Source organism: Aphelocoma coerulescens, chromosome 9 (genome assembly GCF_041296385.1).
Source record: "Aphelocoma coerulescens isolate FSJ_1873_10779 chromosome 9, UR_Acoe_1.0, whole genome shotgun sequence".
Taxonomy (NCBI): domain Eukaryota; kingdom Metazoa; phylum Chordata; class Aves; order Passeriformes; family Corvidae; genus Aphelocoma; species Aphelocoma coerulescens.
In genome coordinates, this window is record NC_091023.1 from 9,759,727 (window position 1) to 9,820,903 (window position 61,177).

General features: G+C 38.1%; 1 protein-coding gene across 1 annotated transcript; it reads right to left on the bottom strand.

Moving 5' to 3' along the window:
• Positions 1–814: 814 nt before the first annotated feature.
• On the bottom strand, positions 815–56,910 carry CUL3 (cullin 3). The gene is made up of 16 exons (XM_069023932.1): positions 56,461–56,910; positions 37,899–38,096; positions 30,453–30,566; positions 23,595–23,755; positions 22,195–22,309; positions 20,699–20,927; positions 18,929–19,074; positions 15,868–16,044; positions 14,725–14,895; positions 13,235–13,342; positions 9,999–10,123; positions 9,549–9,645; positions 8,413–8,547; positions 3,341–3,527; positions 2,446–2,591; positions 815–1,803 (listed from the first exon to the last, which is right to left on the bottom strand). Exons 1-16 carry the CDS (start codon positions 56,524–56,526, stop codon positions 1,672–1,674), a joined length of 2,307 nt encoding a protein of 768 aa, XP_068880033.1. The 5' UTR covers positions 56,527–56,910; the 3' UTR covers positions 815–1,671.
• Positions 56,911–61,177: the final 4,267 nt, after the last annotated feature.

Sequence of the window (61,177 nt, forward strand, 5' to 3'; positions counted from 1 at the left end):
AAACTTAAAGCTTCATTTAAAAAGGCTTCCAAATAGTCAAGCTAAAATATCATCCTAATTCCAGTCCCTCTCTTTAGAAGATAGATCCTACGCTCTTGAACAATAGCCAGGACTTGTAGCCTAACAGGCTGGAGAGAGAGGAAAGTGTGGACACGTTATGAGAAATACTCTCCAGTCACAGTGGACCACTGCACCAGTACCATGCACTTGTTCAGTACAGCCCATCAAGAACTGCTATGGCAGAACCAAAATGCTCTACAACCAAGCTTTTCTTTTTGCTTCAGTTCCAGCTCTACATATTGGAAAGCCCATCCCAACTATATTTTTCAAGATCTATGGGTGACAGTAATGTGAACCAAGACAAAAATACTGTCTTGAATTAAAGCAGAAAGATAGTTATGGCCAGGAAACCAGGGAATATATGCACTGGAATGCCAGAAATATGGTTTAATAAAAACTGCAGTACAATGCACACTCAAAAATTTCTAACTGTGAGAATGATGCCACCAAAGTGCTATTTTTAATCTATTTTTGCAGCATACTGTCAAGAAGAAAAAAAGTTCCAGGGTAAGAACTAAAAATTTCATTACAGTAACAATTTTTTATTGCATGTTTAAAATGCATTTTTAAAAACAAATAGTGCATGCTGACTTCACTTTAATCTCCTGAAATATGCACTTATGATGGGGAGCCCTGGGGCTACAGATCCATCTATGATGTTTATTAACAAAATATAATCCCCATACATTTCCCCAGGGGACAGTATTTAGTTCCAAAAGATTGTCAACCCTGTACTCTAACACACTTGAGTTAGTTGTTTGTGTACACTAAGTCCATTTATTTTAAATTTATTTTGTCTACATTTAGTGAAATAAAAACATCGCCCTGTACAATCCACCATCAGCAGTGAGTACAACAGCAAAAATTATTATACAGTTTATACACACTAAAATCTTGTCCTTTTTCCTATAAAGAAACCAGAACAAACCTAATCAATATAGAGTTTAATTTAGAAGAACTCAAATTACAGAAGGGAAAGCCAAAATTATTACGGTCTTTTCTGAGCCCCCAGAAGTTCCTGATTCATGTTGTTGGAACAGTGAGTGCAACTGGAAGAGTGAAACATGCTCAAGTTGTCTTCTCGGGTCTTCAAAAAATTAGCAAGTATTTAAATTAAACATGTCTAGTTAAAGAAACATTTGAAGCAGAGCAAGATAAGTGGGAATTTTGCCTTACCACTTGTGGTTTCTTTTAAACCCAACTTATACAATGCGCGAAGTGCTAAGCAACACTACAGAAACACATTTACATCAACACTGAAGATCTGGGGAAATGAAATTCCAACAAATTTATTTTTTTAAATGAGCTGTATTTTCTAAAGTCATTTTTATTTCTCTGTTTTCATACAGTATTGAAAACAAACGCGGCACATTCACATTTCCCGAAGAATTGTAAGGATGATCTCTACAGGGATAACGTTGAAAAGCCTGAAGCTCAATTAATTCATGTCAAAAACTCTCAAAAGGAGTAAAAGGCTTGATCTGAATGGTCTAGAACATGTATTGCAATTTAATAGAGAAGATGGTCGTCTTAATATTAATGATTTAAAAGAACTTCCCAGTTCATGCGAAGAGTATAGTCCAAGAATAAATCAAATTTTCTGAACGCATTTTATGCTACGTAAGTGTATACTTTGCGATCCTCAGGTGTTCGTGCCAAATATTCTCTCTCAATAAGTCCTTCAATACGCTTTTTAATAACAACTGGACTTGGTAAGAATCGGGCCTTCAGCTGCTGAGTTACCTAAAACAAAATAAAACCCGACAATATAAGATCACAGCACAAGTAAGATCTTGAAGTATCCTAACAGAACACAACAAACAGGAAAATGTGTTAAGACAGAGATGGTGACAACTATGAAGCATAAAAAGCAGCCTGCAGGCTTCTGACAGTCCCTCCACTTGCTTGCTCATGTTGGGGTATGATTCAAAGCTCTACAGAGGCATGGTCACAACCATTGGGAGATTGCTCCCAATTTCACAGCTCTAAAGGAGGTCAGGAGTGCAAAACGCGTAACGTCCTGGAGCTGTGTGAGCTTAGGAGTGAAGAGCAGCAGGACTGTTTGTCTGCTAAGAACTCAAATCTCTCAAACCTGGACCCAAGAGTCAGTAACAAGATCAAAGCAGAAAATAATGTTAAGCACAGTGGTCTGCTTTTCAAGGAATTTAACATCATAACAGCACTAAAAGTAGGAAGGAAAATTAGATATCCTGTGAGTACATCCTAAAGTGAAGGGTAAGGATTTAGGTATGTCTTCAGACGGACAGGGAGAAAAGAATGGATGGGTTAAATACAGCATCCCTCAAAAGCCTTTCAGAATCATGTTAGCGAGAGCTGTGTAACTTTGATGAGTTAATAGCAAAAGCAACCTCTGTACAAGCATACCTCTGCTACTAGCACGTTGTGTTGCATCTTCTTTCTAGATTTCATTATCCGAACTATAGCAGCTTCTATCTCATGTTTTCTGTCATCATCTACCTTCTGCCTTGTTTCTTTCCTTTCTGGATCAGATTCTCCTTGTTTGGCAGCAACTTAAAGAAAACGGAGAATGTAAACAATGTCAGCAAAATTAACAATTATTTCATTGTGTGTTTAGCTTCACTATTTATTTCATCTAGACATCAAGTTATATTTTCCTGAGTTTTGACATTCTCAAAGTTGATTTTTTTTTTTTTTTAATGAAAAGCAGCTACAAGAACATATTAACACTTTCTGGCATATTTTGATAGCAACTGACAAGATAACAAACTGTAATTTAATTACTACTATGTTAAAATTTGAACAGTACTCAAATCTGCTTACAGGCACAAGCACCAGCACTTCCATAAGCTAATGAAGTGGTATTATACACGTTGCTTCCCTTATTTGTTCAACCCAAATCATTGCCCAAAACCATTATAAGCTACCTGGTACTTGAAAATGGCTGTTGTATCATGGGCTAAAAACATCACTCATTTCACAGCAGTACAGCAACTTATGAGGCAATTTTCCTATTTCTGAATCAATCAGTAGCTTATTTTTCATTTTATTATTTAATTTGAATTTTATTTTTCTTTCAGTATTTCCTGTAAGAGATAATTACAAATTTTGTAAAGTAAAAGGCTTAACTGACTTCCACACTTTTCTTGGTATTTGAATTTTCATTTTGATGCAACTAATCATCAAGAAAAAAAAAAATCTCTCTTCCTTTCACTTCTATGGACATCAATCCTGTAAAAGATAATTTGAAAGTTTTAAGGCAGTTTTGGGACTGCATGAGTAGAATATAAAGCTCACTTACCCGTCTGAATCTTGACTCTGTGTAGTTTAGATGTGAACTGATCGTTCACTGTAAATATATGACCATTTTCTATTTCTTTTGATTTAGGCTCTTTTGTGAGAACACGTTGTGTTGGTTTGCCACATGCAAGGGACTGTAGGGCTCTAACCAGTTCTCTTTCGGGGATATCAGTTTCTTGTTGAATTTCCTAAAGAAGAATACTTAGTTAGCTTATGGCTGTGGCACAAGTATCACCTGTTGCAAACAACATCAGCGACTGCTTAAAAAAGTAATACTGTGACAGTTGTGGCACTTGAAGGGTCAGAACTCATTCAGCAGCAAGGTCTCAGTTGGTACTGTGCAAAATGATCCACCTGGGTCAGTGCACAGACAATGAATTCTGTCAAATGAACAGTGCCATGAGTTGAAATGAGAAGAATGAATAATCAGCTGTTCCATTTCCCTGCAATTTCTGAGAGGGCTGAAAGGATTTGTTAACTGTTTCCGAGGTTTGTTGAACAGGGTGAAACCAAACCTTCTGACTAACTCAGTAATGGAAAACATCCATGATGTTCATGACCATTCCTGACCAAGAGCTGCACAAACGCTTTTGCATTCAGCCATGCTGTTGAAAAGAAGATCTTTACAAATAGAGCAAACAATGTCTGGTTTCACTGTCGCATAGAAATACTCTAGATTCATCATACTTCCTTTCTAAATAACTCAACTTATTTACAGCCCAGATGCCTTTCGCTAGGACTTCTCCAGGTGAAATACAAAAAGACCCCATTACAGTGCAGCAAACATACAAACTTTGAAGATTGTTTGTAAAAACATGTACATAACCTGGTGCACCTCTGTCAGTGTTAAGAGTCAGCTGAGAAATGGATGTTAGGCAAGTCACCAGTGGTCATGAGCTAGTAAATAAATTACACTGGATGCAGAATGATGCTTTAATATGCTCTAGGAGAAGGCCAACTATGTTGCTCTCTCAGACATAATGTGTTTACTGAACTCCCATTCAGTAAAAGTTCATTTTTCCTCATCTCTTTTCTTCCTTTTTCTAGCCTGAGGAAACTGCAGACACTTCTGATTTCACATTCCCATTCAGACTCTTGAGGGACTCATAGCTGCTAAAGAGAAAAAACAAACCTCACAGACATGCAGCTGTCCACAAGAGCAAACACTGTCTCAGCTTCCCCAGCTTTGGTTCCAAGGGCAGTATCAAGCCCTTACACTGTCCCCACAAATTCCTGATTCTCATGGCACACAAGTCCATGTGATGACCTTAGGTTAAAAAGAGCAGTAACAACTCCAAGTGATCAAAATGCTAAGATCTGTAAAAAACAAGTTCTTTAAAGAGTGACCAAAAAATCAAACTAAATTCTATGAAATAATGTTATTTCTTGAGTATACTCAAGAATTTCTTTTCTAAATTTTCTAAATCAACCCAGAAAAAACAGCCACTTTTCTGTTGTCATCCACCACTGACAACATGCAATAAAAATAATTTCTCTGTGATGCCAAGGCTCAGAGAAAATAGGCATTATTTTTCAACTCGACCAAACACTACACAACAGAGTGTTGACTTTATGTGAAACAGTTTTTGACATAAGGTCAACTTAACTGGAACGAGGTAAAAAGAATAAAATCACTAAGTCCAAAATTTTAAAAATTCAGAATTTTTGGTACCTCCTGCTTAGAGATGATTTGGAAATACTAAAATGGTCTTAAGAGTATTCTTAGCATAATGCACTCAGAAATACTTACACATTTGAAATAAATTGTGAATATCCACATATTTTAACTATTTGCTAGTATCAAAATGTCTCTTCCCAAGCTGCTCATAGAAAGTTACTATTTCTTCCTTTGCTGCTTTATTTAAAACACAGCTGTCACCTTCATACTTTTTTTTTAGATTCAGCACAAAGTAGCATTAAAAAAATATCCCAAGAAGCTATAATCCTTTACATGGTCACAACAAAAAAGTCTTTCTGAAATGGACTCCTCAGCAGAAAATTTAAGAAACCAAGGGAAGGTGCCAGATTTTAGAGCTTATATAAATGTAAAGCCTTAAAGGCTACAAACCAACCCCAGCTTATTAATGATGTAATGCCAGTGACGTGCAGATTGCCAAACTTTGACTTTTGATCAACAATTAAAATTAATCCTTTCAAAACTGAATCAGTTCTACAAGGCCATATATATACTCTGCTTTTAACAAAAATGAAATAAAGAGCCAAAAGGGAAATTGAGTGGGGTTTCATGCTACCCGTCCTTATATAAACCACTGTGTCTTTGCTATTGTACTTCACTCTGCAGCATTCCAGCTGAGCCATGAACACACTCAAACCATTTCACTTTTAGAATTTATAAGCCAGCATTAAAGTAAGGACCACAAAGAACTGCACTGCAATATGCTGCCTCAGAAGGAGCCAAAAATTTCAAGCTGAATTAAAAAAATGGTTATGAATGTAAATGGAGATAACAGATGTTCCTGTGCTCTTTCCTTTAGCCTGTAGCATAAAGTTTTCCTAAACATATTTTTCTGAAGATATTTGATGTAGCAGTGAGAAATGTGCATTTCTTCCCCATCTCCAAGAATGCCTTATTTTAAAGGCCACATTAGATTCATGCACAGGAGTAGTATTGATTACACAATCTCAGTGCTAAAATATTACCAAATGAGCTCTATCTGGAGGCTATAAAAGAGATCATTCTAGGTATGAACTCTGTCAGTTCTACACAAGAAAACAGATTATTAGAATCAAAATGTGCAGAAAAATCAGAAGGAAAAGAATTTTGTCATTTTGTTGAAATAATAAAAAGTATTTTTAGTTTTATTTACAGACTTCAACGTGTGCCTTCCAAAGCAGATGTCAGCAAAAGATGAAACAGGTAGCCTAGTTTACAGTTCTAATCTCTCACTTTTGTGGAATTATTCCACAACCTAACTTCTACTACAGCCACATTTGTATTTCTTATTTGTTAAACATAAAGAACCACCCTTATTTCTCATGCTATTACAAAAAGTGTGCATTTCACCTTTTAAAATACTGAGCTGCAATGTAAATCAACTGAAAAATATGTTATTACATGAGACTTGATTAGAAGAATTGAATTCTTAGAAAAAATTAGCATTCTTTGAAGGCTTGAATGAAGGTCATTCCTCTTCCACTTCAGCAGCATTAGCCTATGTGGCCAACAGCTATTTTGCATATACAAATAAAATGTTGCTGTACAGTAATATAGTAAATGCATATATTTATTGTGAAGAATTTTTTTAATGCAGCAATCTTTAAAGTTTCCATAACATTTTATGGATAATTTTTGCATTATCAGTATCCCATTTTTTCTTCAATCACATGGCCTAATGGCTATTAGGATTATTATGAGGATCTTATCAAGTTTACAATCAATAATCACACTGAATGCAAAATAAAAGAGCAAAGTCTGTTCAGCTGTGAAGGCAACTTCAAATGAATCTGTTGAGCTGTGAATCTGCAGAAACACTTATGTATCAGACAGTTTTAGGATACACAAACACACACAAGTCAGCTCACATGCTCTGCTGCACTGAAAGCATTAATTTGACACAACAGAGAAGGAATGGTTGCCCAGCACTCAGCAGTTAATCAGGGTATTCAATAATCAATGAACAAAGATAAAATTCCTTCTCCTCCAACGTTTTCATAACCTTTCCTGGCTGGAGTTAAAGACAACTCCCACACACTTCACCAAAGAAACCAAACAACACAAATATGCCTCCTTAACGTTTTAGTTCAAGTGGGACATAAAGGGAGAGCTTAAGAACTCCCAAACCAGAAATAAACAAAACACACAGAAGCAGATGGACAGATTTCTCTATCATCTGGTCTTTGTAAAATAAAGTATAATTAAGAGCATGTATTAAAAATTGTATTTTTCCCTGCTCTACCAAGTGTTATTTATTCATAGATGGATAAGGCTCTACTACTCATTAAGCCTGCAGTTTGGTGGAATAAGGCAGCCACCAGCCCAATTTTAAAATCAGCTTCAAGAAAAAAAATGAGCTGTAAAGTCTCCCTCCTTGTTTTCACTCCCTCAAGTATTCTGCAAAGTACTCAAAGCTGTAATGCTCCTGCAACATATTTCACAACACACAGGACTTTGTGTTCTAAAATAATGTTTTAAATTATCAGTAGTTTAAGAATCTCTTATCAAATCCTGCATTCTTTAATCATTACTGAGACCATTTCAAAGAAACTGTCTTTATTAACAAGCTAGAAGTGTGCCAAATAAGCTGAAAACACAATCCAAACAAAAAAGCAAATGATTACTATGCATAGTACAGTCAAAAGCAGATGAGAAAACCTGGAAATCTACTCTGTTTCAAACTCCACCCATACTACTTTTCAAGGCTGCCAGTGGTCTCTCAAACAGAAGATAATGTCTAAAACAAAACTATCAATTTAAATTAACAATATAATGTTCACACAACAAAGCACATGATACTCCTCCACTCCTAAGGTCTTCTTCTTCATCATCATCTCTTAGCTGACATGTCAACCTTCCCCAGCAACACCCCTCTAGTCTCCTTGTTAAGAATCTCTCCAGACCTTTCTTCACTGTACTTTCTGGCTGATCAGCTCTGAGAAGGGCTGAAAGTTCTTTGATTCATCCTCCAGCTCAGTCCAGCCTGCCAATTTTACTTAGGTATTCAGGAAGCCAGGATACAAACCCCTCTCCACCCTTTGGCCTCTAAATCCAGTTTCTCAATGACAAAATGAGGAAATGGAGCCACCTGCTGCATTTCAACTTCAGCTTTTCTACAGCTCAATGGCCTAGAACAACCACACTCACAATTCTCAAACATTTCTGAAACCTTCTGCTTCCAAATAACTTCCTCCCCTAGAACTGCTTCCCAGGTGCATTGCTACCGATCTGCTTCTTGTGTTTATTGGTTTATTCTTGTGTTTGTTAGTTAATTGGCTTCTTGCGTTTATTTGCGTTTATTCTACTCAGATAGAATGACAGGCACCTGATCTTCAAAGAGGACAAGAAAATGCCTAAAACAGTTATTTAGAATCAGGTAAGAAACCCACACCACTTACCTCAAATGTGTATTTTTCTCTGTTGTTAAATAGCATTAATATTGTCATCTGGAAAGTGGAGACTTGCAATATGTGCTTCCGTGTATTTGAGCCAGTTACTTGGGCACCTCCTACACCGACTTCTGAGCCATCTTCCTATTTTAAAATTCCAAAACTACTATTAGATTATTCTTAACTCAAAAATGTTTCATCCTGGTAAGATGAAACTTAAATGATGAAAAATTTCTCTAGGAGTTCAGCCTACAGAAGCAATAGAAAAGCAACCACCTGGGGGCATAACCAGGATGTTCCTCCAGTAGCTGCCTCACAATGCCAGGGGGATTGAGGTTGGAGGCCCATCTGGAGGTCCTGTGGTCCAGCCACCACTCCAGGCCAGGCTATCTACAGCCACCAATCAAATACTGACCATTGCTAAGGATGGAGACTCCACCACCTCTGTGGCCCCTGTTCCACTACTTGCCCACCCTCCAAGTTTTCTTATGCTTAAAGTTACCAACATATTTATCCTACAGAAACACAATTTCAACATCCTCAGAAATGCATGTTATTAGTAATACTTTGTTATAAGAATTTTGCTTTCGTTTTGGATTGCCTCCTACATTCCCAAGCATCATGCCATTACTAGTTCTAACACAGCATTTTAGTACTGGTCTAATCACTATGAAATTCCTTTCTTGTATGCATACAAATTAAGCATTGTAGTTATATAAACTCTGCTTAGAATCTTGTTTTTGGAAAAATGCTGTCTACACTGCACTCTGCATAGGAAAAGCAGGCTGAAATCGGCTTAGCAAAAAAACTCTAACAAGCTTCTTTTCACTTTTGACTAAAAAAACCCAGTCAAAAAACCCAAACCACTCAAACCCTTGAGGTCCCTTCAAGATCACATTTACTATTTTTCTACAAGTAATGCTGAGCAATGCATTCAAATTAGATTCGGGGGGAGGGAAAAAAGTAAAAGCAAAACTGCTACAAAGAAAGAATCAGACTATAAGGCTGATGGAAGGCATCTTTTTCTCATCCTTACATTCTCAATAGGTTTGCTTTTATTTTACAGAATTCCGAAGTTACTAAAAAATATGCATTTGTTTACTTTTAAAAAGAGATACAATATTTACATAATCTTGATTTCCTACCTTTTTAACAGGCCCATAGAAAGTGGCATTGAGATCTGCAGAGCCCATGTGATGCTGGAGTGTCAGCTGTCGCCCACTGTGTTTGGCTAAATAAAATCTGTAATAGAATTGAATTGAAAATAATATATAGTTCACATTTTGTATTGAAGAATAAATACCTTTAAGAAGTTTCATAGCCTTTTTGAGCTATTGAGGACATTCTTAAAACATTTATAACCTTCCACTTTTTCAAAACATTAACTTTTGTCAGAATTCTATTTAAAATCTCCCAAAACCTCAAGCACTGCATTCTCCAATTTTCACGAGCTGAAGAAGAGCAGTTTGTCAGCACATCTTTAACAGTAAAACTGTTAAAAAAATCTGTACAGGTGAAAAAAAATCCGTACAGGCAAGTTTAAAAAGTTTCTTCTCAAAAGAAGAAACTACCTAAAAATCTGTTTTAATACGTACCTTCTAAATATTTCAAAAGCATGTCTGGGAGCTGGAGGGATGTTGCACTTTGGTGTGGCTGACTGGGTAGGCCAGTAACCTGTTGTGAGGACACGCACTGTGAGATCAACACCTCCTAATGAGACCTAAGGGTAATTGGAAGAAAACATACACTATTTTAAAACAAGACCATGTTTCACCACTTTTTCTATATCAGTGTAAAATGCTTAGAATTTTGTCTAACTACGAAAGAAACAGATGTATCTGTCAACATTCTTTTTACAAAACCAGACAAATAAATTAATTTATCACCGTCAAGAGTAGATGGTACAGCAAAAATCCTCTACATTATTCCCCTCTGGCATTTAAAAGCATACACAATTGAACAAAATAAATTCTTAATCAAGAACTAAATGTCTGTGATCGTAAACAGAACTTACAATATGTGCAACAGATCTTTCTAAATAGGTTTTTTGATGACATGCAATAAAGCTGGTTTGCACTAAATGTGTCAGTTTCAAAGTAACTCTTCTAAATGTACTCTCTGGAAGTAGAGAGGAAATACTGAATATCTGATGTTGAACCATAGAGAGCTTACCTGTGACCCGCAATGCCAACAGTTACTCACTTTAACACAGCCCACCTATCCTCTTTCCTTAAAGACAGCCCTGACTGTGAATATACAGCACTGGTGAGGAAACATGCCCCAGCTGAAGTGCTGATCTATAAAGATGTGTTGGCAGATGGTAAAGATCTGGCTACCAGTGACACACAATTCCCACTAGGTATCCCAACTTAATAAGCTGAGCATTATTAAGCTTAAAACTGACTGCTTTCAGCTCTAGAAGGTAGAACCAATACCTTCAAAGAACACACATTATGAACAATAAAAACCAAAGTATACAATATTCAACTTATAGAAATCCACTACACAGAAATAGAGCATATTATGTTTTAGAAGGTCAAAAACTGCCACCTGAACTCAGAAACTTTCACTATTCAATAGCAGAGTAGCATCCCCATACACTACAGCAGAGTTTTTGTATTGTGTGTACTGAATGCCTGTGTGCACCAACCAACTGTGCCCCGGAAACTTCTGAAAAACCTAAACAAGCTTCAACAGTTTTCTTCCTTTAGCCAAAGTGTGGGAAAAGGCTATCAGTGCAGACAGAAGGATACAAAAAATATATTTATCTGGAACTGAAGCATCTGAGCTGAGATAGCAACTGTTTCCCAAAATTTTTTGGTCTTTGCCAGACCAGAACACAGCATTAATTTAGAATGCCTCCCCTCTTACATTATTAAGAGCACTAAGCAGTTGGTGACATGAAAAAGTTTTGGAAGCACTTTATTATACAGGACATCTTTTCAGCATAAAAATAGCATGAACTAGTGGAAAGTGCCCTGAAGTGATCCAGTCTTTACAGAGCTCCAGCAAACGTTCCAGGAACACATTGCAGAAATTTCTCAATCTATTAGCCTGGACTTTCCCTGGTGCTGAGCTTTCCCACTTCCTGAGAGCAAACCAAGCATCTACAAAGGCCTTGGCACAGCCTGTATCTCAGGATACAGGATCCAGCAGGAAACTTTGCAGGTAGGATTATTTAGAGAAAAGCAGATGCCTGACTCCTCTAGGAGGCACTGTACACATTCAAGGTACCCAAATTGTTCAAAATGGAGCAGAACAAACTATTTCATATAAAACACAGTATCACCAGCAATTTAACAGTAACAAAATCGCCCAAATCTTCCTGTATTTCCTCTCAAATATTACTGACACTAATAGAAACACATGTACTTCTGTCATAAATAGTAACTCCAGAAATTTCTATAAAAGGACATGATTAGGTTGACCAAAAGGCAACCATCACATGAACTGGTCTCTTGCCAAGAGAAAGGTGAAGTTTCAAATAAGGCCTAACAGAACATCTGTTAACATTTTAAATTCATCTTCTTAGCTGTACATAGCTAAAAAGAAAATAGAGACATCATTTATTAACTCACTCATTTTAAGACTGTCACGTAAAGTACATGGACCTTTAGCAAATCCCCTTTCCCTCTGCATGTCCAAGTCTAGCATGACACCTAAAAAATGGGAATGCTCTAACAAGTTTCTATTGAAATTAATATTTCAAGCATTCCAGAAGCAAAACATGACTAGCCTCTAAAGCAAGGAAACCAAACAAACCAGTAGTAAAAGGTGCCTGTCCACAAACACCTTTATCCACATCCTCTCCTCTTCTGAATCCACTTAGAGAACGTGCTGTTCTTCTACTCATGATGATTCACAGTATGCTGATGAAGAAGATTTCAGCCAATTGCTTCAAGACTGCAAAGATTTCATATCACCTTGCACAACCAGGGACATTGGACAGAGTAAATCCATGAAAATATTCCTGGCATTCAGACTTCTGAAACCAATTCAAACAGACTTGATGTACAGACCCTGCCTACCTGCACACAGGGAATTACTTGGCTGTTTATTATATACTGTTAGCTGCTGAGTATCAGTACAAAAAAAAAAGTGTTTTAGAGAGAGTAAATTGGTATCTCAGAAAGAATGATGTCTCCATAAAATATTCCAGAGGCCGACTTTCACAAGAAGGTGTAATTTTTTTCTAATTAAACAACTAAATTCATATTTGACAATTTGCAATAAAATATGAAAAACGGAATTTTGAAATTTGCAATAAAATGGCAGTTTTGCTTTTAGCAAAGGCATTAATTGTGTCAGGAAAGTTCAACATGAGATGGCGTGCTTTGCAAATACCTGCAGCATGCAGTATTTTTTTTGCTCTTAGCAAAAAATACACATCGCAACTGGCGATTAACTTTGAAGAATGGGAGTGAGACGGCTTTGCTGGCGATGCGGGGTTTGGGAAACACACATGTAAGCTGGCAGCCGGCCCCTGGAGCGCGGCACGGCCGGGCGGGGGCGGGGCACGGCCGGGCGGTGCCGCCCGGCAGAGCTGCTGAGCCGCACACACCCACGGCCCAGCCCTTTGGGCACACGGATTTTACGGAACGAAACTGGTGCTACTCGAGCTGTGGATCGAGCTCCGAACCGACTCTGGCATTTCAGGAAATGCTAACACAGTTTATAACATAAGAAACACAGTAAAAGGAACAATCTGCACAAATTGACAAAGTCCTTCACGGCACACACATTTAGGAACAAATGAAAAACCACAAGCGTGGACAGAAGTGCAGGGTTTGTATTGAAGTTAAAGGACAAGCACACAGACGCCAGCACTTACCCCTGTTGCCTGAAGATGTTGCCTAAACTCATCCATCGTTGTGTTTGAGATGCTCATGTCCCTGAACATTCCTTCCAGTTTTGACGTGAATTGACATCCACATTCAGTCTAAAATCATACAAAATAATTTGTTGTACCAGCACTATGAAAATAAAGCTTCTGATAGGCAAGCTACAAGACTAAAGCTAGTTTATAAATCCCCAAAATTACATTTCTGTACTTTTACTGGAATTTCCATTTGCATTACATTCAGATCTTAGAAAAGTTTCCTATCTTATATAAAGATCTAACCCTACACAGCTCTTAACTTGCTTTCCTTCTCTTTTCTCCACTATTGTATTTTTGTCTTAGCTTTCTATATCATATTAAAAAACTCTGAAAGCTTATCAAATCAAGACATACACTTTCACTTGCTTTGACCACAAGACTGTAAAGGGAAATGAGCACTATTTATATCACAAGGCAACTCCTGTTGTCCTAGGACTATTTCATTTGAAGGCTGTCTGCAGGTTACCCAGAAAGATTCCTAGGCCTTGTGAGAATCAGGGACACCTGCACACAGACAGCTGATGCATTTCAGTTGCACAGGCAGGACTGTGTGCCCATTTCTAAGCCATACTGTGATACAATGGAAAAGGAAGCATGTTAGCTTCAGCATTTCTTAAGAAAAGAAGGTACTTCATGTCCACTGATTCATCTTCCAAATGTGTGCCTTCTGAATCACCAGGCTAAAAGTGGTGGAGAGGTAATTGAGAAAGAATTAATACTGAGAAATTTGGAGAAATCTGATACAAACAGGCTTCACTCACTGATAGAATAGAAACATAAAAATCAAGGATCAGTGAAGTTTGATTTTAGGATCCCTCTGCTTCAGAAGTTCTCTAGTTATTTGTCATGCCACTTAGGAAGAAGCTGCAATAGAACTTCCTTTAAGGTCTGTTCAACTTTAGGCTTTATTTTTTCTCCATCTCTTGGTCTATTTAATCCATCTCTTGGTATTTAACCAGCTAAGGAGAATGTGTTTCTAGAGACTGATATGAAGGTATTTTTTTCCAAACTACTTAACCAAAAAGGAATTGAGTATTATCACCGGTCTGCTGATGGAGGCAACTAAAAAACACCACCACCAGCAGTAATAAAATTGCACTGTGAATAACAGAAAACCTAGGATAACACAGTCTTATCTTCAAATTCAGTCACTGCAGTTGTCCTATTATTGAAAAAGTTTTAAACTTCGAAAAAAGATTTTATTTTCTAGATTGCACTCTCATCACAGGGGCTTTTCAGTACTTCCTTCCTTTCAGTTCCATGAAAATATGTGGAAAAACCCTTTGCATTTTCGGTTGAGGCTTTCAAAATCAACTCTGTATTTAGCACCAATCAAGACTAATGTTATCTATACATCTCATGTAAAACCAGAAGAAACCATATTTATGTAAAATAAAAAATAAAGAGAAAACCCCCTAAAAAGAAAGCAAGTACTGTTTTACCTTTAATTTGGAGATCATATTCTTCTCAGAATCATCTGAAACACTCTTGTTTGTGAGAAGTCTTCTTGCCAAGTGCTGCTTGTAATAGCGTTCAAAAACATCTTTCTCTTGCATAAACCTGAATAATACCATTGCCTTATCCAATATAGTTTCTACTTCTTGCTCTGTTAGCTGTAAAAGAAATAATTTGTTGGTTTTTAATCTTCCAGCACAAGTGTCTTTACACAACCTACATACTTAAAGTAATTCACAGCAGCAGATGGTCTAACAGTAGCCAACAAAACTGGTTCACCATATGACTGACAGCCGAAAGAATGGTGCACAAACTCAATAAAGTGGAGTAAGAAATAAACCTAAAATGAAGGGAAAGGCAAGAGAAAGGGAGAAGGGAAACACTGAATGGGTAGAATGCCTTGATAAATACATTAAAAGTTCCTGTGTAAATTTTAAAAAGCTCTGATAGAAATCAGTATTAGGAGTATGAAAAGTTAATTTGGAATGAAAGCTTTTAAGACTTGTTTTGCAAAGCCCATCTAGTGCCACAACAAATAAAATGATAATTTGTTTTATAAAAAAATAGAATTTATTATTTGATTCCCAAAGCATAAGTTGCATGCTCTAATATTCAGTTTTATTGAGAGTAACTGAAGCCTCAGCTGAACCATCCGTCCAGTTCTGGGTTCTGTACCTCAGAAAATTACATGAAAGAAGCAAAGACTGAAGGCAACAGATGTACTTAGATGACAGATACGGTAATAGACCCCTGGTATCTAAAAACAGTTAAAAGCTGCAAAGTCAAACCCTTTTCCCTAACCAGATTAATTTTCAAAAGAAATTATTAGATACAGAGAGCAGCTTCCAAACTATACATATATTTAAGGAAATTATATGTAAGGTTTCAAAAGAAGGGAGCTGCAGAATCTACTACAACCCAATTGTTTTTTGAGGAAGCATCTGCTAGAAGTAGTTCAGGTATGCTGCTTCAGAGGTAGGTGACATGCCACACAGATCTTGTGCCTGATTTTTCTGTAAGTACTGTCATTTCTCTTAATATAAAAATAATTCTTAGAAAAGTAGCTTAGTTTAATTCAATCCAAGTTTACACAGCAAAAAGCATGATATTTTGAGTTGATTTATACTTACTCCCTTGACTCCCTTTTTCAGCTTATCATCAATAAATAATGAGAGGTACTCTGGAGACCTGGAGTTGAGGTTGAGGAAGTATTCAAAGTCACCCGCAATTGTCTGCTTGAAGAGCCGATCATTATTGAAAGATTCTTGAAGAAAGCGATCAAACCTACTCTTCAAGTCCAGTAAACCCTTTCAAAAAAAAAAAAAAAAAAAACAAAAACCACAAAACCATTTTCACTGCTATGAAGTTGTAAGCTGGGAAACAATAATAATAGACGAGGCCATAGACAAGACCAGACCTACAGTCAGAGGTTCTGCAATGCTCTCTGTTCAGCATTGTTAGAAACTATCTGAAATTTTGTTTCCATTTTTACATTTCTATTGCTGCCATGAATCTCTTATAGAAGCAATTTTTAGATAAACTGGCTAAAATATTGGTGTCAAATACTGGTGCAGTTTGCTGTAATACACTTCTCAGATAAGAAAGTTTTTTAAACATCCTTGTTAAACAGGTTGATTTCCTGTATTTTTGAATCTGCAACTTAAAGGAGGTATTTGTTGCACTCATTAAGCCTTTTCTATTTCAAACAACACGGACAAAGTCAGTATCATAAACACAGCATCGGGGAAAGTTGAGGTTAAGCATCCATTAAGTGCACCCCTAGAGCTACGCAAGTTTTAGGAGAAAACACAGTGCAACAACAGGCCTAAACTTGTCAGCGTTTTTGTTTTCCTCTAATTTAATCCAGGGACATGTTCTGCATTATTCAGTTGCGTGTTTCCTGCTGATTCGGAGTCACTGGGCGCATGTGAAAGTTAGATACAAGCACCAGGGACCTGAACTGAACCACTTCCTCTGAACTAAACCATTGGACTCCTAGCATCATTTTTAGGGTTTGCACCATCTTCACCCAGGGTTAAAGCAACTGCATATAGAAGGCGAAAGCATCTTAAAATCACCTGAGCACCTTGCTAAGTACATATGACACACAGAGGTTATAACAGACAGTATTTGGCAGGCAGGGGGAGGAAATTTCACTTGAGAGTTAGATTTGTAATGGACAACCACTGCCTGCAAAAACTGTTCAGGTTAAATGGTATTTAAGTCTCTAGGTTTTTAAGAAATAATTCATATGCGGTTACTTAAAGAAGCCATTCAAGAATAACTCAAAGAAGTAGTAATGTTTCTTAGGAACTCACCATCTCACTTAAAGGAATGATCTTTAGACAGGCTAATTAATGCGTATTAGAAATTTTAAATTCAAAGTAAATCCCACTATCTCTCTGTTTACCAAGGTTAGCTCATGTCTCCTCTCCAGGAGTACACCATCTGAACAACCTGGTGTTAAACAGGAGAAACTGTTAGTACCTTGAATTACAAAAGCATTTCAACATCCCTTCAAACTATTATACAAAGTTTTAAATCTAATCCCCTGGCAATGCTTGTGCAATCATCTCACCAATTATGCTCAGGGTGATGTCATGTTGTGGAACCAGTGCTGAGCTATGACGGAGCTGTTTTTCTTGATGATTTAATGCAGCTTCTATGTCTGTCTCCTTAGTGCTATTGTCCATGACAGATTCATGTGAACATGGCTGAGATGAGAAGAGCAAGGTGGTTTCTCAATTCATAGGTATTTCTCTCTGCTTCCATCACCTCAGCGGAAGTGGTGGATAAACCTTTTTGGGGGGTTTTCAGTAACTGAATATCAATCCCTGCCTGGGGACATCTTCGTGAGATGCTGGGGTCCATACTGAGGGACTGAGCTCTGCCAAAGCACATGGGAATGGCTGCAAGTCTTCCTCAGCCTCTTCGCCTTTGTGACAGGAAACCTTGATAACATCGTTATAATTAAGTTTCTATATCTATCTTTCTCAGTTGAATTTTTTATGATACCTCTTTAGGCCCATGAGGAGTGAAAATTACTTCAAAGTAATCCAGATACTTATTTTCCACATCATTTGCACCCCCTCCCCCCCCTTTTTTTTTTCTCTAAATCACACCACCACAAATGTAAGAGTCCTTAATCATTACACCTAATAATTTTTTCAAGGACATTCTCTCTTCTTTTTTCCAGGCCTTGAAGAGGTGATTCTTGTTCAAGCCTGGTAAGAAGTTTGCTTCAGCATTGCCAGAAAATTAATAATCCAATCAAAAATGTTTTTATACTCAAATGGCTTCTTCAAATAGTAACCAGTTCTAGAGCAGTTATTGTTTTCAAACAAAACACCAGAGACTGACAGACATACAATATTACATGTTTCTCACGAAGAACAGACACAAGGACTTGAACCACACATTTTTGAAAACCTCAATGTTTAATGAATGCACACCTTCACATTAAATACAAAACATCTTCCAGCTATAGAAACACAGCTTTAAGGTTCAATGAACTCTAAAGGTTTTATATGCAAATTTCAAACCATCTTCTCAGAGACAATGGAAGAGAAAAGATGACAAAACGTTCTGAAGCATATTTTGTGATCTTGATAAATTAATGGTGCACATCACTTAGTGAGAGAGAGAACAAGAAAGAACACTCACATCTTTAAACATGCAGACCTGTTCTGTTTCTCAGGGAGACAGAGAATGGAATGAGTAATTTGTTATGACTGATAAACACTCATCTCTCAGTCACAGTTAAGCTTGCCATGAAATATTGCCATGTGATTTTTGCCTCAATAAACACTGATAGCTAATGTTACATAGAATTAAACAAAGTGGACACTATAAAGCTATTTGCCAGCAGATGTACAACTCACTCTGGAGACACAGCATTTAGGGAAATCCAAGAAGTTCCCAGCAGTTAGAAAATTAGGCTGAATATGCTGTTTATTAAAAGCAACTACTAAAAGCACAAAAACTTAGTATGTGCTTTCCAAGGAACTTAAGTAAGAGTTCTAAACATATCTGAAGGTTCAGGGAATGTACATTAAAAAAATGTATAAATTTAGCTTAGTAATAACAACCCCTTTTGAATCAATACTAAAGTATATGTTATAAATTGTGTAGGTGGTGAACTGCTAATACAGAGAATGTGGGGAAGAAAAGGAAGTTAAATACTTTAACTACCTGAATGTAGTCAACTGGATTCTTTCCTTCTCCCTCTTCAGAAACCAGTGCTTTACCTTGCTCTCTCAGGTATGAGCTCATGCACTCACACATCGTCTTCAGACCATTTGGCACACGGCTGAACAACTTGTACATACAAGCAAGGTCTGCAAACAAGAATGAGACATTATGCAGGACACCTCTGTGTGTTACACTTCTGTAACTCATTCATCTCAGAGCTAAAGCAGCCACTTGAGCCCCAGAAAGCATCCTGTAACAGCTCAAGCATAAGATTCTTCTAATCTCATCTTTCCTTCAGCCCTGACAACATGCTGACTGCAGCAGCCTCAAAATGAAAAGCAAAGACTGTATCCAATTATTCTAGGTTGTCTGTAGCAGGGAATCTGTCATTGCTGACCTCCAGGCAAGCAAAAGATAATGCTAATGCTGAAGGATAGTGAACCTATTAGAACTTCAGCAAGATTATGTTTCCCAGTGGTATTTAAGAAGGTAGCTCCCAAGATTATAATTCCCAAAATCAAGCACTGTATCAAAAGTTTGGTGGGTTTTTTTCTTGTTTATTTTTGGGGTTTTTTTGTTTGTTTTTGTTGTTTTTAACTAAGTTAAACCGAATAGGACAGGACTAATGAGAAGCTTGTTTCTGCATTAAAAGCAAAACCTGGTAAAAATTTGGAGTTTAATGTGTATTTGTCTTAAAGCCAGTCATATACTTTTACACTATGTTTCATCCACCTAAAATACTGAGAAGTGGCTTAGGCTAAACACTGCTTTCCAAAAGAACAATCCATTCTTGCACATTTATGCAAAATCTCATCTTCACAAAGCAGCATTTACACTCTACTATTTATCTGAATCAAACCAAGGCCTATAAAAGTTAAACAAATACCTGTATTTTATTAATAACCTTCAATATCCTTGCACCCTCAGCCTGAAGGTTATCTAAACTGGATATTAAAGAAAAAGTGATTAAGTATAGTAAAATCACTTTCTTTCTCAACACAGTAATTCTTTTTTTACAGCTAGGAAATGTGCTCACTTTGTGCTCTGAATATCACCTAGTAATTGTGAAGCTGTTTTAATGAACAAAGGCCATTAATCTAAGCAGCAAGGCTGTTCCCCATTCTCATGGCTTTAGTGTGGGCACTCATTTCTAAATATAGATACTACAATCCCTCTCTTCATTATGCTGCTTTAGAAACTTATGTACTCTTTCCATAATAACTTTCATTCAGTCACTCTGTCCCACATTAACGTCTATCAGGGAAAAGCAAATCAAGCCAAGCCCTTCTGTTTCAACCACTTCCTTAGAAACGGCCAACTCCTTTCTGCAACAATGCTCCCTCCCCAAGAATTGGTCCTGCAATACTTTTGTTTAAGTCTTTTACACAAGTATTTCTTAAATAACTGCCCATGGGCCAAAAAATGTGATGCATTTTTACAAATACATATTAGAGGAATGGAAGTAATAAAATGGCTCATGGACAACTGGTGACAAAGACCACTGCAACAGATTTGTGCTTTTCTTATGAGATACTTGGTTTACCAAAAAAGTACCTGTATCTGGTACTAAATAGAAACAAGTTAAGTGTATGGGCTCTGTTTTAAGAGCCATCTAATAGTCACTGAGTATTCTCAGATGTTTGCAAAACAGAGTCACTAAGTGTTTCCACAACTGCACAGGAACAGAAATGTTAAGCTTGACTTATCCCATATTTAAAAATAATAAGCAGTATCAGAAGCATTTGTGTTTCACCAGTGATGCAGTCTTACCTTCTGTCTTCCCATTTTTCAGCATATGAACTAGCCCAGAGTTCTCCATTTCCACTATAGTTTTCATATGCTTGGAAATAAGCTCCCTCTCAACAACTTTCACAATGGGTTCTTCTGTTGATTTATCCAGACAATGCATCACCCGCTCTATTTCTTCATTAATTCTAGCTTCTACTTTCTTTATATATACAGAAGCACTGTTTTCAGCTAAAAATTTCTGACTTTCCATCTGTGATTAACAAAAATTAATACTTTAGACTTTTTTGTAAAGGGTAAAAAGAAAACATGTCAGATCCGCATTTACAAGCAAGTTCAAATCAAACACAGCATGTCCAACACATCCAAGACTTACATACACACTTAACACAAAATAAAGGTTCTATTATGCTAAATGTGGTTCATAAGGGGGTACATGCAATATAAACAAGGTATTTTTCATACTAAGGCAACCCAAGCCAACCTAGTTTCTAGTTACTGACTAGGGTTTTAGCCACAGGTTCAAAGAAAACAAAGATGGGGAAAGGGAAGGATCAAAAATTCCTTCCAAACATCAGTTTATGGCTGTTCTCATTTTCTTTACTGACAATGTTGAGCACATTATTTCATGTCAAACTGTTTTTATTCATACTGGTCAGCAGAGCCTTTGGAGAAAAGATGTCTTATTTTTCGGGCAGAGCTAAGTAATAGAACTTAAAAGAGAGGAATTATTTTTCTTAATTTTATATAAGCACTTATGAAAAACTGAACACAATGACATTTAAATGGCTGCGCAATGTATACTTCCGCTTTGCAAGGAAGTTTGGAGGATCAGAGCATATGACAGCTGATCCTGCGTAAGAACTGGGAGACTCACAAATTACCTTATCTAGGTATATTTTAACGTGATTTTAAAATTTCTATCAATTTCCAGCAATAGAAGATCATGATTACACTCAACAAGCACTCAACTGGCTTTCTCCCTCCAAGTATCTTACAAAACAAAAACCTCACAAAATATTTGCAATGTATTATTTGGTGGCTGATCAACAATTGCAGAGCCACTTGGATATGCTTAATTCCTTGACTTGGTTTATTACAAAAAATAACTCACAAATGTAGGAACTATGAAGGAAACAAAGTTTCCTCAAAAGCAGTTTGACAGGTTTCCCATCCTCAAACAGTTTGAGCCTTTCATGCTACTGGCATTTCAAAAAGACTGGGGGCAAAGCAGAGGTAGACTAAGTTACATGACATAGCCTAAAGCAGGCGCAAGATTAACATGATGATTACTTTATATGTTATTGGCACCCATGGCTCAAAACTACATTCAAATTATGCTAATTCTGTAAAATCTGTGTTACTTTTTCCTGCAAAATTAGTGACTATTTTTCTTATTTCATTTAACGGAGATGGACATACTCTTCAAAAAAGCAACAAGTATGTTAAGTACCACCAAATCTGACAATTCCAGACAGAAATAATAACATTCCAAATATGGTATTAGAATACTGCTGTACCTGAAAAAATTCTGCAGACATCTCCAAAAACGGAGCCTCAAAGTCTTCTTCATAGACTGACCTTCCTTCAAGACCTAGAATCATTAACATCTGGCAAGCATTTCTTATTGCGCCTCTGCCAAAAAGTAAGTTGTTAACAACTTCAGAAATCTACATGCTTGTAAGACAGAGTACACAGCAGAATAACAACTCATAACACAATATTAGCTTTAATAAAAAGTAGTAATAGAAAGTCCATTGTAATCTCTTCAGCACATGACATTTTCAAGAACACTACAGCAGCAAAATTGTATGGTTTTGTTCAAAACTAAAGAGCTGACAATATTTATTAAGCATTTTAAATGCAATAACAAGGACACAGGTCTCAAGTTCTACTAAGTCATAAAATGATGAAGAATATATTAACATATAAGAAATTAACCCAAAATACTACTTCAAAGAAAACTGCACACATAGGTCAGAACTGAGCAATTCAAAACAATTGCACACATGGAAGTTGCTATGCAAAGTTTGAAGCTTTTGGATGGTTGGCTGTTTCAAAAAAGCCAACCATACAAAAATATTAAAAAAACTTTAAAACCCCCAACTGAACACAAAATAAACACCACCAAAATTCAAATATATCAGCAAGTTAATGAAAACAAAATAACTGCATCTAGAAAAAGATTCCACTTTCTGGCAGCAGGGGACAATACACAGCTGTAGCTGGGGAGTACTTTTCTTTTCCTAAATTGCATGTTAGGCAATCTTAGTCAGAGAACTGCAGCCAGGTAGCAAGGAGTTTACATATCCCTACATGCAACAGCTGTTCTGAAACTGGGGAAGCACAGGAATACTTGCAGATCTGCAGTTCCTTCAGCTGCAGTTATCTGCAGTGGGTGGTACAAAACTTCCACTTCTATTAAACCAACCAATGAAGCTGAGAAACAGACTTAAAACTTAAGAGATGCAACTAAACTGCTGAGAAACAAACCGATCAAAACATGAAGAAGAGGAATTGGAATTAAAAGAGGAAACATCATAAATAAACGAAAAGGTACAAGAAAATTAAACAACCTCTAAGTACAGGGGAAATACAAGGTAGCAAGAGGAGGAAAATTGTCAAAACTCTGCTTTGTGATCAAAAGCTCTGGCACAGCATGATAATGGAGACATTTGATGAAAGTTTTAATAAGAAACCACAAGATAAATATTAAAAAATAGATTATCAAGCTTCCCTGTTTACCATTATGCTGAAATATAATATACAAAGAAATATGTTACTCCAGAATACAGAGAAATTTTAGTTGTGATCAAGTGTGGTCTTAAGTAACGAATTATTTGTGTATGTTCCTGAGTCACTCTTTAAAAACTGACAGGTATTATTTACAACCAAAGACATTCACTTACAAACATCTTACCTGTCTACAACTTCTCCTTTCCTCTCTCTTGCAATCATATCCAGCAGAGTTTGCCTCAGGTGATCCCTGATACAGCCATAACGTACAACTTGATCTCGAAAAATTATCAGGCCCAAGTTGTAGACATTCTCCACGTTGTTTTGTTGCACATATACTCGGTCCTACAACAAGGGCATAAACAGCAATAAAATTGGGAATTCACTGCATCTGTGCTATTGAAAAGCACAAGAGATCAATTATTTCCCTGTTGTAGAACTATGACCAAATATATTTCTTCCCCTGTCTTAATAGAAAGAAACTATGTATACCCTCAAAATTCAAAATCAGTCCCATTTTCCAAAACTTCATTTACACTGGAAGTTCTACTTGGCTTAGGAGCATAAGTCCAGCATTTATGACTAAAGCATGCCAGAACAGATCTACAGCCTTCCCACTTTTTAGTGTGGGTGCAGAGGAATCTCCAACTACTGACTAAATCCATAGCACTATCTGCAGGAGGTTTTACTTACCTACTCAAACCCTTCCATCCATCTCTTTCTGATCTTTAAGAAAAATGATTTAATTTCCCTCACCCTCAGTCTTCCTACCACTCCTTTTAGGCAAAAAATAGTCAATATTCAGTGAAATTTCCTGAAATAGCATCATTAGATAAAGAGCAGCAAATATAGAGCTAAAACATGAAGAGTTATGATCAAAATCTTTATGGATTAGTATTGCAAAATTATACATAAGGACTTCTGTAGACATCCTTCCTTCCACCCTCCCCAAACTCACTTTCATTCAACTTGAGCAGTATTTCAAAACCTTGTTATGTTTCATTATAATCTTGCCCATACACACCCCCCCCAAAAAAAAAACAAAACAAAAGAGGAAGAGAAAAAAGTATTTTTACGTTTTAATGTATGTTTAAATTCTATCTCCCTATATAATCTCTGTCTATAGGAAGGATCAAGTTCCTCAACTACCCATTTTTTATCCACCTACCTTTAAAAACCAATGCTGATCCTCAGATCAGCATTTAAAGACTGCATAGCCCAAAATCCATCATACAGAATTGATTGAGAGTGCTAAGCAGACCCTGAGTCTCTTACTGCTACCCAAACAAATGCTCCAAAAATTTGTCTCTCCTTTCCTCTCTCCCAAATCAACTCCGAAAAAAGGAAGGCTGTTAACAAAGTCACTAGCAGGCAGAAAATGCATGTATTTGATTAATAGCCACAACTAGGTCAGACCACTTAAAACAATACTAAGAACAGAAAAACTGAGTTTTTACAACCCCTTTCTGAAATAAGCAATCATTATTTTTGTTGATTTCTGTCAGGGCATAATCCATTCCTCTAATATCATAGTTTGGGCAATTACTAAAAATACTGCTCTGCTACCATTTAAGCATCAGGACAATGACATCAGAAAAAGATGCAAGTTTTGTACCCACTCACAAATCTGGCTGGGATGAGGTTTTATAAAAATGTACATAGCTATAACAAAACAATAATACTAAAAAAAAAAAAAATCAAATTCTATAAAGGATGATGGTCATTTTACGAAATTAAGTATAAAAATTAGCTTCTCCCCTGGTTCTATCACTATCTTAAGTGCTTTATCACATTCAGAATTAAGAGTAAAGCTACTCAAACACCCGGAAAGTGAAACCATTAAAAGAAAAAATAATATGCTTCAGACAGTGGAAAAAGTATTTCAAAACTGTACGTTTACATAAATTCCACAATTTCAAAAAATAAGAAGGAACAGATAGCACACAATTTAGCAGCTGAATTCACATGGCAAAATTCTTCACATACTAACTATATGCCAGATTCCCACTTGGTGACCAGAGGAAAGCAAAACACTGGGTTCTGCAATTAATGAGTGATTTCCCACTCTCTGCCTTCAGACAGGCAGCACTTAATTTAAATGAAAAAACAAGATGGGAACAGGTCAGATATGCCTATTCTGTGGTTTCTGAAGCAAACTCAGCTCTGTCTCAGAGCAAAACACTTACTAATTGGTCTCATGAAATCAGTTCAGTGACTTGTGGTGGGCTAGGTCTTTGGAATAGGTTACTTTTGTTTTTCTGTTATTTAAAAACAGGGTTGTTTATTTTACTTCCTTATTTACACACTTGCATCAAGAACAGAAGTAAATGTGATTCTCAAGAAAGACAAACATAAAATACATTTTCAAAGAGATGAAAGAGCAAATTAAAAAGTAGTGTCTAATACTATATAACTTGAAGAAAAAAGAATAGAATTATTATTTCAAAAAAATATTCAGGCCTCTGAAGCACAGGCAGCGGGGTATCTAAAAGGATTAAAGCCACGGCCATGACTCATCTGCATAGCTTCTGTTGTGGCAGTGCTAAACAGTGCCATTGTGAAATAGTAACTCCTCTCAGTTTATCAGCAGCCTCTGTAGTAAGCCAGACCTCTCTACAATACCCAAACCAGAGCAGCAACATTAACACTTCTAATCCTGCTGATTTGCTCATCCTTGGTAACAGATCACATTTGCGGGAAGCTCTCCCAATCTAAAAAAAGAATCATAGAAAGCCCCATTTGGGAACAGGTTTGACTGACAAGGCTACACACTACTGAACAGAAATCACTTCCCACAGAGCGAAGCAGTGGGTGCGTAAAGGTAAGAGTAACTTTCAGGAGACAAGGATGGAGCTTCAGACAGCAATTATCATAAATTACAATCCTGCTTACACTGCAGAATAATTCTGATCTGAAGTCACTTACTGTAAGGTACCAATAGTCACATTTTACCCATCTCTGCATGGATGCACTGCCTGGAAGATGCAGCAGCCTTCAGACACCCTTGAGTATATAAAAAAGTGTCTTTGATCCTAGTTCTGGAAATAAAAATAATACTTCTCCCTGTTACCTTGTGTGTAAGCCATGGACAATGAGAGTCACATATCCAACCTGTCAGTGCTGGCCTAAAAAAAGACACCAGCTTTGCGCACAGCACAGATGAGAAGGGAATGCTCTGCCCTCTGAAAAATCCACAGCTGTATTTGCAGGAGCAATTGTTCACTTCTGACAGTGTGTAACTGGCACTACCCATACGCCTGTAATGCAGCCAGGGGTGTGACTGCTGAACTCGCATACCTGAAATTGCTTTAAATTTAACAAGCATAAGTAGTAAAGAAGAGACACCACAGAATCCAGTTTAACCCAGTTTCCATTAGACATTCTAAGAATACACATACTCACACTGCTTGAAGAAAAGCCCAAACAACTCCACCTCCACTGCTCCCATTCCATAGAGCAGCTGAACAAACCCTATTATAGGTATATTTACCTACACTGCTGCTGTGAGGCTGAATTGCAGATATGTCCAAATGTACTTCACTACTTCAACACATCTTAGTACCTGACTTGACTTAGGAAAGATGCTACTTAGCACATGACTTTACTGCTTCAGTGCCTCACTGCTTGTTGCAGACAGTGCCAGAATTTACAGAGTGTATTACATCTACTCTGGCACCAATTACTGCAGCCTAAACATGTGAAAAGGACGAGAGCTCGTGCTATATCCTACAAAATCCAGTGGAACTATGTAAACTTGAAATTCAGTCAGAGAAACTGGAATGTCTCAAAATAATCAAGACGAATCTTTATTGTGCAAAAGGTTGCAAAACCTCACACTGCACCTGCAGCAGAACTGAAACCAACAGACTTTTACCAGAGAGTAATCACAAGAGACAAGGCAATACACATTTTTAAAAACATAACTATAAGGCAAACTTGAGAGTGTCTTGTGGAAGAGGTTCTGCATGAAACATAAAATCCTGCCATAACCTCAAACAGCAAGTATTCTAGTCATTAAGCATCATAATGCACAAACCCCACTGTACAAAACAAATGCCTTTCTAAAAAAGATGCATTTGAATTGATTTTTATTTTAAAAGTGGCAAAATTAAACAGAGGAAAGAAATAAAGGTGGTTTGGAAAGGTGTTTGTTTTGACTTAAATCATAGAGGAGCCAATGGGTGAAACAAAGCTGGAAAACAAGCGTGGTATTAAAACAGATAGTTTAGTTTAAGATGTAAAATCACTAGGCTGAAGCAGGAATTCAACAGAGTAAGACCAGAATTCAAGAGGATGTTAAATGTTTTACTTTCACTGATGTCACAGTGTGGCCTGTTGGGCAATAGGTGCATTTCCTGAAACTGGTGGGTAATTGAGATGGCCTACAAAATAAGAGAAGGATTGGGTCATGCTTTACTTACAAACAAATGATAATTGCATATACTTCTCCTGGTAGAACACAAGCATATCAATTTACAATGCCTGGTGACCAAGGTTGTACAGTGTTTGGTGCTTTTCTTAGGTAAAACATTTTTAATGTCAGTTATATTAGATTTGCTTGAATAAAAATGTATAAATTACTTCTGACCTAAGCATATCATTATAAACGTATACGTCATTCAGACTCAACATCAGAAAATAAGAACAAATCATTCCTTATTTTATAAAGTTCTTGAAAATTGTTTCTTTGAAAAGCAGCCAGGTCTGACCTTTCACAGGTGCTTTATAATTTTGTGATATTGGCAGCTTTTCCAAACCTTTTGAATGAACACATATTCAAGACTGAAGTTTCTTATTCTTAGTCTCTTTTGAATGAAGAGAATTATGTTTAACTCAAGAGAACATCCTAGTGACAAAGGTGAAACTGCAAATCTCTGAAAATAGTCCTCTTTTAAACCACTGCTTATACTTGACTTTGCAATCAAAGCATGTATTATTGACAATTTGTCTTATGTACCTCCAAGTCAAAGAAAAGGAGGGAGTCTGCCCATTTGTATTAGGTCTTCACACTAGATAGTTCTACCTAATAAAGATTAAAACTATAACTGTAAACCCCATATTCCATTACAGAAGTTTAACAAACAAACATCAGTGCCCCTAAGTTTAAGTAAGCATTTTGAAAGAAATTTTGTTCTATTTTTACTATTATACTATAAATATATTTTATTATGGATTTTTTTTCTGTTTCTGTGAGTCTTATTTTGGTACAAGGAAAAAAAAAATCTGTGGGAGGCAAACAATTAGTTAAGCAGAGGCCTCAGCTGAACACCCACTTGAAATAATTAGGAACTGTCAAACAGCACACAGAAGGCTATGTAGTCCTGAGATCCCCAAGCTTGTTTATTATTCTGCTCTGAATCTAAAAGATAACCAACCAAGTTCAATTTACACTTGTAGGAATTTTTCAGGTTTCCATCTCCTGAAATTTTGGTGAAAAAGAAAAGGCTTGTTGGATGTTCGAACAGCACTTGCAAGCTTCAAAACAAAGTCAAGGCATTGCTCTTCTGTGCACAAAAAATACTTAGGAAATGGCTCTCCTGTCCCTCCAGGAGTGGTAACTGAAGCAGGCAACCCTTCCTCAAAGGGAAATATTTTGGCCTTAGTCAACCCACTAGAACAAGGAAAGCTTATAAGCCAGTTTTCTCTGCCACTGTTTGAAGGATCAGAAATGTATTGATTTTAAGGGCAGCAGATAACATTGCATTATCCATTACTTTGGACCATCCAGCACCTCCTAATCTAATCATTACCTATTCTTGAATACGCCTAGATGCACATAGCAGCAATTGATTTGTATTTGTCCTCCACAAACAGATCAGGGAGTCCAGGATCTCTCACAGCAAAGACAAGTACATCTTCAAAATAATCTGTCCATCTGCCTTTTGGCATGATAAGACACACAAATCATTCAGTGTCACTGAAGGCATTTTATCCAGCACTCTGTTTTTTGATATGTGGTCTTTTACCTACTGAAATAAAACAAACCAACTCCCCCAACATGAAGGCCAGTAAATCCATTAAAAAAAATTATGTTTGTGATTCTGTAATTACTCTAAATTATTTAACTTGTACTAGCTTATTGACCAAAGAGGACTTCACAGCGAATACAAACGTGGTCAATGTCACAGCATGAGATCTTTAACAGCAGTAAGGCAAGATCTTAACTCCAGTTGTTCGGCAAATAGAGTACAATTCCAATCAATCTGCTTTTTGGACCAAAAAAGTCCATTATTGTCTGTCCTTCACTGTCAAGTACTGAATCAATTATTATATTCAGGATGATATTTTGGAGGGAAAAAAATTTACACAAAAAACACAGCATCTCAACACTTCCTATTGAAGTCAAAATCTTTGTCTAGAAGCTAAGCAAAAGTATTCTCCTGCATCCTAGAACACCCCCAGCATTATGGGAATTTTAATACATACAAACTATCTAAAGCATAACAATCCAGACACAAAAATGTCAGGCCCTCTCTCTTAAAAAAAAAAGCCTTTTCCATTGGCTACAGGTAAGAAATTGTGAGCATGCAGCCAAAGATCACATTCTATGTACATTGCTTAATCTTCTGCACAAGTTCTTCATGAACAGCAAAGGATCCAACCAGAATTTAACATTCAAGGACACACACTGTACCCAAGTTATCCCCTTCAAATCCTAAAGCTTAAAGAACAACTACACTGGAAGTTTCAGGAGGCTTTACTTTCCACAGTAAGAAAACACCACGAGCTGAACTAACACCTAAAATCTGCCAGAATGGCTCTGACTAGCTTATTTTGTAAGAACTGCAAAGTTCAACTATTTTTTAGATCAATTTTTCAAGTGATAATGAGATAACCTAAAAGATGAATCCAATTACAATTTTTCAAATGCCTGCAGCAGTCTTGCATGCACACAAAAAATTCTAAACAAGAGACAGAGAGCAGTCTTTGGAAAAAGACTGGTAAGCATGCCTTGGTTTTCACCCCTCTAGTTTATTTGCTTGGATTTGTCAAAGACTAAATTTACTACACTGTTAAATGTGTGAAATAACAGAATACCCACCATATACATCAGAATGTCTCTAATCATCACCATTGCTGTTTGATGATCATTCCACGCTTGGTTTAGTGTTTGTAGAAAGTTGTTATTCAAGGAGTTTAACACATCTTCTCGCACCTGAAGGAAAAAAAAAATGCATTGATATAAACTCAAGTCAGCTTCTCCTGGAGCATTTAAATCTTAAACTTAGCTTCAGCACAAAAATTCTTGCTCCTCTGTGGATGTGAATTGTGCGAAAAAGCTCTTGCTTTTCCTGGGTGCTGACTATCCCTACCTCTTATTTCCCTTCTGTGGAAAAATAAGTAAGAAAAATCATGCTAAAAACAAGAGAAACAAAATAAACACGGGTTTTAAATTTCAAAGGAATTCCTGAAATCTCAAATGTTAAAAATAGTCTTTGACAACTCCTCAAAGCTTTTATTTCCTGTGTTGTAGTGTTTCAATTGCTGGTAATTTTACTATCACAAGTAATTTCAGAACACTGGGTAGCAGCGGTAAATGCGACAAACAGGAACAAGTACAGGTGGAAAATGGGCCATAATGACATTTAGAGAGACAAGCTGAGATAGCATAAAGATATAGCAAACAACAGTTCTGCAAGGAACCAACTGCTTTGTGAAGACCAGACTCTTACATTAATACCACCAAGAATTCATAGAAAAAAGAAATTCATCTTTGTTTTTTTTGAATCTATTTTCAATCTGCAAGTTGATCTGTCTCCTCAACTTCAGACTTCATGCCTCTCTGCCACTACTTTCCCTACTAATAAAAAAAACCCATCCAGTTTCATATTTTGATTTTCACAGTAGGCATACACTGCAGGGCTCAAACATGAAACTAATGTCAAAGAGAATGTAAAAAAATTGTATCAGAGTTAACAAAATGTGGGAATTGACTTTAGACATAACATGCAAAATATATTCTGCCTGCTGTTGTAACCAAACAGAATATTCACATTTATAGATTTGCATGGATACTTGGCTGATAGCGTAAATTTCAGTACAGAGGATCATAGAGGGAAACAAAACACACATGCCAAGCAGCCACAAGCTGCACCAACATCTCATGCAACCACCTCTTCAACCACAGGCCTCATTCTGTCATTTCAGTTTTATGAAGTTATTAGGCCAAACCAGGGTAACAATTCTGTCTGCTACACTACTAGATACACTCACAAACTTAGATGAGCCAACTAGAGACAGAGCATGGCACATCATCCAACACAATGGTCTCAAGAAGCTCTGGAAACTTATCCCAGTAATATTCACCTTGTTACTGCATCCAGGCAATAGAAGTATGCCTAGGTTGTTCAAAGCTTTATTACATCTTCAAACACCTACTCTGCAGACCTGAGCAAGGCCTCTCTTTCTTGCTTTTGGAAAACATAATATGCAGTCATAAGCACTGCTTAGCTGCCTCATTCTTTCTGATCACGATCATCATTTACCCTCTTGTCTCCCAAATGTGTGCTCTGTTGTCACCCAATCTCCATAGTTTTTAGCCAAAACAAATATGCATTAAAAACTTCAGCAGACATACTTGTGAAGAATATGCAGAATCTCCCAGAACAAGAGAAACAAACATGACATGGTTGCTTTCATTTCTTTGGTCAGTTTGGAAAAACATTGGAAACATTATTTGGTAGCTCATCCACACTGATAAAATTTACCAAAGCATGATTAGATTATAAGCACAAATAACCAAGGGTAGTTATTGATCAATTTTATGATACCCTTTATTTTAACAATGCAGAGGCAGTGTGCTTTATAATTGCACACATCCCACATCCATCACACTAATCCTGCTGGGCTAGCCAGTGCCAAGTCACACACCAACTGGTAACAAAAGGAGTGGATACTTGCCACGAGGTAGCAGTGACAACCTGCTTCCAAGCAGACACCAGCATGATCTGCAATAGTGGCACTTCTGCTCCATATGGTATGCCACGTGGATTTCTGGAAATGGGATTGAAATTCAAGAATGGGTGCTGTACAACAGAACTACCCTCAGAGTTTCCCTGTGAAACTTCTCAATGACATCTTCTAGGTTTATTTTAAACTGCAGAGAGGTTTGGAAAGCTTTCCTTCAGCTGCTACAAAAGCCAACCAAACTATTGCCAAGCAAATTATTGCTTACAACAACTTTCTACTTAACAAGTGTTCAACACATTCCTTGTATGGGCCATTAATTCAGCAATACTACAGGGAAACTGCTATAATGCACAAAACATCTTAGCCATGCAAAGGTGCAGAGTCACACAACCTTGGTAGAATAAATGATCTGAAGTAAAAAAATGCGTATGCCCACACTCTTTGAACAAGAGAAGAGACACAGCTGCTACTCTGCCAAAGCCTTAGAAAATTTCAGTCTCAAAGATTTTTATCAGCAGAATATTACTTTCAATGAGCTGAGATGGTAGTGATTTCTGTGACAATATTTGCAGTTACAAAGTAAATTGAAGGGAAAGCCAGCTTAAATAGGACTGTCCATTTACAGATTCACTTGAAAATAAATTAGCAACTTGATAATATATGTAAGGTCTTCTTACAGTTGGGGCAAGGATGAAATCTTGTGTATAACTTCAGGCTCAACTGTATTTTATACTGGATACAGCTCTTCAGGAAATACACAACCCTCCCCCCAAATAAGAGTAGCTTGTTGGCATAAGCTTTCAATACCTTTAAATAACTCTTTATTAAGTGTACATAAAGAAGACTTATGGCCTACTATTTCTTTCTTACAGTGCCTGGCCTGATGCAGCAGCACAAATAGTTCAATTATGTAATTTCCACTACTGTAAAGACAGCTATAACCTCCTGAGGGGAGCAGCAGTACAGAACAGCACTTTCTGAACTAAGGCCTCAAGCTCTCAGAACTTTTACCATAGTTTCTTTTAGAAAAATCCAAGTAGTCTAAAAGATAATATTCTAAAACCTTAGGAGTCCCAAGTAGGTTAATGGATTGACTACCAGAAATGTCTGTTCATCCCTGCAGCTGCTATCCTACTGCTGAAAGGAAAAAACAAATACTGAAGAATACTGAGGATTCTGCACTGTTACGTACTTTTGAGCAATTCCCTCACATCCTTTTGCCCTCCATATAATAGCAGACTTGCTCAAGATCATCTGAAAACATCATTAAGAGAATATAAAGGCAGATAACACTTCATACATTGTCAGTCAGGCTCACAGTACACTCTAATGCTCAGTAGGTAATTTGCCTCCTACACAACTTCTCATGTCATTCCTCCCTATTTCATTGATGTTATGGAAATAATTTCAAACTCCCTGATGGAGATGACTCTCATCTCTTCCTTTTCTCTGCAACAGTAAGAGCAAATTTTAAAGCTTGCAAAGAATCCCAGACATAACTTTTTAAGTCCCAGAGCAGACACACTTCTTTCAGCCTATACCTGCACAAGCACCCCACAGCATTCCTTCTGCACTGAACACTGCCACCATGACCAGCTCTGTGCCCTCCTGGCCAAATGTGTTCTCACATGCCTACGTCTACTGTTATTCTGAAATAGCAGGTACTAGACAGACCCCTGAGGGACTGATGGCCATCGGGACTCTGAGCCATTGACCACAGCCAACAGGTGCAACCACCCAACCAACTTCTTATCCATTTAACTCCACTCATTGAATCTCTCTCTTTCCAATTTAGACAGAAGAAGGTTTTAGGGGGCCATGTCAAAAGCTTTACGGACCTCTAGAGAAATGACATCTGTAATTCACTTATGTGGTCACTCTTCATAGAAGGCCACTGTGTTGGCCAGGCAAGACTTGCCCTTAGTGAAACTGTGCAAATCACCTCCGTCATCCATGTACCTTACCATAGCTCCTAGGGGGATCTGTTCCATGATCCTCCCAGACACAGAGGTGAGGCTGACAGGCTGTAGCTCCCAGGTTCCTCCTCTCTACAGTTTTGAAAGACGGGTACAATGTTTCCCCTTTTCCAGTCACCTGGAGCTTCACCTGACTGCCATGACTTCTCAAATATCATGGAGTGGCTTGTCAGCTACATCAGCCAATTCCCCTCAGGACTCTGGGCTGCACCTCATTGGACCTCACTGATTTATGCATAAAAGGAACATTAAAAATATCCTGTAAACTTTTTAACTTCAACTTCTTTTTTTACTGTAACACAAATGATGTTGCTTATCATCCAATGGTTTAGAGAGCTGTAAACTAAGCTCTGTGTGTTTTAAAAACACTTAACATTTGTGTGAAGTAATAAGACTAGGCTTGAGAAGTGTGAAGGAAGACCATCCACATCAAACTACAAGATTGTCAATGGGCAAGAAAGGGAGAAATCTGTGAAGTACCAAATGCACAGGAATTAAATACTTGAATTAAGATGAAAAGTTTCAATACTTTCAAAATTCAACAGTATTTTTAAATAGCTCTACATGTACTATACTTAAAAATAATGATGTCAATACACAGGTAAGGACAAGTTTTAGCATGTTCTTACCCCACAGTAAAAACAAGATAGTTCAAGACAGCTGACTTCTCTCAGTGATGCAGAGTACCTGGCTCACTAGTGCCGTCATCACACAGCCAGAACCTGGTGATTTGGAACTACAAACCATTGGGGTCTGCAAGTCTAAAACCAAGCATACTTGATAGTACCTCACTTGCATCATCTTGTCTTGATCATATTCGCACCTATTATTTCATTTACAATTAAACAAGCTGTAAAGACAGTGCACTGTATAATGTTTTCTTGTTGAGAAGTTAAATACTTTTCTCATTAGTGTTTGGTTATTAATTAAAACGCTGAATAAGCACAACTTTCACCTGGAAATTAAATAAGCATAAAGCACAAATACAATTCTTAACCGTGCCTAGCCAAAAATGAAGGCTTGTGCTTTCCAAGCTTTAAAACTACTTGTAAAAACAACTGAACATACACACTGCCTCTACCTAGTCTCTTCATCTATTGTAAATTAACCAGCATGACTGGAATACCACAGGAACACAGATTTTTTTCTAAAAAGATAACATGGAGATGTGGGCAGCAAATGACAATTATGGCTCAATGATTAATGCAATTTCAAATTTGGGGTTGGCTCCTCAGCAGTGCTCCCTGAACTGAATATAGTTCTTCAGTAAAATCTATTCATCTGAGAACACTTCCATTTTTATAAAAGTTATGAAATTTAATGAACAACATTTCAGTTGGCAAAATTCCCCTCTTCTAAATTCCAGCATCCATCACTGATTCTCTGAATAGAAGTCTTATGAAGACTTGTGATGAGAGCATTTATTGTTCATTAGCTACTTAAAATTTACCAGAGAATTGCTCTTGGAAAGAGACAGCGAACATAAAAGATTTTTCTAAAACTTCTATGAAAAAATGTGAGGTTAAACAAAACTTCTTTTTTATCTATCTTACAACAAGTACTAATGGCACAAACATAAGATGTCATTATAGAACTGATCCTATTCTAATGCACTTTTTTTCCCATACTTCCATCTGTAAGTGCCTCAACATAATGCGTCGAAGCAAACATTCAAAAGGGATAAACATGATTCTATGTAAGTTTTTGTTATTGTTCAGAAATTTTTGGCGTAAGTCACATTTTTTTCAGTCTTTTCCTTGGATTATTTAATTTATAGGCTGGCATCATCAGAATAACTCAGCCTCTTTAACTCTACAGCAATTAACTATTAAAACTCAGACTTTCAAAAAGCTTTGGTCATCTATTTTTATGTTACCCACACATATGAATATAATTTGATTAATCATATTAAAGACCAGAATACTAGATCATGAGATAGAGAAGATTTTTTTAAAGCATCAGATACAGGAATATTAAGTATCAGAAAGGCACTTCTCTACACTGCTATCTGTGCAAGTCCCCTCAGCCTCTGCACTGAAAGTACAAACTCAGAATCTTCTGCTCTTTTGTCAGCCTGCCACAATCAGCACTTCAGAATAATTAATTCTGCAAATGCGTAATTTTAAATATACAAAATAGCTGGGAACTAAGATAAGTTGCAGAATACATAGGAACAAAGATAAAAAACACCCCTCAAATTAAACCGGGATAAACTAAAGCCTAGGAATAATAAAAAGTTTAGTGTCATGATTATTAAGTGCATAGGCACATACAAGAACAATGCACAAAAAGCCTCAGCCATTCACCACATTTTATATGAATAGTACAGATTATGAATGCACAGATAATGAAACCAGAAGTGTTTGAGAGTCACAGATGTGCTACAATTATAGAAAAGAACTGCAAATTATTTAGCCACTTCATACTTCATAGAGGATGTCTCCTCTGGCACAAACAGTGAAAAAGCCCCACATTCAAAGCAGTTTCACACTGTACTTGTCTGGACCACACCTTTGAAAACTAAGATTGTAGAAAAGAAATAACACATTTCTCTGCCACAGCAGTAACTCCGGTTGGAATGCACAAAAACGTCCCCAAGCACCCTGCTTTATTTAGCCGTAAATCTCCTGTCCATTCTCTGTAATTCAGCCAGAAGTAATCATCCAAGACACATGATGGTCTCTGACTTTCCTTCTCAGATCTTGTAAAAACAGGACAAAAACTCGGATACTCCATCTGAACCCACAGCCAGTATATGGGGTCAAAGTGGACACGTATCTCCCTGCTATGGATGTTTCCATGAGGAGTAAGGCAGGCATCTCCGATAGGCTTAGAATCCTATTGCCACTAAATATTATCTGGAGTCCTAAAAAGCGAGTGTTAACTTTTGCCACTTACATATTTATTAATCAATTCTAATCTTCTCTCAAAGACTAAAGAGGTGATTCCATAGTTTAACACAAGACCTGACGATTCCTTTTCTCAGATGATACATCTTCAGAAACAGAAAGTTTCTGCATGTCATTTTGACTTGACTTACATGGTTTTGCAAAGGCTGCCACGGCAGAGTGTGAGTTACTCACGACTTTTGCTATTGCTGAGCTGCTGGTTTTGAACAGTGCCTACCGCCTCTTCAAATAGCATAATCCCAGCACAACTGTCTCATTAACTTGTGAATTAGTTCATTAGCCCATAACAAACAAGCTGTTACATTAGTATTTATTTTGTTCCACAGATGAAAAAACTGACTGGCAATCAACACAAAATTTGCCTAAGAAAGTCACAAAATGCCACCAAAAATGCCACAAATCTTAAAAAAAAAATTATCAGGTCTTAACAGTTTTTCTTCAAAAAAAGTTGTTTCCTGTTACACATTTTCAAGTGCTTCCTATGGTCTGCCTTCCATCAGTAACTTATAACAAACAGTACCTGGAACATGAAATCATTGGAGCTTGATGTTAGCTCCATGCTACCATTTTTGACAGAAGCTACACAACTGCAACACAAGGTAACATAGTAAAGTTAGATTTTCTGTCATTTAAGTAACTGTTCAGAATTCTTCCATATAAAACACTTCTATTTTAATTCATAAATGGACAAACCTTGTTTATTAGATGCTCAGTGACCACTTCTCTTAGTCCAGTGTAGAGTTTCTCACCATGTTTATGCAACACCATCGTATAAGCATTTCTATACAGCTCTTCAAAACTGAGACCACTATTGTTCTTACGCTGAATCTCTTGGATTGCATTTTTCAGAAGATCCCAAATGCTGTTCACATATTTCTCATCCATAGTCATCTGTAAAAATAAAACATTACATTACTGTTTAGAACAAGAAAAAAAGAATATAGATAATGAGGTAATTGCTCTGCCCCATCTTGTTGATTCCATTATCACAAGATTTCCCAAACTTTATTAAAAGAAAAACAGTATTTATGAAACTAGTACAGATTTCAAGGAGTATTTATAAAAATTGTAATTTGTAAAAGTTTAATGGTTTTTCATTTCAGAGCTAGAAATCCCCAGAATCCAACTCCAGAGCCTTTGCAGGTGGAAAGGCAGGTAATCGTGGACATGAGTCTCTTCCCTACTCTTCTTCCACAGTGGTAACACTGATAGATAGTTAACTCTCATTCCATATTAATACATTATTTGGCACCTCATAATCTGTACTGCTTAATCTGTTATTCAAATGCTGTAAACTTCAGTAAATACATGGAAAGAAAGAAAAAAGAAGGATTCAGGAGAGAAACTCTTACAAGAAATAGTCTCAATACAACAGCAAACTTGATCTAGTACTTAGTGTGAATCATTTCACAGCACTGCTTTACCAATGCAAAGGTGCTTCAGTATATGATGTTTTATAGATAAAGCAGTATCTGGGACTGCAAGTAAGTGTAGCAAAAAAAAATAAATCAGATTTCAGTATTGCTTAAAGTCTGTGATTCAGCCAAGTTTCATCACCCAAATGAAAAAAAAAAAAACCAAACACTTTTAAACTGAAGCACTTTAAAAAGCAATGTTTAAAGCTAAGTTTGGTTTAGTTTATACAGAATCAGGAACTGATTTATCATTTTATAGCTAAAGAAAACAGCTGAAGAGAGAAGGGGGAAAAGCTGCTATTGCCAGAATTACTATGAGAAGTGAAAATATCCCAGAGTCTATCAATACTGTCAAAGTAGCCTTGAAAATAGGAACTGAAAGTATTAAAAGAATAAAGAATAATGGTGTGACATTATAGAGGAAAATCATGACCAGCTCTAATCTACCTCTCCTCCTTCCACCAAAACACACTAAGTGAACAGGGGAAAGATACGAAGACTAGATTGACTGCATTTGTAATCAAACACAATTATTTAGCAGAATTTTTTTCATTCCAAGTATATTTTAACATCTGTTTTCAAAATATCATATCAAGTTTTCTAGGCATGATAAATAATAATACAACTCACAATAAAGATAAGCCATTCACTTCCTTGGAAGGGAATGGGCTTCTGAATAAAATCAAAACAAGACACACCATCTTCTATCCTGCTCATCTTTTGGAGTTTTGGTTAAAAACAAGGCTTTTTATTATAAAAATAATCCTATGGCTACTTTTTGCACTCCTCTGATACCAGATCCGCTTGACTACTAAACTCTATGCACCCCAAACTTAAGATGTGTCATTACATATCAAAAAGCAAAACCAAAATAAAATCACAAACACGTTGAAAAAATTTTAGCTCCCTATCTCCTAAAAGCCAAGCCTCAAAGTAACAGAGGAATGGTGGATGGAATGTCACAGGTCCCTCCACAGTTCTTCCTCATTCTGCTATGCACAGCATTAAAAGGTCAGTAATTTTGGTTTTAATTTGCATTTGCTACAGTGGTGCTTCTTCAGGGAAGTTATTTTCTACAGCCTTCCTGAACCAGCAATTTTACAAGTACTGATAATGAAGGCAACCATTTAGAGTTGCAGACAGCAATCCAAGTAAAAGCTTTTCAGCTTTCCTTTCAAAAAACCAAGGTTTTGTTTTCAAACAAAGCAGAGACTCCCCTTGCTAATCAAAAAACTCTCAGCCAACACAACCTTTTTATCTCAACTGCAATTTAATTGCACACTGTATTCTAAGAAAAGGTATGATCTGTAAAAACCAGGCAAATCACTGTGCACTAGTTTGCAGAGGTTTTACAGTGGTCCTGTTTCTGGGTTGGTCACAGTGAACATATCTATATGTTACATACAGAGATAAAGCAGCACATCTGATAATTCAGATCCATTCAGCAAAAAGCTAAAAGTAAACTGTTTAATTATTGTATTCTTAATCCAAATGCTATTAAAAAGATAAAGGAATGATTGCAACATTATTTGCTCACAAGTCCCTGAATACAAACAAGAAAACAGAGCTCTTTGCCACTTAAAAATTGACACACCACGATCTACTCTGAAAGCACAAGAAAGATCCACAGAAGGTAATTTTAAGGAGTACACATCTCCATAGGGTAAATATGCAGAAATATATGAAAAAGTATTATAAAATTATCTTATTACCTTTTAGGATTAAGCATTAAAAACTCTGCTTTTCAATGCAGCTTCCTATTCTGCTTCTGACTCAGATTAACATCTGTGAGGTGGTATGGGAACAGGTTTGCTCAAGTTCTAGGGTATCAAGTTAGAAGAGCACTGCCTTCCAAAAAGATCTAGCATAACTAACTTGTTTGCAGCAGTGTTTTCTAACAAAGCAAAGACTCCTAATACTTTAAATAATTCCATTCTACTTGGCAGTAAGTCACTGCAGTAAAGTTTGAGCAAAAATGTATTATTTCCTCTTTGATGCTGAAAAGTTGTTTAGCATTTCAGCAGAAGAGGTCTTCCTGTATTCTCAAGGGCATGCAAGAATTGCAATGACTAAATCTATTCTTGGATTATTTAACTCTTAGGTTTATCTCTTTTCATTCTCATTCCTTAAATCAGGCTTGTAGGCAGATTTAAAATCCAAACAAACAACCAGTAAGTTTTTGATGCTGCTGGAACACTTTTTTCATAATTCTCTACAAAAGCATCTCTGAAAACAGAACTGCGATCCTAATCCCCCAGTCTGACCCAACAGTGAAGATTTATGCAACTCTCTAGATCCCTAGCAACAAAGTCTGTAAGTGATCCACTTCCACAAATACAAGATCAGAGCCCCGATGTTTTCCCGTGTTCATTCCCAGATTTCTTCTAATGGTTATATTTTATAAGGGAAATCCACAGCTAGAACACAGTTGCCTTGCTTGTGTCTTGTATTCTTGCAGATTTAAGCAGAACCCAGACTGCTGCTTCTGCTGGTCTTTGAAAAAACCACACAGGTTTGGAAAGGCCTTCAGAAGGAAAATCCCAGTAATTTCAGTAGTGTCTACACCCAGATTCACCAAGATAGTTAAGAAGCCAGTATCCAAGCAGAGGAAATGTGTTAATGTACTCGCGCTTATCTGAACATTACCTTTCTTGGGGAATGGGAAAGCGACCAAGTCTGTTATTGGCAGGAGAGAGAGCTGTTTATAAGAAGCCGCTGGTTGGAAAACTTCCACACACTGCTGCCCAAATGCTAATGATTCAAAAGATGCAACTCGAGCACAAACATCTGAACTCAGAGTGTAGCACAAGTACATCTTGAGGAAATTAGACTAAAATGTCAGTGTACATGAAAGTGCAATCATTTCACAAAAAAGAGACTGCAAAGGACTCAAAAGGTCCTTTATTCCACAGTGCAGGATCAGAGACACTCAAGCCCCTTCCTTTAACAATGTTTGTCTACCATATTAAAATCAAGTCAAATAAACACTGTCAGCAATCTATTGCCATTATCACCTGTAAAGCAGGTAAAGCTGGTAACAGTCCTGAAGAGACTTCTCAGCCTCTCCCTCCTAGAAACTCACAGGCACCACCTCTTCTGAGTAACCTGCCAGCATTCAATCAGAACAAGCAAACAGCAATTCTGATTGTTTTCTGATTAACATGTAACTTTATACAAAATGTTATCCGCCCCCTTCTAGTCATGTAGTTCAAAGGGAAGTGCAACATCCCATTCCTAGGGGGAAGGAACAACCCCATGCATTAATGCCTGCTGGGGCCAAATGGCTGGAGAGCAGATTTGGCAGAAAAGAACCCGAGGCTCTTGGTGGACATCAAGTTGATGACAAACCAATGGGCCCTCGAGGCAAGGAAGATTAATGGTATCCTAGGCTGCATTTGGAAGAGTTGCCAGCAGGCCAAGAGCTGGCACTGCTCAGCACTGTGCTCTACTCAGCACTGAAAAGACACATGTAGAGCACTGTGCCCAATTCTGGGTTCCCCAGTATAAGAGAGATGTGAACATACTGGAGACAGTCCAGTGAAGGGCCACAAATGACCCTCTGGAGTCAGCCTCTAGAGCAACCCTGCAGGGATCAAACCAGTGTATGTAAAATCCAAAGGAAGGGTGTACTGGAAAGGGAGCAAGCCTGTGCAGTGGTGCCCAGTGACAGGACCAGATACAACGGGCACAAACACAGGAGATTCCTCATGAACATCATGAGAACTTTGTTGTTGAGTGGGTGACCAAGTACTGGCACAGGTTGCCCAGGGAGGCTGCAGAGTCTCCATTCTTGGAGATATTCCAAAGTCATCTGGATACAGTCCTGAGCAACCAGTTCTAGGTGACCCTGCTTGAGTAGCGGGGAGGACACCATGACCTCATGAAGTGCCTTCCAACCTCAACCAGTGGGTGATCGGGTGATACACATTACAGCTGTAGGCTGAGGAAGCCGGAAAACCAAGGCTTCCTGAGTAAACATGATCTTTTCAAACTGCCTGTACCAGTCTTCCAATGGAAATGCATTGTAGGATAACAAAGGTGAGCAACAAAATACTTGTGGTCACCAGTAGAACCTGGCATTTGTTCCCTAGCTTACACCAACTACAGTCAAAAAACAACACTAAAACTCCGAGATGCAGGAACATCCAACATACCTGCTGCTTGAAATCCATATTACTTTACAGAGAAATAAATGCTTTGGGGTATAATTTCCATTCTATTTACTTTAACTTTTACAACAGTTTCCTCTGAACACAACTTCATTCCACATTCTTGTCAGTTTTTTTATCTTGTCACCATTTTGCCCTTAACACTACAGAGCTTGCTCCTCTTATATAACCATGCTTGAAATGCTGTGAATTGCAAGGAAAAATTACAGGAGTAAGCTGCTAAGAGCCTGCTGAACTCTTGATCGTTTACACCAGATTAAAGTAGCTATTTAGTTTTCTTAACAAGAGGTGGTTAAAAAAGAAGTGAAAAAGAGGTAAATAAACGTCCTACAGAGTGTCAGTAGGAGTATCCACCAGCAACAGCGACACACAAACCAGTACTCTCAAGACTAGTGACCAGACACAGCTTCTCATCCTTGCAGAAGAAATTTCTAGAAAAGTTCTATAAAGTTCCCACAAAGATCTCAGACCAAACAGCTATTGTTAAATCTCAGAAGTTTTAACAGATTGTCAACACACTTGCAGGACATTTTTACTGTCAAAAAGGTTGCAAACACTACTACTCAGTTTTTCTACTGCATAGCTGCAGAGTGTTTATCACGATTCTACACATTAGCAGGTGAAACACGTCAATCTGAAAGTGATTACTGCAGAACAAGGCTTCTCAAAGTTTTCAAAGAAAGCAACATCTGCCTCATTCCTTTCCATGACATCCTTCACAGGTCTAATACCACAGAGCACTGGGACAAGAACCAACTGAAATTATAGAATACAAGTGTTTATGTTCTCTACCTTGAAGGAAGTGAGTGGATACCAACAATTAAAGTTAGTTAGCAGTGCTGGGAGTAACACTTGCACCTAATAATTGCAACCTATTCTCACTCCCCCATTTCCTATCCCTCAGCAGAAAAAACAAGGGTCTGACAGCTGTCATCTAAAACTGCCACCACAGGGTGCAGTTCAAGAGGCAAAGGAGATTGTCACCAACAGTCTTCCCTTCCACTGCAAGACAGGATATTCATCAAGATGGTATTAAGTAGTCTGTTACACAATAACTCAGTATCCTTAGCCTTTATCCCTCATTCTGGATGAAGTTTGGCTGAGGTCACCCAGAGAAGGGCAAGAGCAGCACACTTCCTGCCTCAGAACCTAATCACTATTTGAATTTTTATAAATCCTTTGAATATTGTTAATTTAAAAGACAAGAATTTACAATGACAGAGATATATTGTCTAGCATTTGCTCCAAGAATATCTCTGGAAAATGGCATATGGAACTACATTTTTTTTTCAACTACAGAATAGATAAAATATACTCCTATTAATGTCAAATGGAGAGCTCAATATCCACACTTTTCTGAGTTCTGAAGTTTTCCTCACTATGCAATGATGAGTGTATCTGGAAGAGGATGCATGGGCTACACACACTCTCCCACAAAAAAAAAAAAAATCAACTGATCTCTGAACAACCAAAACCACCACACACAAAATTGCACAAAGTTCCTCAACAGTGTTATCTGAACAGGTTGATGTGACACACCAAAAACATGACTGGAAGCTAAGAGAAGGAGCATGAAGAAAGTAAGGGGCACCCTGTCTCACTGCTCTTCTCCTGAATCTGGGCTATTAATCTTAGGACACCTGTCAAGAGTCACAGGGAAATCATAGAAATGTGCTACCAAAACTGTCCTAATAAGTAGGACACCTTTTGCTCCTAGGTGACCTTTAGCAACAATCAAAGATGACAATAGAGTATTATCCACATCTCCTAAGGAGTGTCAGGAAATGCCCATTACACTATTATACTCCCTCAGAGGGTGTGTGTGGTGGGAGGAATCAATGCCTATAGCTTGCTTATGACATCTGCCAGTTGTCATTTACAAGATTAAATACTGACACAATTTTTAATATCTGTGTTTTGTTCTTCACTCTTCCATTGATATTCAAGCATTGCCCTTGTTTGGGTGGACAAATCCTACAATAAACTTCTCCAGATTCCTCCTGCAGGGAAGATTCACAGCCTGCACCATGTTCCATTCCAGGCTCAGAAAATGAGCTGAATAACCAGTGCTGAGTGAAATCCTCTAAAGGCCAAGGGAAGAATCAACTCTAGTCTCACCCTCAGAAAGGCTTGAGCCTCTGCAGGCAGGGCTCCATGACAATACTTAATCAGTAATAAAAATGCAGGAACTGCGATACCCCACCTCTCCTTCCCAGGCTTTACTCAGCAGAAACAAGCAGAACATGCAATTAAATCAAAGAGGAGTCCTCCTCAACTGAAACATCCAAGAGCTTCAGGCAAAACCCCTTCCTTCTCCACTTTGCCTGAATGGGTTCGGCAGCACTGAAAAGCTGTTCTGCCAGCACGGGCTAGATGGGTTAAGTAGCCTAAAAGTGATTGCTCCTTAAGAGAAGAAGCCACCTCCCACACAATGATTGACAGCTTTGGTTTACCTCCAAGGCAGTGTCTCAGAGCATGCTAGTCTCTTCACGAAAAAAGTGCTACTTTGGGGTAGAAGCTTGAAGAGGAAAGGGGGTTGGCTGCTTGGTTTTAAGCTTTACAGCAAAATGTAATACGCTCCAAGAACTTCCTTTAATAGTAAATCCCAGGGAAATAGATTTGTTTCTTCTCTCAAAATCTAACATTTGCCTGCATAGTAGCTAGGCCTAACAGGAGTTTCACTGCACTACAGCAACATTTAACAGCCTATATGAAAAGTTTAAAACAAGTCTTTAATAGAAAATGTAATACTGCAGCAACAGTTTTGACATGTTTAGGCAATTGAACAAAATTAAGGATCAGATACTCATTTATCTTTCGTATTTTAGGAACCAATTCAGAAGAATGAGACTAATCTTGAACTGCCAACATAGCTCTCTTACTCTAGATTTCAACTTTCCTTTAACACAGTTTGTTTTTCCCAAATTTTTGCCCTTCCTTTAGTCCTGCAAATCTATGGAACATAAAATGCTGAAGGAAAGGGGGAAAAAATTAGAAAAACGACTCTTCCCAAACACCTGCTTCATCTGAACTAAGACTATGAACTTTGTAAATTTGAGCAGCCATCACTTACCAGATAAACACAAGGCAAAAGATAAATAAAGCTTTTGTTTCATTTCTTTTAAAAAATGCAAAAAACAGAGACACTCTGAAGAGGCAAACAAACTGAAACACAAAGTTACACGGTAGTGGTTCTGTGAACAGAGACAACTTTCCTCTTACAGACCTTTACATACTTTCCCAACACTATCCCATACTAATGAGAAACTACAAACTATGTTATACTCCCCAAAAGTCAACTTATGAGTTCACTTTGCAATTTATGATGTTCAACTTACAAAATGCACCTTCAATCACTCTATTAATACAGATAAAAAGAACTCTCATTAATACAGACAAAAGCAGAATATTACTTGTCTGAGTGGGCCAATGAAAAATGAATGCTGGCTCACCAATCTCATTTTTCATCCACTTACTGGTATATATGGATTCACCCAGAGCAGTCTTCAAGGTTCTCTATAAAAACTGCATCAGTTGGTTAAGTAAAAACTTAACCAACTGATAATCAAAGTTGGTACCATCTTCATCTGTGATCACTCACACAAAGCTTAACTCTGTCTTTTCCACACTCATCTGCCTTCTACTTACTTCCCACAAGACCCAATGCTTGAAATAAACATATGCTTAATTCAGCAAGGATTAATGGATGTTGTCCTCCAACAGGACTGGATACTGAGGAAAAGCAAAGAAAACACAGCAAAATTAAGTTCTTTTCAACATAAACTTTCTAAGATGCTACTATTTACACTAAAGACTTTATTCTACAGTTGCATGCTTTGCCCAAAGAGGATAGCAGAATAGTGTTTAATTAAAATACAGAAATCCAAGTTTTCATAACATCTTTTCTTTTTCCCCAGCATGTGCAGACAAATCTAAATGCCTTTCAAATATCAAAAGGCATTAGCTGTAAATGAGTAAATCTCCCCTACCACGATGCAAGCTTCTGCCCACCTGACATCACATTATGAAACTTGTTTTTAAAAAAGTTCTATTTAAAAGAAAACAATTAATTGGTTTTGTTCAAGCTTCTAGAAGAACTGAACTGATAAGAGGCTAAATCTAGGAAATTCTAGCTCAAAAGATAGTTGACGCTGATATAGAATGGAAGTGCTTATACAGCCAAAAGAGTGACATTGTCTGTATTATGAACCAAGGCTCTTTCAAAAACATTCAGTGATATTTCTACAGTGCTCATTACTACAGCACCTGAAAATGGAGGAGGACTATAAAACACCTGCAATGAAACGACTGATTTCCCAAGAGCACTTCACACTAACAAGGGTAAAGAAGAACTGTCTATACTGCTGTATATATACTATATACTGCTGTATACTGTCTATACTCTTACTTCTTTGGAAACTCAGAGCTGAAGTCCAGATTTAAGTTCACAGTTCACAAACTCTGATCTTTCACTTTTAGCTTTGCAAATTAACAGAAGCATTTTCAGACCTGAAGTAAGTTTTTGACTCATTTTAGTAGATGTACTGTCACCTATGGTGCAAATAATGTGGGGAAAAAAAGTGTATTGCGTCAGGATTGCTTAACTCAAGAAAAACCCATTCTGAATGAAACAGAGGAAGAAATGTAAGGATTTGACAGGAAAGATCTGTCTACTTCCTCTGTCCTACCCAAAAGAATAAAAATTATAATCAATATTTTGAAGACTAATGAGAAGTTCAGAGTCCTCTTGACTCACTTTAGAAGTAGTAATCCTAAAACAACTTTCCTCAAATTAAAGCTACAGAAAAAAAATAAAAAGGCTTGTGTAACAGGAGGAAATATGTTCCTGAAAGAAATACAATAGCTTTGTTTCTATGTTTAACAAAGTTGGTGTTAAAACAAAATATCTGAACCTAATTAGAACAACAGAATATGGAACAAAGAAAAGCTGGATTTCTGGGAGTGAATCATCTCTCTCACATGTCAGTAGGACTCTGGAGGTCTAAAAAGTGTGGGGAGGGACAGGTACAGCTCAGCTGTGTGTCTGTGGCTGTCAAATAGGCTCTTGGCAAAGGTGAAATGATAAGACAGTGCAAACAGTGGCACAAAGTTTTATACGTTACTGGGCATGCCTTTTCCCGTTTACAAACAGGGCCAAATCCTAAAAATTTCATTCAAGTAATTTAGCATTGCACTGCAATTAAAGCTTGTAAGAGCCAAGGACAAGCTTTTCAAAACCTGAGAACTGTGTGACTTTGAGCAAACTACACAAAGTATACTTGCCTGCAAATTTCCTCAAAGCAGCTTATTCGAGATAAGAAGCCATGTGCAGGCTCTTACACTGCAGGAGAAGTAAGGTGGCTCATTCCTCTTCCACTGGAGTTACTTCCAATTTACTAAGACTTAAGAGCAAAAAGGGAAGTTGTTTGCTTACGTATAACCTAACAAGATTTGCTAGCAAAGACTGAAGATCGCTGGAAATCTCAAATTTCAATGGGATTTAGGTCCCTGACTCTCTTCACTTCCTTTTACAGCAGTGTGGGACCTCAGCATTGCAGGTAATGTGCAGCAGATTGTCTTGACAACAGGTCACTGTCAGCAGAAGCAGCACCTTTATACCCCAGATCATTCCTAACCCTAAACTAATAGAAATACTGTTTTTAACCTAGCCAAAATAGATTAAAACTTTGATTCAGTATGTGATCATGTGTCGATTTAGTTTTAAGACCATCACCCAACAAACACTATAAAGCAGAAATAAAAAGTCTTAATTTAATAAGGGATTAAATTAATTAGGTTTTTTTGGCACATCTTTTGTACTGATGACTTGTACAATATTAACATTATAATAACCTTAAAAAAGTAACAGAGATGCTGCATGCCTCAATCCCAGTTAAGAAGTGTCAAAGGAAAGCAATGCTGGTCTGCACATCCATACTTTCTGTGGAGGCACCAAGTCTCCTCAGAGGTATCATTTATACAAGTGAAAAAATCTATTAGTTCATTAACTTTCCAGCTTTGATGACCTGAATCCAGAAAGCTTCCCTGAACCACAAATAGCCCATTCCTCGCCTACTCAACACTGAAGGCAAATCCCACAAGAATTGTTTCTGGTTTTTTTTTTTCAATTAACCTACAAGTTGCTCAGTATTTTACAATTGTTCAAAAATCAACACTATTTAAAGAGGAAATCTGTGAAATACACACCAGCTCATACAGATTGTAGACACATTTCCTGTAATCCTTTTAAAACAAGGAACACAATGAACGATGAGGGAGATGAAGGAAGAAAGGGAGATGGTGGAGCTGAAGGACCTTGAGAGGTTTTGGGGGCTTGATGATAACTACTCCTCCATAATAACAGCAGCAGAACAATTTGAGAACTTGCATAGGAATTGAAAGACAAAATTTGATGGTGAACAGAGGCCAATACAGGATGATTCTTTTTTCCCCCTCAGATTACTTCAGGTAGGAGAAGGAAGATACAATTAATAAATCTCTTACAAATTTACAGATAATCAATACCCCTGTGTCCTGGCAATAACCTCTCTCCGGGGAATTTCTGTACCACACGGTGCATACACCATGATCAGATGCACAGATCAGCAGTGCCTGGAAGACTTAAGACTAACACTGAAATGATTGCAAGAGAAAAAAATTCACAGGTATACAGAAAATTAAATTCATGTATATAATATAAACTAATAGGTCCACTCAGATGCTATCAACAGTTTAAAAACAAAAGTAGTGTGGAAGTAAACTGTTTATTTTAACAGTGATTCTTCACATACAAAATGTAGAGAAACAGACATGCACACCCTACGCTCAGACCACATGTAGTCTAGGAAATTAATGTTATGAATTTATTACATAAGCTTGTCTAATTTTATATCATTCACATGTATAATGTAAGTTATTGCATTAGTTTATATTTATTCTCATTAGCATTAAACAAAAATTGGCATTTCCACAAATGCACCTCATTCATAACCATAAACCAATAAAGCAAGTTATCTGCTCACATTTTGCATAGTAATATACCTTACTTAAACTACAAGCAAGACAGCTTCAGCTCTCAAGCACTGATTTTATACACAGCTAATTAAAGAATTGAGGCCACTCCACTGCAAACACCATCCAAACATAAATGTTTATTACAGTGTTGTCCTCCTTGCAGTACTCAGGTAAAATGTCAAAAAAGTCAATACGGAAGTTCTTTTGTTAAGCCATCTAACAGTATTTACTTATGCTGAGATGCCAGTACTTGTACCCCCAGAAAAGAAACATCAGTAATTAAAGAATTCTACCAGCTTTAGCTGACCTTCAGAAAAATAAAATAATCATGAGATTAAAAGTATGCTCGGCCGTACTGGAGTTTTCTACAATGCTACTTTCCTGCTCTGTGTTTCCACAAAACCTGACTCAGAATGAAAAGCATGACCTTACTTCTCAAGAGCTAGTTTTCCACTTGTACGGCTACTAGAAATCAAAGATAACATCCAGTGAACATATGTACAAGGTCAAGAACCTATTTTAGACTGTAACACAATCACTGTGTTTTATGAATGGACTCAATCAAACTATCTTAAGAAAAATCTGTTCCAGTCTATCACAAAATGTTTTCACCACATACAGAGACACTGACACTGCACATCAGTGGTGGTGATGAAAATTTAAAAGCACCTGCACTCAGACCATCTGCCCTACAGATCAAAGCCTAAGACTTCAGAATACCTGTTTGAAATTCTGAAAAATGAGGTCACTTATGCTGTATATAACTGTCCAGAATAGATTAAAATGAACATTTTGAAAAATTTTACTCTTTTATAGAAAAAAGCCTATTTTTATGTTTCATACTACCATTACAATTATTCATGCAGAATATCAAAAATTCTTCATCAGTTTTATAGCCACTCTCATAAAGTTCTTTTACCTACCACTACCAGGGAAAACTAGTAATTCCTGCTTATTATTATACAAGTAAAATTCCTGTGCATTACTATACAAGTCAAGTGAAGGGATGGAGACACCTAATGAAGCCATTTGAAAAAGCTCAGATTGAATTAGCCAGTATAAAAATCCTAACAGAACACTTTAGCTTTAGCCTTGTCATCCTGTGCAAAATCAAGCAAATTTCAAATACAGCAAGATTCATCAATGGCACTGCTCCTTCCAGTGCCATGCAGAGGCACTGGCTCAAAACTCTAATGATGATTGCTCAGAATTTAAGACCAATTTAGCAAGGAAAAACAAGAAAATTTGCAACTGAAACCTGAGCGTCTACAGAACTGAGGAATGCTAACAAGATTAGGTTAGGCAAAAACTAAAAGATAATATGTACGTTGTGTTACAAAAAAACCAACCAAATAAAAAAACACAACTAACTACTTAGACTACCCTGGAATGAGTGCTGTCACCTCTTAAAAATTCTAAATATATTATTAGGACATTCAGTTTGCTCACAGCACTTCATTAAAGAAAAAAATAATGTGAAAACTAGAAGGACTTCATAAGATTACACGTCCAGTAAATAGCAAGTATTTCCTTATTTTTCTTAATTTGCAACAAAAAAACTTCCTTTGAATAAGACAAACAGTGTTTTAGTTTTTTGGTCTGTTTTGTTTCTAGTTTTTAAGCCTACCAAAATTTCAGTTGTGAATATGAACTTACGACTGCAAATGCTACATTGGTTAAGCTAAGATGCTCTCGTAAATGTCTGAGAATATAAAGTAATCAAGATTCACAAGCCAAGCATGTAAAACATGGAGTTAACCAGGTGATCTTGCAGCACATGGTATGTTCACATTATTTTAGTCAGAGATGAAAAAACCTGCAGTAAACCACCCCCCAATTCCACTCTTTTCCCACCTTCCATGCCTCCCCATGCTCTCCCCAACACTCAGGCTCCGAGGGTTATAAGTGCAGCAGATCCTCACATACTGCTTACATAACCTGAATGCTTCAAAATTTAACCACACTTCAGTATTTTTTGTTGGGGTTATCTGCTCTAAGATGCTCAAGATGGACAAAATTTACACCAACTTCTGGATCTGATAGATCTACACATTGCAGGCTGAAGTATAAATTTAACAAACTTCATCTCAATTTGCATCATCAATTCCCCAAGACTCAAACCACAGAAGCAGTTGGTGCTCCTTGAAAAAAAAAGCCTTCTGCCTACACAAAACTTAGAACAAGTGGCTGTTAGAGCGAGGAGAAAGGAGTGCTGGCAGTGAAAAGATGAGTCTTAATATTTTCTCATGGAAGAGCTGGAGTTATTTACTTCTGAGTTTATATAACGTTCCTTGAGGAAGAAGTAACATCAATTGATAAACAGCTGAAAGAAACAAAAGGCTGTCTGTCTTTCTGCAGAAGATTGAACAAAATGAGAATTTTCTTAGGCACTAGTATTTCAAATAAAATTAGTCAGTGAAGCTTATATATTTTTTTAAGACTTGTTCTATATTGCAAGTGCAGGTGTGGAACCTCCTAAATGCTGTGAAGAATTCATAATATAACTATGTAACACTGATCCACCAAAATAGTTCTGAGAACTGGCAAAACATTACTTTGTAGCACTGCTGTAGAGAAGAAAGACACCTCTGCAGGAAAGGAAAATTATGGAAAGCATTCAAAAAACCCCCTCCAACTGTAATGATCAAACCCAATAACCTACACTGGGTCATGCTGGTTTTCAGAAAGATCTGTTCAATCTTATGGTGACACCCGCATTGAGAGAAGAATGAGCTCTTGCAAAAAAGTTCATTCAACAATGCTTAATGTTACTTGTTTTTGAATTTTGAAAATTAATTCCCCAAATGCTTTGTGAATTCTCACAATCTGTTTATTTCTGTAAGAAAGGTGCATTTTTTTTATTAGGTATAACTTTTCCATCAAAACACATTTAAGGCTACAGTTTTCCACTGGCTAGCCAGTCACAGCAAAACAGCTCAAATATACTTGCAGGAAACATAATTTATACATTCTAGATCTCCCTTACAGAAATCACATCTCTGCAAAAGTTTTAAGTGCAAATCTACCATTTTTGGCACCACTTTTCACAGATGAACTAAAGCATCTTAAAATCAGATTTGCTGCAAATTTGTTTGAGAGCTTTGAAAGTATTCCTGTAGCCAGCAGTAATGGGCTCACTCAGAGTTAAGGAGTGAGAACCAATTTGAGAGCACCTTTAAACCAGGGAAAGAAACAACCCCCAACACTTCTTCAAAAGAGGTGCAATTAATTCACGTTCTGTAGTTGTATCAAACCTGCATTTTCATATGATGCACATGTATTCAGTAGACTACTGCACTCTTCCAAATAATTTAAAAAGCCCAACTTACTAACTACAGTCAACTTACATCATGGACAATTACTTGACATTTCTGAAATTAGGTTATTTTTAGCATCCATATTCATATCTGTTGCAGTGTGTATGAATTTGAAACAACAAAGTTTGAAGATTGCTTAAGAAAAAGGAACCTTCTGTTTCTCAAAAGCTCTCTTCCACTGCTCCATCTCTGGCTTTAACATCACCCTGAATGCTCTCTGGATAGACCTTACATAAATATGGAAGAGCTATATTTTATGGAGGTGTTAAAAGTACCAGAATACTGAAAGTAGCACACTGGAAGTCTTCTAGGGTGGTACATAAGGATAACTGCACAAGCTTAACCTCATGAGTTTGCTTTCCTGAATATACAACAAACTCTCTTAGAAATTTATTTCTATTATTCTTCCCAGGTCTGAAAGATGCTCAAGTCTGAAGCCTCGGAGAATGTATCCTCATCTGGACTACTTCTGATGCAAAGTTTATCTTTAAGTCACGATGAACAAGAGAACACAAGAAAGTTCTTTTTAGTAAGGCAGTTTATAAATGAGGAAAAGAAATACTTTTTTACTATTGTGAAAAGAAAAACTGGTTAAACATACAGAAAGCCATTTTCCTCAGTTACTTTTGATTACTGTACAACTCACTTCAGCAAAACAGTGTACCCCATGTCATTGCCATTGAGGTACGAAAAAGTCCATCACAGCACATACCAGGAGCTAGCAAATCTTAATGGATACTTGGGATGATAGATAATCTGGCACCAATTACAAGAATAATAAAAAAGAAATCTAGAATAAAACAAATTCCTAAGCATTAAGATCTCCAGGTAGAAGATTGGTGCTTGTCCAGTGTTTTGGTCCATTTCTACTAAATTTTTCTTAAGGTAGAAAAGGCAGTCTTAATCGATGCTTGGCAAATTACTATTTCTCCCTTCCTTTAGCTATTACAACACATAATAACAGAAGTATGAAATGCATTATAAAAATGTAAAATATTAAAAAAACAGAACCTACTTGGAGGAAGTTATGTTAATATTGCTATGCTCCAGGAACACAACCACTCCAATTTGGCTATTTCTAGCCTAATGTAATAGTAAATAGCTACCTCCATGCAAGAAGCAAACTAATCTAAAACAGGAAGACCTCCTGAGGAAACATGATCAATAAGAAGACAAATTGAAGCAGCCTACAAAATCACCTCTGGAAGCACTCTTAATTGAAAGCTGAAGAGCAGAATCACCACATTTGGGACAAAAGAGTGAGGATCCATAGCTGCTGCATGAGTACTACATTTTCTAAATATAGACTCTACCCCCCACAAAAATGACACAAATAATGCTACTGCAGTCACTAGCACCAAGTTATTTCCTGAACCAAGCTTTACAACCACTTAGGCCTACACAAAATGTGTGTTCAGATTTTTACATCAACTACAGCTGCTGACTTCTGCAATTAAGAAAGGGTAACTCCTCCTAACCTCTCAACAAAGTACATGCTTCTTTTCTATAAACACTTTATCAACAGGATTGTCAACAAAATGTCTTAGGTAAAAAAAAAAAACCTATGAGGGAACACCTGGAAAGTTATTATCAACAGATGTCCCCAAACAGTTGTAGGCCTTGATGACTTGCGACTTACTGAGTTATTTTAGGGAGAAGACACTTTGTTTTTCACATTTTAACCTAGATATTCTTTAAGCAACTGAAAGGAAAGACAATACTAGTTAAAATAGTTTTAAAAAAACTTGACAATATTTAACTTTACGTAAGAACAGGGCTCCATTAGAGCATTTCTCACCCCCCGAAAAACAAATTTCACATACAGAAGAGGTGAAAAATACAAACTTAAGTTTATCCCATTGTTAAGTCTGCCTTTATTGTCTGACCCATAGCTACATGTTCACAGTTGGAACACATGAATCTGTTTATCAAATTAAAAGACTGCTATCTTTGGTGCAGTTTGTTACAAAACATGCACATTGCTTTTGTCATGGCTTATTTTTGTACAGGTTTTCCTACTACTTGTTAGTAAAACCGTGGCCACATTGCAGCAAGTCTTCTCCTTTATTTCTATAATCCAATACTGATACTCAAAAAAGGCTTTTTAAAGAAATAAATGAAATCTGGAGATGAAAAAACCTATCATCAGCTAAAATCCCTAATTTCATAGTCCACATTTTTCTTTTTGTTTTTACCACTAAATGCAACTGTCAATGATTAAAAGTAGAGGAAAGAGTAAAACAGTATAACCCAGACTGCTGTAAAGTTGTCTGCTCAGAATATAAAGAACCTTCTAATTTCATCAGTAAGAGATTGGATGAAGCAAATATATTGATATATGCCTTGCCAGTGAAATGAGGTAAACAGGTATGTCCAGTTCCTCTATAAAGGCACAGCACATTAGTTCTACACCACCGCCTACTGGGATCAGACGTAGCATCGAAAAGTTAACAGTAAACCCTAAAAGCCAACGCTAAGCCTTAAAAGCCAGAGACTCAACTAAGTATCTTCTCTTTAACATATACACCGCTGAACACACACACACTCTTCCCTGGTCATCCTCCGGCAGACTGAACCTTTCCTATTCCTCTCGTTCCCCAACGCCATTACTCGTGCTGTAGTTGTTATTCTGTTGTAAGCTTTAATTGAACCGACTGTCAAAACACAGCAGCGTTATGGCACTTTAAATTAGTAATGTGGCTCCTTCCCTTCTGTAACTCAAAGGGAAGGCACGCTCACGACTCTATCGAACCTGCAGCAAAGTTACCTATGCCTACATGTTTATAGTAACACCTCCTGAACAGCTGGCATTGTGCCACCTACATTTTATAATCATACTACTCATAGCCTCTTCTACGGAGCGGAGAGAGAAATTCAGCAAGAGGAAACTCTGCAGAAGACATAAATAAACACTCCCCCCCCACACCTTCCGGGGCTAACTAATTTTGTTAATGAAGGCGCATAAGCTTCGGCTCTCTCTTTGAGGCCTTTTCCTTGAAAACAAAGAAATCAGCCCCCACTGCCCCCCTCCCCAGTGCCGTGCGCGGATCTTCATAATTGATTTGTTTGACTGATGAGGGAGGCGATAATCGCGGGGACCACTTCCTCCGCCTCCCACTCGCCGTGCAGCACAGAGCACCGCTTCCCTAAGGAGCAGCTCCCGCACGCTCCCCCGCCCCGCACGGCGCAGGGGGTGCCCGAGACCGGCTGACAGCTCCCCCCGCCCCGCTGGCACCCGCGGCCGCCCCTGCCCGCGCCCCGCGGCCCCGGCGCACACCGCGGCCCACAGGGCGCCGGGGCCTGCGGAGGCCGCTCGGCCCGGCCCAGGCCCGGTACTCACGGGGAAGGCGCGGATCCGCATCTTGGTGTCCTTCCGGCTGCCCGTCCCCTTGCTCAGGTTCGACATCTTCGGGCCCGGCGGCGCCTCCGGCGCGGGGCGGCAGAGCCGGGGGACGCGCGGCGGGGCGGCAGACCCCGGAACGCGGCCGGGGGAGGCCGCTGGCGACCTTCGCTGCGAGTGCGGCCCCCGGGGGGCGCGGAGGGCTCGGGGGCCGGGCCGACCGGGCCGGGCCAGGCAGGAGAGGCGGCGGCGCGGGCCCCTCGCTCCGCTGGCGGCGCTTCCTTCAGCCTCCGCCGCGATGGCGGACAAACATCACTCACTGCGCAGGGCCGGGCGCCCCCCCTTCCCTTCTCTTCCTTCCCTTGCTCTCCTTCCCTTCCTTCCCTCCCCTCCCACCGCCCGGCACACTCGGATCCGGCCGCGGTGGGGCGGGGGCGGCGGGAGGGCCGGGGGCGGGGGCGGAGGGGGGCCTCACCGCTCTCGCGAGGCTTCCGCCACTCTCGCGAGATGTCCCGTCTCCGGCGGGCCGTCACCGCCGCGGCGGGCGGGGAGTGGAGGGCGGGGAAGACGCGCGGGCGGGGAGGGCGCCGCTGATTGGCGGAAAGCAGAGCCGCGCGAGGGGGGCGGGGCCAAGGCGGGCGGGCCGTGCGTCCCGTGAGGGCTGGCCGGGCGGCAGGGTTGCGGGTGCCCGGGAGAGTTTCCAGCTCCGGCGGTGCTACAGGATCGCGGAGTCATTCGGGTTGGAAGAGACCTGTAGGATCATCCAGTCCAACCGTCCACTCAGCGCTGGCACTGTAATCCCATAGCCCACTAAACCACATTACCCAGCGTCAGATCCAGACGCCTCTTAAACACCTCCAGGGATGGCGACTCCACCACCTCCCTGGGCAACCTAGTCCAATGCCTGCTCCATATCCCACTTGTCGGGCTTTGTGGCAGTTGTTTCATTAGGCTTAAAGTGCTGGTTTTGGGGCCATTACAGGGAGGCGCCAGTGGGCCCCGCAGCTGCTGCAGCCCCGCGGGCAAACGGGACACGGCCCCGGCCGGGCAGCACCTGCCCCGTGCCTGGTACCTGGTGTCACCCTGGCACTGCGTTCCTTTTCCTGTTCCTTGCCCTTGGAAGTCTCTCGGCTGCCAGGGCTGCCCCTGTGAATCATGTCAGCGGCAGGCGGGTCCCGCCGCCGAGTGCCGTGATGCAAGGCAGGTGTATTCACCGATGCTCCGTGTCTGCGCAGTGCCGTGATGCAAGGCAGGTGTATTCACCGATGCTCTGTGTCTGCGTCGCAGTGCGTGCCTGAGAAATGAGGGTGCCACCTGAGGCAATGCTTACATCTGCCCGGAGTTAAATACAGGTCGTTCAGCAAAGGGCATTTGCTGTAGAAGGGAAGAATGGTTAGAAAATGTCAGATTCTGTAAGTTAGCAGAGGGGCGTCTCTGAAAGTTAGGCTGGTCAGCCAGAAAGAATCTAGGTCCCAGATGCCAGGGGACTGACTGAAAAGTTAGTGGGTTTTAAAGCTGAAATGTGTGTCAAAATACGTGTTGCTCAAGATCCCCCAATGGAAGGAGGTGGCGTAGCCAGGAAGAGAATTTATTTCGGGTGACTCTTGAACTGGACTCTGAATACCAGGGCATTGTGTGATGCACATTTTGCATCCAGCTCCACGTACCTCCATCATTACTGTTTTCCTACAGGTGCCTGTACACTGCACATGTCCGCAGGGCACAGAAGCAGCATTCCTTCTCTGAGCTAGTTTACCTTCTATAACAGTGATTTCACCAGTTTTGTCTCTTGGAGTTGGTTACAAACACTTCCTATTGGGACTATGCTTGTTCATATAGGACGTATTTTTTTAATGTGATCAGAATTAAGTATATACGCCTAGAGTAGGTGTTATGTAAGAGCAACACAATAAACAATGATTGCAACATGACTATGCAACAGGAACCAGTCCTTTTCAAAATTACAGTATAGTCAAAATGCAGATCAAACAAAGATGAGATGAGAAGGGAAAGATTACAAGTTGTTAATACGAAGAATATGGCTTACACATTGTTTCAATATAATTTCAATGTCATTTCTCCTCCTAAGTACTTCCTTTGCCAAATGACGACAACCTCTTATGTTTATATGTTTTTTTCCCATTCCATGACAGTTAAGATAAAGTAATTTGAAAAAGTTTAATTTTGGCTCTTGTAAAAATAGTTTCCAGAACAAAGTAAAAGTAAATTTATAGTAAAACACAGATTTTTCATTTTTAAAATGTCACAAGAACATTTTTCAACAAATTTGGTGCTCTTTTCAAAACCCAAAACTTTCCCTGCAAACCATTTTTGAGGGACTGGCATTACTTCTTTCAAGAAAGAAGAAAAAGAACAACTTTTACTGTCCCCATTACTGCAGATGTCTCTGGATTAACTTCTCTAATGATTGTTTCTGTGCTTCCTGACACTGGCCTTATGCTTACAGCAGCCCTGGAACCACCAGGCTCTTGCCTTCTCTTCATCTAAGTTGCTTTTAATGCACATTTTTTATCTAAAAGTGGAAGAGTGCTGACTCACCCTCAGACACTGTTCAGGCTGGCACATTTCATTCAACAAAAAATAAAATTATGCTCCTACCAAGTAATCTCAATTCTCATGTCAAATAGCTTTCTTTTACACATGAGTTTGTAGCTACCACACACTAGCACAAGTGTAATGATAGCTCTAATTTTGTTACTAAAAGCTGAATTTGGAGCCTGAGCCTTCTTTTGGTGCAGATTTATGACCCAGTGTGTCATATCTGCTAACACAGATTCCTCTGTAGTTCCTCCTTTCATGTCTGAGGTCTGTTCTGTGACTGTCCAAGCTAGAGACAATTACTATTTTTTAGTGCAAATTTTCTATTTCCATACATAATGTACAAAATGAGGTTTCACTAAAAGTTATCCTTTGAGCTTACATTGAGAACTAATCGAGATGTTTGTTATGTGCATATAATGTTATTTCCAAATGGGTCAAGCCAGAAGGAAGACAGGCAGGTGGAGGAGGACAGATTAGCATAGGAAGAGTGAGGCACCCTATGGCTTAACAGGGTCACCCCAGCTGTGTCCTAAACATCTCATGTCCTTCTGCAGTCCGGCCACAAGGGAAGGGTTCTTGTGCACGAGAGGGTCGCCCCTATTGGAAAGTTCACAGCTGAGCATTGAGCAGCCTTAAACCCAGTTTACAGCAACCACAACAACATGCACGGCTATGAAGATCCCCAAAATGTACCCTCATGCAGAGAAGAGATCAGCATTCTCCCAAGCAGTCATTTACAGTTTGGTTTTTATATTTTCCTGAGGTCCTATCAGTCCTCTGATTTTAGATACTGATGATATCCCTAAATGACACTGGACATTGCTTAGGTGCCTGCCAGTCCACACAGAATATCTCCACCTGGATAACACGCTACCATCTTGCTGCCAGCAGCAGAAGGATGGCCCTTTGCATTGACCTGTGTATCTTGAAGGTCACAACAAATCTTTAATTACTTAAATACTGGGTTTAGAATCTGATTTATATCTTAACATATAATCTGAAAGGCATCAGAAATTTTAGAAGAATGTAAACAGTACATTACATTGGAATCAATCTAAATTTACATTTTTATATATAGACCTTTAAAAGCAGAACATAGCTTGTGTTAACTTCCAGAAAAATATTCACTACATACCTGTACGAGTATGATTTTTTTTATTTCAAATGGTGACTTTTTGCTTGGTAAGACTTAATTGTGCTTCGCCAAAGCCAGGAACCATGATTTTTTTTTTTTTTTTTTTAACAACCATCCTTTCCGAGTAATCCTACATGCATATTCTGAGGTCTTCCTTACATGGGGGTAAGGGATTGAAATACAAAAGTATAAAGAAGAAAAGTATTTCTATCACACAAGGATGCAGAATGACCACATCCTGGTCTGCAGAGTACCTAAATGCCTGACTGCAAACTCAGGGGCAAGCATTTCAGGGCTTGAACTCACTGTAAGGTAAAAAATTAATTAAATAAATAAAATAGCATTTGCTTATGTGGTTGGAAAAACAGTGAGATCCCTCCCTGTAAAGCCCAGATTCAGGGGGAGGGCTTCCCTCCCCTGCTTCTCTTTATTATTTTTCACTTTTTTCTGTAAGTGCCTGCATCACTTTGCACGTGATGGTTGCGTTCAGATTTACATGACAGATATGTGACACAGTAACCGTATATAAGACAGTTCAAGAATCCAATGAATGATTCCGCCAAAAGCAGAATCTTACTCTAAATCACTGAAAGAACAAAAAATGCTCAGGATGAGTAGATAAATATATACTTTTAGTGCCTTAATTCCTTCCCTGCAAATCAAAACCTGATTTGTGTACAAGGTTCCTAGATTTCAGTAGGTACAGGGACAACAGCTTCCTGTAAAAACAGGATCAATATTCAGAAATATGATTTACCAGGACACTATTACATTTCTCTTTGAAGAAACAGAACAATTTCAAGGCATAGTGTTTCACATTATTTCTATCCACTTAGAGATTTTGTTTTTCTTTCCTGTATGTCCTGGGTGAAGAAAAAGCTTTTTATCTTCCTCAATCACTTCTTCAGAGGAGTTTAGGCAGAGGTATAATTCACTGTAATAAAGCTACCCGCACTTCAGTGGGATCTGTAAGTTTGGAGTTGTTTTTTTTCTTATTTCTTCCTTCTCTGGAAATAATAA

What these genes read in the sequence shown, in the direction of transcription:
- CUL3 (XM_069023932.1), bottom strand. Translation starts at nt 56,526, where the DNA reads ATGTCGAACCTGAGCAAGGGGACGGGCAGCCGGAAGGACACCAAGATG. An exon ending in GAGACATTCTGATGTATATG is followed by an intron (nt 23,756 to 30,452) that starts GTGGGTATTCTG and finishes CCCTTGTTGTAG; the next exon opens with GACCGAGTATATGTGCAACA. An exon ending in ATCCAGTTGACTACATTCAG is followed by an intron (nt 16,045 to 18,928) that starts GTAGTTAAAGTA and finishes TTTTTTTGAAAG; the next exon opens with GGTTTACTGGACTTGAAGAG.